At 47.0% G+C, this 71,570-nt stretch overlaps 1 protein-coding gene across 21 annotated transcripts; it reads right to left on the bottom strand.

The window, feature by feature from the left end:
• Positions 1–19,387: 19,387 nt before the first annotated feature.
• On the bottom strand, positions 19,388–70,418 carry CXXC5 (CXXC finger protein 5). Of its 21 annotated transcripts, none has more exons than XM_074291523.1 (5): positions 69,812–70,417; positions 48,644–48,773; positions 31,001–31,253; positions 22,626–23,607; positions 19,388–20,396 (listed from the first exon to the last, which is right to left on the bottom strand). In XM_074291523.1, the coding sequence occupies exons 4-5, from the start codon at positions 23,439–23,441 to the stop codon at positions 20,352–20,354; spliced, it is 861 nt and encodes a 286-aa protein (XP_074147624.1). In that variant the 5' UTR covers positions 23,442–23,607; positions 31,001–31,253; positions 48,644–48,773; positions 69,812–70,417; the 3' UTR covers positions 19,388–20,351. The 21 variants fall into 21 exon arrangements, with proteins under 21 accessions (XP_074147624.1, XP_074147623.1, XP_074147629.1 ...); XM_074291522.1 differs by lacking the exon at positions 48,644–48,773 and adding an exon at positions 36,457–36,611; XM_074291528.1 differs by lacking the exons at positions 48,644–48,773; positions 69,812–70,417 and adding exons at positions 36,457–36,611; positions 69,620–69,700.
• Between the last annotated feature and the right edge of the window lie 1,152 nt (positions 70,419–71,570).

Genomic DNA, 71,570 nt, shown 5'->3' with positions numbered 1-71,570 from the left:
GTCAGTGTCTACAAATCCAGTACCACTTAGCTGTCTAATAACTTAACTTTCACAAAGGGATTTTTTTTTAATTGAGGTGATGGCTCAATTTTCTTTCTTTTTTTAAATAGCTTTTTATTTACAAGATATATGAATGGGTAATTTCAGCATTGACAATTGCAAAACCTTTTGTTCCATTTTTTCCCCTCCTTCCTCTCACTCCTTCCCCCAGATGGCAGGTTGACCAATACATGTTAAATATGTTAAAGTATAAATTAAATACAATATATGGATACATGTCCAAACAGTTATTTTGCTGTACAAAAAGAATCAGACTTTTAAATAGTGTACAATTAGCCTGTGAAGGAAATAAAAAATGCAGGCAGACAAAATTAGGGGGGATTGGGAATTCTATGCAGTGGTTCATAGTCATCTCCCAGAATTCTTTTGCTAGGTGTAGCTGGTACAGTTCATTACTGCTCTATTGGAATTGATTTGGTTCATCTCATTGTTCAAGATGACCACGTCCATCAGAATTGATCATCATACAGAATTGTTGTTGAAGTATACAACAATCTCCTGGTTCTGCTTATTTCATTCAGCATCACTTCATGTAAGTCTCTCCAGGCCTTTCTGAAATCATCCTGCTGGTCATTTCTTACAGAACAGTAATATTCCATAATATTCATATACCACAATTTATTCAGCCATTCTCCAACTGATGGGCATGCACATAGTTTCCAGTTTCTGGCCACTACAAAGAGGGCTGCCACAAACATTCTTGCACATAAATTCCCTTCTTTAAGATCTCTTTGGGATATAAGCCCAGTAGTATCACTGCTGGATCAAAGTGTGTGCACAGTTTGAAAATTTTTTGAGCATAGTTCCAAATTGCTCTTCAGAATGGTTGGATCCTCTCACAGTTCCACCAATAATGCATCAGTGTCCCAGTTTTCCCACATCCCCTCCAACATTTCACATTACCTTTCCCTGTCATTCTAGCCAATCTGACAGGTGTGTAGTGGTATCTCAGAGTTGTTTTAATTTGCATTTCTCTGATTAATAATGACTTGGAGCATCTTTTCATATGGCTAGACATAGTTTCAATTTCTTCGTCTGAGAATTGTCTGTTCATATCCACAAAGAGATTTTAAAAATTGCTTTAAAACTATAACAAGAACAAATGTACAAACATTTAACCTCCAACACTTTGGGGCACATTCTTCCCTGTACTACTTCAGGATCTGGGAAGAGTAGTCTCACTCTTCATACAGGTTCATCATATTATTTAGTCCCATCAAATTCAAATCCAGATGTAGCATAACTGCCAGATGAATCCTCATGTCAGCTACCATTGAGCTGGGCCTAAATGTCACTCCCAAAGGTTACTCCTTACTCCTTGAGGCATTGCTCCTAGTTGACTATAAACACTAGTTGATTGGATACCAGGACACCTGGGTGTATATGTGTGTGTGTGTGTGTGTGTGTGTGTGTGTGTGTGTGTGTGTGTGTGTGTGTATGAGGGGTCACTTTTAAAATTCCAACTCTCCAATCCTTTCCCCTAAAAGAGAAAGGTACAAATGCAGGGGCAAGGGATCAAGAACCCTTTAATATCTAGTCTTCAAGCAGAGAAGGCCCAAGGCCTCACCCTTTATAACAGGTCTCTCACCAGAAGCCAAGAATTGAACCAAGAGAGTAGCAGAAAAGAGTGGCTAAGACTTAATAAGACCTTTTAAAGGTGCTCCAAGTCCTGGTTCCTCAACTATAGTCAATCAAAAAACTGCCATTCACCATGTTCTAGCAGACCAGAAGCAGTGACAAACTGTCTACCCATGTTCCAAGGTACTTCCTTTACATCATCAGGACTTTTCAGGAAGCAGAATCCTTAGTTACCCTTCCTCCCTCCCCATAGGTGCACAGATATCCTGTGTTTCCTTTTTCTATCCTACCCAGATACCCAGAACTTCATCCAACACTTAAAATAGCAGTGGTACTGTTAGACTAGGGCTTCAGCTTACTCCCAGGCTAGTCCCCTTTCCTGTAAATCTAGAACCCAGATGGGCACCAGTCACTCCAGAAGGCATTCATCTGAAGCTCCCAAAGGGCTGCATCATCATTCTAGTCTGTATGTGAGTTCTAGGCACTCACATCAGCCTAAGTTTTGACTGGGTATCTAGGATCCACAGGGACTTCCTAAAGCGAGGTTTCCATGGATAGATAGATATATACACACATATAATACATACATATATACACACACACACAGGTTATCCACCAGAGAGGATAAGTGATTCAGAGGTGTTTTTTCACATCTTTCTGAAGTCAAAAACTTCCCATCTCAAGCTAAGTAGTAAGAGGGCCAGCCTTGGGGTAGTGAAGAGGATTGACATAGATTGGGAGATCTACTGTGAGAATTTAATTGCTCTCTCTTATTTTCCCCTCTTCCTAGAGAAGGCAATGAAATCTATCTGACCAGGATGACCCAATGAACACAAGTCCAGATCCATGAGCCTATAAGAACCCCTTGTTCTACTTTTTCCCCACCTCAGAATTGAATTGGGCAGTCTTCTTTGAGCCTACCCTTTAACCTCATGTTCTATTACAAAAGTTACCTGGGTACCTTGAGCCCATCAGAGACCAAAGGAAATAGGGCAGTGTAGTGAAAAGAAAGCTTGACTGGGAATCAGAAAACATGGGTTTGAATGTTGCCACTTATTTACCTTCTTCAACTTGGGGCAAGTACTGTCTTTTCTTTGAACTTCAGTTTCTTCTTATGTAATACAGAGTTGCACTGCACTGTCTAAGGTACTTTTCCAGCTCTAAATTCTATGACCTAGAGTTTCCTGGGGCTTCTCCAGGACACAGGACCAAAGCTTGAGAAGATCACAAGTTTCCTTTCTTGGGCAGACACCCAACCCTCCTCCCTCATTCTCTCATGCTTCCCACCCCCACCTGCTGATTAGGGGCTACTCTGGTCAGCCTCACACCCCGTCTCACCATCTCATAACTTTTAATAAGAGTTTAATAGCACAAAGCAGCGGGCAACAGCTTCATTTTTAATTATCTAATTTACATTTAATTTTCCCCACCAACGTGGAGCATTTTATTAATGTTTTACCTAGTCAGGGCGTCTTTTTATGGGCTGTGAATACGTTAATAAAATGAATGGAAAATGACTCTACTTTTGTATTACCCATTGGGACTGTGTCTCCTATCCTGCGTGGAGCCTCGCCATCTTCCATTTGTTCCTCCCTCTTTTTTGAAACATATTTCAGAATCCCTTTTCTCAAGCCATTTCAGAATCCAACCCTAGTCCCACCTTCATACATCTCAGGCCAGACATGAAACCAAAGACTTTCAAAGCTAGAACATATCTTAGGAAGGTTTTTACCTAGCATTATAGGCAAATATCTCCAAATGGAGGCAGTTTATTAGACCAAGTGACTCAGGATAAATCTCTTAAGAAGGACAATGAGTGACACACTGGACTATTTGACCTATAGAAAGGATCTCAGAGAGCCACAAATGGCTGACCAGGTGGAACAAGTCAATGGCCCCATTGTTTGGACAAAGATGGAGTCAGCAAGCTAAAATACTTTGGTATTCAGTGGAGCTGAACTCTCAAGAAGGAGCACATGCAAATAGAATAAAATGTAGACATGGAAGGGTAGAAAGAATCCTTGGGTAGGCATCAGGAAAAGCAGCTTCTAGTTATGGTCCTGCCATTTGTTAACTATGTCAACAGGGTAAGTCACTTCTCTCTTCTGGGCTACAGTTTCCTCATTTTCGAGCATTGGGCTAGATGAACTTCAAGGTCACTTGCAGCTCTAAATTCTGTGATCCACAATTTCCTCACTTCTAGAACTGGGAGAATAATGCTTTTACATTGTGAGGCAAATACGCCTCACTGAACTGTTGTAAAGAAAAGAGGTTTTGTAAACTTAAGTACTATAGAAATTCAAGGCATTTTTTATCGTTATTATATGGCAACAGCCCTCGAATCCCCATACAGACACATGGACATATGCATACACATGCACGCCCCCAGTAGGGGGTTAGAGAGACCAGGTTGCCTCTCTTGGCCTTTCTCCAGTAGCTGGCTATCTCTGGGGGCTAGCATACCAGTCCTGGCTCCACCCTAGGCCAGCTGTCTTCGTGCAGCATCCTCAGATGCCAGGCATTGGCACTCAGTGGGTTAAGTGGTCTAATAGGCACAAAGTAGTTAGGTAGGGGGGTGGGGGCCCAGGAAGAGAAGCAAGGTTTGGAGGGGCACTGGAGCCTGCAGAGCTGTCCTGGGTATTTTTAGCTGCCCGAATGAGCTGAGCTCAGGGCTCCATGCAGCCACTTGGAAGAGGGGGGAGGAAAGGGGGACATGGTGCCAAGGGTGGTAGTAGGGAAGGGAGGGGGAGGGGAAGAAGTGATGCCCAGAAGACTGGATCTGGGAAGATTCTTCTGCTGGGCTCCCTTGAAATAATGTGCTTGGGGGTGGGGAGTGGGGGGATAGATCTTAGGCTCTCTCAAGTCCTGATTTAGTTCCCAAGGAAGGAGATGGGAAATAGAAAAGAGTTTCTGGGGGTAGTGACTGACTCTTTGGCTACCCCTTGGAATGGAATTCCATGAATGGAATTCATATTCTTAGAGAGAAAGACAGATATGGGGCTGTGAATATGGAGGGAAGAAAATAATTCCAAGATCATTGGTACCAGAATAAGGTCATGCCTTCCCCCCTTAAATTCCTTTGCCTCAGAATAATACCCAAGGCAGAGAGAAAGGAGGATAGAGAAGTGGTCAGCACCCTTGATGAAGCATAATTGAGGCTGATTTACCTGCTTCCTCCTGAATACCCTCCCACATGCCCAAATTCAGTCTGGGACTCTGGTTAGGGGATGTAGACTTCCTGATTCTCTATTTGTCCCCAAAATGTTGTTGACTCCCATTCTGAGGACTAGAGGGAATGTGGGGGGGGACAGTGAGAACAGGTGCTCTCCCCTTATTTCCTTTCTCCTTCTTCTCTTTCCTAATCAGGGCTCTAGGAGCTGGGCTTTCTCCATCACCAGGTCAGGGCTGGATAGTTCCCATGGCAACAGATGACAGCAACAAAGAGGCTGAAGGACCATAGGGTCAGGGGCGAGATTGAGGTGTGGGGGGGTAGTTGGAGCCAGGGAAAGAACTACGTGCCAGGTTGGTAGGGAAAGAGACTGACTCCAAGACAAGACAAATGTCAAGATGAGGTGATGAGGCTGGAAAGAGAGAGGATTAGAGGGCACTCCTACATACATGTAACCTTCCCCAATCACTTGGAGAGAAGGGAGTTAGTGATGCTAGGTTATGATTCATGGAGGAAGGGGTGACATCAAAGTAAAAGTCAAATAAATTCAGAGATCCCAGAGCTAGCCTTGACCTCCCTGAAACCTGCTAGCTTTCTGTCTTTTCAAGGAAAAGGAAAAACCTGAAACCTGGATTAGTAGCATGGGAGACTATCTATAATGTAGGAATCTATTGAGAGAGCTATAAGAAAGATTTTCCCTCACATTCCCTTTGCCCCAGAAATAGCCTTTCTCTTTTAGGAAGGGAGGCAAAGAGGAGTGGGAGTATAGTTCCTGGAGGGTTTGGGGGATTTATATGCAGATCTGTAACTCAACCTTTCTTTGCCCAATCCCACGTCTCTCTTCTCAGAGGCCAGGTCTGGGAGGTCAGCTAGTCATTGCAAAATCTAACTCCATCTCTTGAACTTCCCATAGACAAGACATCCTTTCTCTAAAAGCTGCCATAAGGGGTAGGAGGGCTTAGGGCAAGAGAAGCCATTGAAAATTCAGAATTATCCTTCCCATTGCAAGTCTCATTCCCTGAAGGGATTAAAGTAGGGACAGCACCGAACCCAGAGTGCAACACAAAAGAGATAAACCTTCACTGAAGAGGACCCAAGACAAGAACTCTGAACCTTAGAGCAAAGAGCCCAGCAGGGCTGAGTGCTATCCCTTCCCTTATGGCCCCATTTTCCTCAATCTTGGCTATGTCACGTCATCCTTCTCCCAGATCTTAGGCCAACAGACTATCTCTATCTGCTTCTCAAAGTGCTTGGTACTTAGTAGCTACTTAATAGATGCTTGTTGATTGCATTCCCTGATTCAGGGCCCTTCTAGAGGTAAACAAATCTGCCTCAAAATTGGGCTTCTCTACATAGGACAGCTATAAAGAACCCTGAAGCAGAAGCATACCAGTCATCTCCAGGGACAGAAATGTCAGCTTCTATTCAGTTGTCAAGTACTCCCCCCTAGCTAATTTTGCTTGTGATATATCCTGGGGTACTGTCTGTATTCTTCCCCCAGTGGATTGCTTCCATGTTGCCCAAAGCATCTCTCATCTTCCTTACCTTAGCTTTAATCCAGATGATCATAGAATCATAAAGTGTTAAAGATGGAATGACCTGGAAGGAAACTGGAAGGAATATTTCATCATATTCTCCCATTTTATAGATGAAGCAACGAAGACCCAGGAGAGGAAGTGACTTGTGTGCAGTCATATATGGTCGACTCCTATTTCCACCATATTACACTACTCTTCTATGGAATACACACACACACACACACACACAAGGCCTGATTGATGACCCTTTAGAGGAGTAGGCTCAAGGGAAAGAAGACCAGCCCAAAGTCAAAATTCCTTGGCTCTCAATTTATTCCAAGAAACCAGACTGGGAGCAAGGAGGGGATGGGAGGGGAAATTGGGACAGAAGCTCCTTTGGGAGCTTTTAGGGGACCCTGGATGGGAACAGCAGGTGACAGGGAGCTGAGAAAAGATCTCCCAAGTTGGGGATTAAGTTCTACAATACTTCCTAGTTCCTTGGGACTAAAGAAAAAGGAATTGTGATGCTCTGGGATTTAGTGGTGCTAGGAAAGAGAGAATGGGAAAATGAGAACCTTTCCTTGTGAACCTCCCACACCTCATTGGTCTGGGTGCCTATCCAGCCTTTCCTGGGGGCAAGGGGTGGGAGGTCCCTGGGGTTAAGCACTGTCCAAGGAGTTTTTGGCAAGCCTAAAAGAGGAGCGGTGAGGCAGGAGTAACAGGCCTGCAGTGATGAAGCTCTGGGACATGGGTGATTAATCTTTTGTGTTCTGTGCGTCAACCCCCCCAATGAGCTCTCTCCCAGGCTGGCCCCTCCAAAGTCAAGCCTAGCCCTAGGGGTTAATCTGTGTTCTGGTGGGACTCCACAGCAGCCACAGGCAGGCTAGAGATGTTAATTCCCAGAATATAGAAGGAGGAGGCACATTTTGGGGCTTCAGGAAAGCAGGAACAAGGGACCAGCCTGACACTGTCTTTGGGAGATGTTTTTCTTATTTATCAGGATGGACCACGGGTGAGGGGAAGGAAAGCATTGAGTCCCCAGATTTGAAGAATAAGGATTCTACATCTGACCCTAGCAAAAACACAATCATCCCTTCCTTAACCGGTTTCCCATCAGTGTCCTCTACCTTAAAGCACAGGGAAGATTCTTAAAGGACTGAAAAGGTGGGGGAGAGATCCATCCCTGCTCTTTCTGTGTGCTGAATGCTCAGAGCTCCTCTAAGCTGTTTCCCTATCTTTCCCTCTCTTCTTCCCCCCCACCTTTTTCTCCCTTCCTCTCTCCCTCCCTCCCAGCACAGGACCCTGAATGCAGTTTGCAGTTTTGACAGCAGATGTCTCTCCTATTATGATTTATCAAAATCCTTAAAGTAAATAATGAAAACATATTTACAGGAATGGACCCCAGAGGGAGGGAGTCCTTAGCATGGGGGTGGGGCTGGGGCAGCCCAATTGAAAAATACACATGCTCACTGAGAGAAAAAGTGTTGGGAGGGGGTTGGTAAAGGGTATCTGGGTTCTACCTTGTACCCCTGATTAGAAGTAGAATTTGAACGTGCCTCATGTTTTGAAGATGACAGGTCAGGCAAGCTCTGGTAGAGATGGGACTGAATGATGGGAGCCTCTTAGCTACTCTTTTAGCCTTGGAAGCCCCTCTATAACTCTCATCCATTGCAGATCACCCCATACCAGTGAAAATCCAGGCACCAGTGAAAATCTCATCCTAAAGGTAGGGGAGGTACCTTTGTGGATGGATGAGGCATCTGGACATTTCAGAGAAAGGGTGGGGTAGGAAGAGGGAGAGTGATGAGGGAAAGGCACTGTCATCTCTTCCTGAGGGCACTATTGGTTGAGGAGACAGAAGTGTACCTGGGGGCCCAAAGACCCTATGAGGACCTCACACCTCAGCTTGTTACCATGGCTTCCGAATGTTTCTGTCTCCCAGGGCCACCAACTCGGGAGCTAAATACAGACCTTATCAACAGGTCTCTTCTCTTTTTCTTTCTTTATCCTTCCTCTTCTCTCTCTCCCTCCCTCTCCCTCCTCTCTCTCCCTTTCCTTCCTCCTCCATAACTCTTCAACCACATCCTCCTTGTATATTTTCTATCCATCCACTCCTTCCAATAACTCCCCCACCCCAGACTGCAGCTGAATCTAAACCAACTGAACTAGCAGCTTGCAGGGAGATGGAGCTGAAGCCCCAGAGAAAAGATTTAAAGGGGGAAGGGTGCAGAGACAAGGGGACTTGGCATTTGCACTTGATTTAGTGCAGGTGAGAGGAGCTGAGGGGGGGGTGCAGCAAGGAGTGGAGGGGAGGTTGTCATCTAGCTCTCCAGAGGCTTAGGGAAGAAGGTTTTCTGAACTCAGGGTTTGTCTTTATTTTCTTTCCAGCTATGTTATCTCCAGGAACTAAAACTCCCCTTTTCTTTCCACCTCTGTGGTTGGTCCTGCCTCCTCCCTAAGCCTGATTTTAAGAGCAAGGAGACTCCTTATAGGTCATCTGCTCATTCCTCCCTGTCCCCATCCCTTTACCATTTTACAGTTAAAGAAACTAAGACCTACATGGAACTAATATTGGTTGACACCTGTGATTAGAAAACAAGAGTTTGTGTTCCAGTCTTGGACTCCATCAACCATGAAATCCCCTAATGATTTGGATTCCCAATAATGTGGTCTTCATTAATTCAATTTAACCAACATTTATTATATATAAGATAGTGTATTAGGTAATTTCAAACAAAGACAAAAATGAAACGGTCCTGTCTTCAAGGAGTTGACATTCTGACATATGTGTATTTGTGGGTGTGGGTGTAAGTTCAGAAATGAAATCAGACAGAATTATTGGGATGGAGATGTAAATATTTAAGTAAAATATGAGCTAGGGAATGATGGGGGAGAGGAAAGGAAGGAACCAATTCTGAAGGTTCAAGGGATATTTGGAAAGGAAGGAAACACTTTCATGGGGGAGAGGGGAAGGGCACAGAAGTACCTGGCTGCCCCTAATTGAGCTCGCCTAAAGGAAATAAAGCTTCTAAAAGACATAGTTGTTAAGGAGTGCAACCCAACCTTGGGATGCAGGAAAACTAGCACTAATATGTCTTAACTGGTTTACTGCTGCTAAGTGTCTAATCTCCTATAGTGGACTGGAGGTCCCTATACAGCAGGGATATGGCTACTACTCTGCCCCCTTATATAGAGCTTACTATTCCATAAAGACTTGATAGTCTGAATGAAAAGCATTTGAACTTAGGACACTTCTATTTCCCTAGTGCCTTCCTCCCAGGGGAAAGAACAGAGACACTGTCCCTCCTGGTTTCTAATCATCTTGATGTTTGTGGATTGCAGACTTTTGCTAATATGAAAAGAATTGAGTATCAAGGCAGAAATTGTCGGGGGGGGGGGGGGGGGGGGAAGAGAGAATTGGTGAGGCCCTTCTTTTCCTCCCTTTTCTCACCAAAACAGGTTTCACACCTGGAAGAGGATTCAGCCTGAAGTAATAACATTAAGGTAGGGGGAAGGGGGAGTTGCGGGGGCACACACATTTATGCCAGCTGGGATTTCTCTCAGCAGCTGCAGCCCAGCTGCTCGATGAGGTGGAGCCCCCAAAGTTTCTGGTCCCTCCAGGAGTATCCAGTCCCCAGTCCCCCCTCTTTCCTCTGGCCTCCCAGGCATCTCTGCGCTGCCCCCATGACCCCCAGCCAGCTTCACGCCTGGCTGCCTGGAATCTGTAGCCGCCCTTGTTTTCCGGCCCAGGAAGGGGATTTAATGCTGGTGAGAGATGGCAGGTTGACAGGCAGAGAGATTAAAGCCCGAGGCTTTGGCCGAGAAACAGAGTTGGCCTCCACAGACCCCCTGCCCCTTAGCACTGGAGGGCTTACCGTCCCCCCCCCCACACACACACACACACCAACCCCTTCCTTCCCTCCAGGTCCTCATGGTCCAAACTATTCTCCCTTTCCAGGGAGGTGAGATCTTGTCTGGAAACAGCTAAACTTAAACACCCTCTCTACACATATGTAAACAAATACACCCCCCACCCAACCACTCTTGCCTTGCCTGCGTGTGTGACCTTAGACAAGTCGAATTGCTGCCACTCTTCTCATCCTGGATCCCTTCTCCTCCTGAGTTTAGCAAGCAAAGCAATGCACATTCATTCTTGGAGTCAAGGGAGGTACAAGAGGTCTGTTTCATTAACATTTCATTAGTACTTTTTAAAAGAGGTTTGCCCCCTCTGCTTAGCCCCAAAGCCTCTGGGAGGGGTAAGTTGGGAAGCTGGGGCAGCTGTGTGGGAGGGGAGAGAAGAGAGAGTTGGGGTACAGAGGGCTGGAGATGTTTAGTATTTGACCTCCATTCATCCATCTCTTCCAGCAGCTGGGAGGGGAGATTGCCGAGGAGGCAAGCTGGCGTCGCAATCAGGCGAAAATCTCTGCAAACCCATCTTCAGCTCTAGCCAGCCCTCCCTCCCACGCCCCCCACAAAGCAATCAGGAGCTCTGGTCTGCTCTCCCAGTAACACAGCTTCCCTTTTCCCTTCTCTTCATCCTGGAATTGGGTTAGGTTGAGGAGCTAGGGGTTATGGAATGAGGGAAATAGGGAAAAACAAAGCAAATAACAACTCATTAGCTTTGACCTTCCAGTTCCATCTCCTCCCCCCTCCCCACCCCCTCCCGCCAACTCTACCACCTAGTCATTTCTCTGGCTGTGAGGTGACCTCAATATGCAGGTGTCTCTAAGGCTTTGAACTGAGCTATAGTAGGGAAAGAGAAAGTAAACACCTCCTCTCCAGGTGCCCAGTCTACTCACTGCCCCCACGCCAGGACCAAAGCATTCTAAAGTTTAACCCCACCCCCTCAACCAAGGGGTTGTTGGAGCCAGCTCAAACTAGCCCCATTGTTAAATTTTCACAAATGCTGTGAGCATTTGCACCTCAGAAATCTGGGAATCTACAAATCAGGGCTTGATTTATTGTTTTGTTGATTGTCTAGACTTAAGAAAGGGATGGCGAAGGTGGTAATGCTGATTAAACTTAAACGGTCTGTCCTAAGGATTTCTTCTCTCCCTAGCCTCCACCCCCCAGAGAGCTGGTTGTTAAATATTTACCAGGATATTCCTGCAACATTCCCCATAGACCCCCAGTGGGGAATGTTGCTACAAACAATTCTTTTAAAAACAACCCCTTTGCTCAAGGTCACCCAGTAGAAGGGCATTAGTGCTTAAGGACTGAGTGACTCCAGTCCTTTACTTCCCTTGAAGAACTAGGTGGAATAGGATTTTAAGCTAAATGAGCTCTTATATTTTTGTCCTGAACTGTTTGGGTAGTCTAGTGAAGTCTATGGATGCCTTTCTCAGAATACTGTTTTTAAATCATAAAATATGTACTACAAAGGATTATAAAGGAAAACAATTATATTGAGATGTCAAAATATTTTTGAAACACAAATTTTCCAGAACAGATAGGTGATATAGTAGGTAGATTACCAGCCCTGTATTCAAGGGGACCTAAGTTCAAATCCAGTCTCAGACATTTGATAGAAATCTGATTGCCCAACTCCCAAAAAACAAACTTTTCTTGTATTTCCTCATTTTATTGGAGAGAAAAACAAGGCTAGATAGGGTGATTTTCCAGTAACAAAGTGGTAGCTTCTGAGTTTTGAACTCTGGTCCTATGATTTAAAGCCCAAGAGAAATGTTACTTCCCCTTGGATACCCAGATATCCTAAACCAATGAACTCTTCCCAACTGCAGTTTACCTTTCTGAGGATAAATAAAAATTGTCAACTCTATCCTGTTGGGGGAGGGACGTTCCCAATATCTTCTTTTTTGGGCAAGGCCTTCAACTGGTCCAAGTCATATCTTCACTTGTAAAATAGGAATAATACCTGTCTTGCCTACCTGATAGGGCTATTGGATTATACAGCAGCACTCTGGGAGGTATAAATCATTATATATATTCAATTTTTCATTATTTTCACTGCGCTCAAATTCTTAGTAACAAGAAGTAGTTTTCCCATTGATCCAGCAGCATCCTCTCCAACTCCAAAGACAGAAAGAAACCTCAATGACCCAGGAAAGATATTTCCTCTCTGAGATATGAAACAGAATCACTGTCTTGTCTTACAGGTTGGATAATGGTGCACCACCTGGATATCAGGCATTTTGGGAAATGTCCCAAGTCCTGCTCGAGAGTCCTAGCCCTATAATGAGGTTTCCCTGGGGACAGCCTCAGTGCTAGAGGGGCCCATGATTACTTAGTGTAACTCCATGGGCAGTGTTGCATTTCTTTCTAGAATATGTGAAGATGCACCCACTTTTTGTGTCTGTTTACATGGAAGAACAGGCAGGCTGGATAGAGAGGGTTGAGAGCACTCCAAGGTAACATTTGAGTCATATATTCTAAATTCTCAGCTCCTGGATATGTAGACTTAAAATGCCCCAGGCAGGGAGATAATGTTGAGGATCTCCCCTTATTTTCCTAAAATACAGGTCTAACCACAGTCAATCCCTGTGTCTAGAAACGTCTATTACTCCCTTTTGCTCCAGAATAAACAGATTCCTCTGGCATTAGAAGCTCTTCACAAATCTCTTTCCAGACTAATTAATTACACATTCTTGCATTTATACTTCCTATATTCTAGCTATTCTGGTCTACTTGGTGTTCTCATATACATTTAATCTCTAGCTTCCATGCTTCACAGAATGACTGCCTAAACACATTTCTCACCTTCTTGGAACCCTTAGCTCTGTTCCAAGGTGTAATGCAAAGATCCTTCCTGATTTTCCCAGTAGTTAGTAACCTTCCCCATTATTAATTGGTATTTTTTGCATTTATATTTATATAAATGTATATTTGTATTTACTTGTGTATCCATATATTTTTCTCCCAGTAGAATTTAAGCTACTTAGGGGCAGGGATTATTTCATTTTTGGTTTTGGAACCTCACTGCCTAAGATATAAGTGCTTCTTAAATCCTTGTTGAATTGGGGCAAGGAAGGACCCTGGCATCCTTCAGCTAAGGATGCCCTAAGACTGAGTTGTTATTTCAACTATCTGACGTTTTTCCTACAGCCCTTTTCCCCTGCTGCTATGACACTCAATCAACTGTCTCTTAGCACCTATGTGAAAGTCTATTCCCATAGTTTACTTTGACCTAGGACCTCTGAATCAAGGGATTCTAAGCATGATGTCTCACAAAACCCTAGGAGGCAATAGTTTAATGAACCAAGATTTGGATTTTGGGTCAGAATTCAATTTTAAAATCCCAACTCTGCCACTTCCTGTGAGACTCTCAGGAATCTACTTCCTCTCTCTCAAATGCAAAATTATAAGATTGGACTCCATGATTTCAGAGGTGTTCACTTGGGACCAAGTGAAGTCAATGGAGGTGAGGAGAGTTAGCTAGATTAGGAACACAATACCATCCTCCTCCTCTCTCCCATGCCTCTAGGTCCCTGTTCAAGTGAATTTAGGATAGGATAAAGGATGCTGGTAGATTAATAGATGGAGGGTCCAGCCTTTGTAAAAACAGAGACATTAGAATCAGGCTAGTTATCCTTGGGAACTTTGCCTTATAACTAGGACAGCCTAACGGGAAGGCTATTCCTGACTACCCTGGTTGAGAATGGTCCTTAGGGAGTCATTGGTTCAGGCCATCCATCCTCCTCTGCTCAGATTATCCCCAACCAAGCCTCAGAGGACCTAGAGCTGCTTGGTTTGTGGTCTCTTTGATCAGAGATCAGGGAGGAGATATCAGGGACCAACGTCCTTGAACACTAACTCAATGGGGCTCTTGCTCACAAGCTAGTCTAAGATTTAGGAAGAAAGTTGAAGGTAGGTGTGTGTATATAGGGTAAGATTAGAAGAATGAGAGATGAGGGGTCAGCAGCAGACATACTATCTCAGACTGAGACAGGCTCATACAGTGTCTCTCACATTCACAGTCTCTCACACACAACTCACGCTGCTCCTCCTTTCTTGAGTAGCTCTTTCTCACAATCTTTGCAAAGGGGTACTTTGGCAGAGAACAGGGTTTCCCTGGAAAACCAGGAAGGTAAAAGACAACCAGATGAAGTTCCAGAAAAGCGGGCTGAGGACAGAACTCTTGTGTTTCCCACTAGACTGTGCACTGCTAGAGGGCAAGGCTTGGATTCTGGGATTCTACCAAGGGGCCATGGAGGAACAAATAGGTTTTCAAAGGAAGAGAGTCCTGGGGAACAAGTCAAAGAGGATCATAATCAGGGGTAGCTAAAATGGAAAGAGCAATAGGACCCCAGCAGAATTTCCCCATCCCATCCCTGGCTTTTGCTTTTTCTTTTTTAACAAAAGCTTTTAATAGGAAAGAGACAATAGGACATGAGAGGGCAGGAATGAAGGGGAGCATTAGCTTGGAGTGAGGTTCAGAATCTTGGGGGAAAATCCATAATCCAAAGGGAAATGTCTACTTTCCCCACTTCCTCTGAAAAGGACTATAGGTCCCCCTGGGCAGAGAAGCCTAGTGTGGTCACAGAGAAGCAGAGAAAGGATTTAAAAGGTGAAGAGTAGGGAGGGAGTTCATGGAGAGTAGAGACACATGTAAGGAAGGGGAAAGGTGTTCCATCTCTGGCAGGTGAGTCAGAGAAAGAAGGTGATTGGGTGGAACAGGAGAGGGAAGAGCATTAGTCTGGTTGTGAGATGAGGATGGGTAGGTCAGATGTGAGAGGCTGCAGGATGTGGAAAAGGTGAGATGGAGATGTTCAGAGCTAGCCAAGGAGGCCAGCGATGGGAACTGGGATCCAGAATGACTAAGTCAGAAGCATAAAAGAGAAGACAACTTCTCTGAAGTGAATGAAAGATTCATAATCTTGCTACCTTGGAATCATCCCTGAGTCATGGAGAGCTGGAGACCTACTTGAATTAGAAGAGGAAGAGAATGTCCTTTGCTCTAACCCCCTGTCATGCAGGGCCAGTCATCCTAGACCTAAGAATGGCCCAACCCTTTTAGTCAACGATTCCAGAAATGGACCAAGAACCACTCAGTCCCTGCCTTTTATTCCCCAACTCATTTTGAACAGTCTATCTCCTGGAAAAGTATTCCCAGGTCCTCTCAGGGCAAGGCTGAAGATCTTTTAGTGGCTAGGTTGCTCCCCTCTGTGTCCCCCACCCCAACCAGGCTTTCATGGGATTTGGAGTCAGATTCCATGTTCTGAGGACATGCTCTTCACACAAATAAGCAGTGTGTGGAAAGGATTAGGAGACCCGAATTCTAATCTGTTCAGCCACCAACACATTGTGTAATATCAAGAAAGTCACTTTCCCTCTCTCAACTCGGGTTCCTCTCTGTAAAATGAAGGGCATTTTGTCTCCACGTCTTCGAAGGTCCCTTCTAGTTCTAATATTCTATATAGTTCCAGTCTCTAAGCCTTTAGATCTGGCAGGGTGCAGGGGGCAGAGCTGGTCTGTAAGCCGCAGAGCCGGTCTGTAAGCCACAGGCGCCTTCTTCTTCCAGCGATGAAAGGAGGAGGGAGGTTCGGGAACATTTCCCCCACAGCCTCCTCCTCCCCCTTCCCCTACCTCCCTCTCCTCTTCGTTCTGTTCCACCTGGGGAACATGCCAGGCCGAGTTGCAGATGCAGAGCCTGCGGGGGCTATTTAAATGGCAGTGGGGGATGTGGGCAAGCGGGCAGCTGACCCATCCCCCTTTCCTCCCTCCCCAGGGCGGGAGTGACTGGCCTGGCCAGCAAGGGGCGGAGAGGAGTCTGCAGCTGTTCCTACCACCTGTGCCTGTCACGTTCCCGCCAGCCCTGTCCTCCCCCCACCTCCCTCCAGGCTCTCCCACCCCCAGTGGCTGGAGGAGGTGAGAGAAGCAGACAGGAATGGGGGGTGGGGGGCCCAGGAGTCCTGGCTCCAGCCCGAAAGGCCAAGCTGGGAACCAGGCGGATTACCATGCTAATGAGTGCAGGGGATAGATGGATGAGTCACCGGACGCCGACTGGGCAACTCCCCTCCCTCTTCACCACCACCCCCCCAAGCCCTGGCACTAGAGGCCCCAATCAAACACCTGTACGGGCGCCAGCGAGGGGCCTGCACTGTGCCATCTGTGGACTGTGCCCCATGCCAGCTGCCTGGTGTGTGTGTGGGGAATGGAGGTGGGGGATCAAGTCCATCCAAGGGGTGAATGGACAGTGGCCTGGTCATCTCATTCCTAAGATTCAGAAAGAAACATTAACCTTCCCTTTAGGTCCCTTCCACCACCATCCCAAACCCAGAACTCAGTCATTTTCCACATAAAGGACAAATCCCTTAGTAAGGGCTCTGAGACTCCACACCCCAGCTTTGTCCTGAGATTCCCCCAACAAGCAAACCAGTTTTCTCCCAGACACCCTTGTCCCTTGAGCAAGGTCCACTGCCCAACTTAAATTCTTCTGACTCAACTCAAAAGGCTTCCAACCTTTTCCAGCTGTCCTTCAATCCCTCCCCTTAATCCCCTCCCCCCAGCCCATTACCTGGGCTGCATGTTAGCTAGCACCTAAGGGAAAGAGGCCAGTCTATGGACATACTCCAGTCCAACACAAGGGCAGGGTGGGAAGGACTGTACGGTGCACACCCCCTCCCTTCAGAATGGACAGGCACAGGGTTGGGGGCAGGAAGCCTATGCCTGTGTCTCTCATTTCTGGGTCTTTGCACTGCTGTGGGGGGCAGACTGAGAGAAGCCCGCCCACTGGCTCCAGCCCTTACCCTGACTGGACAACCCCACCCCCAGCTCCTCAGAGAAGCCAACCGCCTGGAGAGATCACAAACAGCCACATGAAAGGGAATTTTTCTGGGGTAGAGATGGAGTTGAAAGCTGCCTCCCTTGCCTGTATGCCCCCCTCCCCCAAAGGCCCTCCGGCTCCTCTCTGGCCTGGGGAAAAGGGAAGGGGGGTGTTGGGAACTCAATCCAGACCCACTCCCACATACACACACACACACTTGCAGCCACATACCCATGTCTTCCCGTGTGAATGTGTATTCACACGCATCTAGGGAAGAGCTTACCCACTCCCTTCTAACCTGAAGGTACCTCCTCTTACTTCTCTATTACATAAAGAAGTGACCAAAGCAGAAGCCTAAATTCTCCCAATGGCCCAACTGTCACCAACTCCCAGGAGAGAACTTGAGGTCACCCTGTTCATCTCCCCTCCCAACTTCCATAAAGGACTTATGTCCTCTCAGTAAACCTGAGTCATTAATTTCCATTCCAACCATCTGTCACCATCACCAAATTCTTCCTTACATCTAACCTCAATTCCTCACACTGCAACTCCACCCTCAAAAAGCATTCAAGGCCCCAGAAGAGCAGCTAGTATCTAGCTCAGGACAAGAATTTCCCTACCAGACTCCTCCCCTCCCTCTAACATACATATACATCCTCGTTTATTATCGTAATAATAATAGGTAGTACTTACACAGGCCCTTAAGATTTGAAAAGCACTCTACATAAACTCTCATTTCATCCTAGAATGTTAAGAGCTGGAAGGGACAAGTTAAAGAGCTGGGGAAAGGGCTGTGGGTCATCTCATCTTATAGAAGAGGAAACCCCCAAGGAGGCGCTTGGACTTCAAGCCATCCAAATAAAGGCAGAAAGCCCAGAAAAAACCCAGGTCCCTCATAATCAGAGAATATTAGAGATATAAAGGACCCCTGAGATCTCTAGTCCAATCCCCTAATTTTACATATAAAGTAACAGATCCAGGCATGAAATCTGTTATAGCGACTTGTCCAAGGTCATACGGCCAAATAGAAGATGTGGTGTAGACCTAAAGCTGGATCTTTTAACTCCAACTTCTTCTGATACCCAGTAACCCATGTCTATCCTAAGCTATCCTGTGATCCAAACTCACCTCTCTAGAATTTCATCCTCTGCATCGTTCATGCAGCCTAAGCTTGAAGAACTCCCCCCAGGACCATGAAGCATCTTCATTGGACACAGCTTAACTGGCCAAGCAATGATTCCTGAAAGAAAAACCCTGTCCCTCAAAGCCCAAAATAGAGGGGAGAACTAGGACAAATGTTAGGTTTCCTGGGACCCTGAGCTGCCCAGATGTATTTACTTCCCTAGCTAGAGCCTAGAGTTGTATGATAGGTTAAATCCTTTTGGAAAGTGTTCTCCACCTGGTATGGAATGATTTGGGGAGCCAAATCATGTGTAAGGGGAAGAGGAAAAGCTAATAGTTCCTTATTAGAAAAGATATGGGACAGCTAGTAGACATAGCACTGGCCCTGGAGTGAGTAAATTGAAATCTGACTTCAGACTCTGACCCTGGTCAAGTCAGTTAATCCCAATTGCTTCACACACATTCCCCCCAAAAGGTGGTGGGGAAAATGTGGGGGTATGGAGAAAAGGGTCGTTAGACATAAGGAAATAGATCCCAAGTCAGAAAAGCAGGATTAAAAATGTTAAAAGTCTAGTGTACCAGCAACAGTGTGCTATATGTTTAGGAATAGTGAGAAAATAAACGTGTGGGGCAGATTAGGAATGCACTATTATGTCCCCCATTCCTTTGACTCCCCACCATGGGACCATGAGACTGCTTTGAATAACACAAAACAGGGTGAAGGTCAGAAACAAAAAAGGCCCAAATCCCCAGCTGGGATAAACCCATGATTACTGTCAGCTTTGGGCCAGCATGGGGTCTGTAGCACATCCTTCCCACCCACCCTACCCACCATCAGAAGACTCACAGATCCATCCAGCTGTGGGTTATCTGAGGTCCAGGGACTTGGGGGAATGGGGGGAAGATCATGGGAAGATGAGGATGGAAAGGACTGGTGCCTTCTCCCCCCACTGGATGATAAGACCATTTCAAACAAATTGTGTTTCCTCTGTCTTCTTGTAGATACCTCCTGTTCTTCTCAAAGAACAGTTTTCTGTCTCCTGGGTCGTGTGCTGAGGATGGAGTGCCTCAACTCCTTGTTGGATCCATATTTCCAGCCCCCCCCCCCGGGAGGAGGGAGGGTGACAACATATCCACTTGGGGGTAGTAGGAAGGGAAGAAGGAAAATAGGATCATACCCAAGCCTTCCCACAAAACTGAAGATCAAGAACCAAGATGTGAATTGAGACACAAAACATGCATTCATTTTATTCACAAAACAGCCTGGTTCGCTAAAACAATACAAACAGCATGTCCATCAGCAGTAAGAGACCAGGGCTTGGGGATGGTGATATTGGGGGGGAGATCCTCAGCCCCAGGGTACCCCCATTGCCCTGGGGATAGTTCTGTCTTTAACCTCAGCAAGATTATAAAAATGATTTTTTTCTAAGTAAAACAGGGATTAGGGGCACCTCTGTATGTTGGAGCCCTGGATCCATATAAATTATATAACAGAACTTTTTAATGTCATCATTGTCACCATGTTTAATTTTCTTTTGAAGGACCACTGGGGTAAGACATGGTCTGCTTAGGGAGCGCCCACCTCTGACGCTTTGCTTCTGGCTGGTTAAGTTGCAGTTGTGGATGATTCCAGGGTGGGGGCTCTATATCGCTATAAACATATTCTCATTATAAACATGAAGTGGCGTACTCTAGGAAAACTATGCACTATTTTATGATGGGAAAGAATCAAACAAAGTTTAAATGAGGTGGAGTTAAACAACTGTGCTAAATTACAGTAGTGCTTATTAGTAACTAGATTTCAAAAGGTTACTGAAAATTTACATTCTCTACACAGAAACTGCATCTTCCACACAAACAACAGAAACATCAACACACGAAGGAAACTGATTGTCCATTCTCTGCTATTAAGTCTCCATACTTTACAGATTCATTTTTCTTTTTTTTCTTCTTCTGCAAAGCAGTTAAATGTTTTTGTTTTTTGATTTTTTTTTATACTAGAACGTGGAGATGTTAAAACAACAACAAAAAATATATATATAAAAACAGGAATGAAATCTGCGAGAGAATATTTTTGGTTCTAAAAGACATAGGTGCATCCATTCGTCTTCGCCCGAATCCCCTACTTGAGACAACACAAGCAAGGACATTGCACGAGATGGCAGCTCCGGGGCTCCACTCGTCACTGAAACCATCGGAAGGCGGCTCCCGTTGGAAGCATCACCTTCTGGAGAGAAAGGAAGAAAAGGAAGGATGGGGTGGGGACAGGAGAGACAAACAAGTGGAGTTAAGTCACAGACTGGGGGTTGTTGTCCTCCCAAAAGCCCTTACTTCTCCCCTATCCTAGACTTCAGCACATCCCTTCAATGTTGCTCTCTGAGTTGCCACCACCACCCCAAACGTGTATTGCCTCTTTTACTGAAGTATCCTAGAGAACAAAAGAAACCCTTTGGACTTCTCTGGGAACTAAGCTTTGGAAAAGGATCTCTTCTCCAAGCCACCAAATGTAACTACGTGAGGGCAGTTATTACTTAGGAAGCTATATTAGAGGGACCCTTCCAGAATCAATGGCCATTCCTTTCCCCAACCAGTCCTATCCCCAGAAGCTCGGGGAGGCCAGGTTTGTCTCTTCTTGGTATGATGAAAATTTTGGTTTTGCCTTGCTTGTTATCCCCAGTGCCTCCCACAACACCTGGCATGTAGGAAGGGCTTTAAAATGCTTGCTGACTGTTGTTTCATTTGGAAATAACTCAGCATTTTACTACAGGAAGGAAGACTTCCCCCTCTAAAACGTGTGTCCTATCCCCCCCCCCCCACTCTCTTTGGACTGGGAATTTTGCTCCTTTGAGGGAAGGGAACAGACTTCTCTCCTGTTGGAATCCGACTCTCAGTCCTCAGCCATTCCAACCACACTAAGGGAAGTGAAGGCTGAGTCTGAGCCTGTCCCCCCTCCCCCGCATGAATTAGCCCTCCCGTCTGTCAGAAGCAGGCCCCCAGAATTCTCTAACTCTAGACTAGAGCAGTGAGGTTGTTAAGCTGGATCCACATGAGGAGAGGGCAGAAAGCTGTTCTCACTTTCCAGACCCTTTCATGCCTACATATCAATACCCTGTACCCCCAGTCCCAGAAACCATAGGAAAAAAGGCAGCTCAGTGAGTCAGGAGTCCGAGTCAGATCTGTCCTGGGGACAAGGGGGTGGGGACTAATCTTGTGGGAACCCTGTTCTCCTAATCCCCAAGGACTGTTGGGTGGCCCAACTGAAGCTGACATATCTCAGTCCTTTTGCCCCCCTCATCCAAGCCTCACTCTACATCGTTACCCAAGCCTTTTTTTCTCAGCGACTGCCAAGGCCATTGAGAAGGGCATGAATGGGACTTGACACTGAGGGTCTTCAAACTGAAGACTCAGGGTGAGGTTCATGGATGAAAAGCAAACGGAATCTCTGTGTAACTTTGTGCCTACGCTTTTATATCTGTGTATTTTGTATACTTTTTCCTTTTGAGTCAATGTGTCTATGTGCTTGGCTACATGTGTACAGATTTTATAAATGTATATGTATCCATTTATTGTATTTATCTGTTTATTCAGTCTGTGTTTGTGTAACAAACAGCTAATTCTCTGGGTGAGGATGAGAGGGAGGGAAATGGGAGGTGGGGGAAAGGGCTAAAGGGGGAGGCCAGGCCTTTGGTGCCAGGGACACAATCATTGTTTTCCAACCATTCCTACAATTTGCAATCAAATCAAGTTGGGGTGGGGGTGGGGGGGCGGAGGGAGGGATGGGCCAGTCTGAAAAGATGCTTTTGTGCTAGGGACATACCACACTAGTGGGCCAGCAACAAGGCTCTCCCTCCGGAGGGGAGCAGCGCAGGGGAAGGGGTGGGGGAGAGGGGGGGTATTATGTATGACCCCTGAAATTTGGGCCTAGATGGTGTCCCCTCTCTGGGATGACGTGGCTCCCAGACAACCCTACTATGAAACAAAGTTATTGGAGTGCAGCATACCCCACTTGGAGAACCCCCCCATCTTGTCTCCCCAGGAGTAAAGGAAAGCTAAGTACCCAGCAGGCTGCCTGGTTTCGATAGTGTACTCCACACTCAGCCTATCACCACTCCAATGGGCTTGGCTGGCCATTCTAAAAGCTGGAGGGCCTCAGCAACCAAGGAAATGACCCCGGAAGCAGGTCCTTGGTTAACGCACAGCTGACCAGAGCCAGGGTGGGGGACAGGGGAGGTGTATGTGTGTAAGATCTCATGATCTATGGGGGCTGCGAAGGGGAGGCTCAGATGGTAGAAGCACAATGGATGGCCAGAGCAGAAGGCCAGAATCTAAGCAGGCCTTGGCACTTGGACTTGTGTGGAGGGATTGGGGGAGGGAAGGATGTCAGGGAACAGAGACCAAGGAGACTTGGGGAGAGAGCTTGGGAAGCTACAGCAGGGACCCTCCTCTAACAGGTTACCTCCAGAGCAGCAGAAGGCTTCTTTTTGAGCTCCTCACATTTTCTGAATTTGCAAATCTGGTGGCCAGTTTTTCGGTTCCGACAACTGCTACACTGCTCGCAGTTTATCCGCCGTCGGCAGGGCGGGCACATGCCGCAACGTTTCCGTTTCTTCTTGCCGGAGCTGATGGCGGAAGCCAGCTCACTCTGCATAGGATACTCTGCTAGGCCCGCCATGTGCAAGGCGCTCTCAGCCAGAAACACGCCTGCGGGCGTCATGATAAAGAGGCCCGGATTGATGGGGAAGGCGCCTAGGTAAGGGAAGTCGGAAGGACCATTCAGGGCCTCGGTGCCCGACACAGCCTCCATGTCTGGGAGCCCAGCCCCGGCCTCGCTCATCAGGGGAAGGTGTTCCTGAACCACCCGTTTCAGCATCTCTGTGGACTGAGCAAACTGTTGCAGCGTCAGCTGTCCTTCGGCGGAGAGCTCCGCGGCCCGCTCCGCCTTGCTCAGCAGACTGGCCACAGCACCGCTTTTGTGCTTTGAGGTAGAGTTGGTTTTGTCCATGGGCGGGTCATGCCCATTGGCCAGCCCAGAGGCCGCGGCGGCCTTGTCCACCAGCTCGCTCACCGAGCTGCCGCCGCTGAAGGAGGAATAGTGGGACAGAGGCCGGGACTTGCGGAGACTCTTGTTGAGGGGCTCACTGATGATACCGCTCTTGTTCCGCCGCTCTGGGTTGGCAGGGGGAAGGGCCTCGTCTGAACTGCATTTCTCTACCGCACCTGACTTACTACTGCCGCCGCTATCGGGCTGTGGGCTGCCAACGAGACTAGACATGGTTGGGGCCAGGGCCGGGATGGCAACTGGGCCCCGTCAGGGGAGCTTCCCAAGCGACCCCGAGCCCAGCGACGGGCTCCTGCCCCTGATGGCCAGGGACGACGCCGACACTGAGGGAATTCGGAGATGGCCTCAAGGCAGATGCATGGTCTGGAAGCCTGCTACTCTGCAAGGACAAGAGAGAGCACGGTTAGCACACAGCCACCCTGAAGTTCTAACAACTTCCCCCCGACCCCGAGAGAGTTACTGTGTCAAGGAAAGGCCGCTGGTCTGGGGGCAAATATCAGCTCTGATTCGTAACAGCTGGGTGATCCTGGGCAAATCTAGGAACCTCTCTGGGGAGGTTTCCTCAGCTGTAAAGTGAGGGGTTGGACTTGACAGTTTCAAGGTCTCTGACAACTCTCAATCTATGATCCAATGGCTATGTGACCTCGGCAAGCTATCTCTTGGTGCTCCTTCAGAGCCTTTGCCTATAAATGGGAGGATTAGATCTCTAGTTTCTATGACTCTAAAAGGTTTTGTGGAGGGCGTTCCCTTTTTTTAGGGGGAAGGGATAATTGATCGTACAACACCTTATGCATGATAATCAGCAGGAAAAATCTACACACGTGTGTATAAACATTGGGGGAGGGGGTTCAGCACTTCATCCTCTCTGAGATCAGGCAAGGGAACAAAGGGTGACCATGGTATTGACAGAGGTCCCTCACCTAGGCAGCAGGTACAAGTACAGGGTTTTCTTCAGGGCCAACTTCATTTCCTACTATCTAATCCCCAACCAGGCCCCAGGATGATAAAGCAAACACCTCCGGCACCCCATCCCTGTACTTTGCTTTTAAACTACTTGGAAAGTTTCTCAAACTTTTTTTCTTTTGTTTAGGCTGAAGAATCAAAGTTCATATTATCAAGGTCTCTTTGAAACAAGAAACAGCCCTATATTTTCCTCTTCCTAACCATGTGACCTAGAAGTCATCTCCCCATCTTTGGGCTGCTTCTTTACCCATCAAATTAAAAAGAATTCGATGAGATGGTCTTTGAGGCCCCTCCAAGTGCTACCATTTTCTAAGGCAATATGTCCAGTTAATGACTTGTTTCCAAGTTTCCTGATTCAAATCCTCCTCCCACTGGGGTCTTGGGGAAGCCCATACTGAATCAGGCCCTGGGGAGATTGGGAAGGTCCATGGAGAGGCAGGCCGCATTTATCATGTCCTGATCCATCCGAGAACATGTCAAAGAACAAAGGTCACAAAGTCTCACAGATCCAGGGCTACAAGCACTCCCATAAACCTCGAAATCAACCCTTTCGTTTTACAGACGAGGAAACTAAGTTCCAGAGACCAACTCAGGCTCACAAGTACTAGGGAAGATTTTCTTTACATTTCCCCTGATGTTGGCTGGGGAAAAGTCTTATTCCCATGTTAGCCAGTCTTCCGCCTTATAAAGGAATCTGTCTCAAGTATCTTGTGACCACCACTACATCTGGGAGCATGAGGGGGTGGCTTTCATTTAGGGTAAAGCCAAGAACAAGGTCCCTGGGGCCCCAAGGGCTCTAGGGATCCATGAACATGCCTTGATAGTCTGTCGGAGGATTTCTGGCATCTGTTGTGACTACGGCTCTTCTCCGTTTGGGGTGAGGGGCAGTCCGTGGTTCCCCACCCATGTGGGGGCTCCAGGAGGGAGGGTCAGAGCCAGAGGGCCTGGGCAGGGTGGAACAGTGCCGCCCACTGAGCGGGTTGTTTGTTCATTGGGAGAGACTCACATCTGGCTGGAGCTCCACCCTCCACCATCCCCCCCCAGCCGGGCACACACTGACTCTTTGTCCTGTTCGCCAGGCGGCCAGGCCCTGAAGCCCTTTGCCGCCTCCTCCCTAGTCTTCCCACACCACCATCACAACTCCCCCCTCCAAATCCAATGAGTGGCTCTTGCATTAGAGAGGTCTGGGGGTGGGGATAAGTTGAGAACAGGGGATAATATTGGGAGCCCTGGTTCATGAAGGGACACCAGAGGCGCAAGTATGGGGAGCGATGGCAGCAGGATACAGCTTTCTCTCCCCCAAAGTGCTCAGACACTCCCCCACTCCACCCCAAGGACACAGACAAGGGTGGGTGTCTGCTGACAAGACACACTGCCAATTCTACATTATCTGCAGAGATGGGAGGGGTGCTGGCCAGGCCAGGGCAAAGATAATCTGAAACCTATGTCTCATAGGCTGGGGAACATTAAAATTTGCCCTATGGATAGATTTTCCCAACTCAGGTTAACACAACATAGTCCCTGAGCAAAAAGGAAATGGTGGAATCTCAACCCGTGACAATAGTTCCTGAGAACCCTTAGATCTCTGCAGACCCTACTCTAGGGCCCTCAGGCAGCTTTAGGGTTGCCAATCCTCTCAGCAAGTACTGCTACAAGAAAAGAAAGAAATGCTACAAGGAAAGGATACAGGTCCTGTGGTGTGTTCTAGAGGCCCATCCTGTTCAGCCCCAGGACCTATGGATGGGGGCAGAAGGTGCTAAATATTTCAAAATGTCCCCAGATCTAAATCTGGTATGGGTGGGGGGAGGGGGTAGAGAAATGCTGGATTTGATGTCAGAGGATTTGGATTCAAATTTGAAATTTTGTCATCTTTGTGACCAAGGACAAATTATTTCACCTCTTTAATGTCAATTTCCTTATTTGTAAAATGAGAAGGTTGGGTTAAATGGATTAGTTGAATTAGATCTTCTAAGGGCTCCTCCAACTCCAAATCTATGATTCCATGATACCAAACACAGCCGAATTATCAACCCTTCCTCTCTGTATCTGAGTGGGGGCTACATGCCCTGGAGAGCACGGACATGAATACCACATGATGATGAATGAGAATGGATGGGAAATGGGAACGACATCACAGCGGACCAAGACAAGGGGGAAATCTCCAGATATCTTTTTTCAGAGAATCCCTTTGAACCAAATTAGAAGCCCTCACCCTTCCACTCAAGGCCTAGAATGCTATCCCCACCTTCAGCTAGAAATAACAAAGACAGCTCTGGGCTAGGGGACCTGGGCTTCCAATAGGAAGATGAAATATGTGAAGTAGAGAAATTTCTGAAAATACTCAGGTCCACTCTTTCCCCAGGTAAAAAGTTAACTGTTAAAAGAGTAGGCTGGGGTCAAAAGTCATTAGTTCTAAGGCTTTGCCCCTTCCAGAATCTCCTCATATTCCCTAAGCCTTTTAGCTTGGCTTCACTCCCAGAGCTACACTTTGGTCTCCATTGGGTTGGGATGGAGAGAAGCTCAATGCAATAGGAGAGATAGTTCTTAATCCCCAAAACAGAGAGAAGCTGGAGGAATACAGTGACTTTCCCAACAACAATGACCTCTTGGAATCATCTTGTCCAACTCTCTCCATCTTACTGTCCCCTACCCCACTCTCCCTAAGAGGAATCTATCTTTATAATGTTCTTGAATCTTTGAAACCCATAATCTTTGCTTGCGTCTATCCTAAATTCACCCCCAACCCCCAACAATATCATAGAAATAAAGGGATTTAGCTAGGAACCAAAAGGAAGTCCTGTGAAAGATTTGTCCTATAAATAGAGATAAAGGGATAGGACAATTTTTGGTCATGTCTAGAGAAAGCCCCACTGCCCTCTCTACTTGTACCCATTGGAGACAAGGACACAACCACAGGCCCCAGGAGGACTCTTAGTTAGGGCAGCCAGATTCCACAGCCTCCAAAAGCTCTAAGCTGGGGAGAGAAGTTGCCAACATCCCAGGGGAACGTAACCCCTCTCTTCAACCTCAAAAACCAATGAGGATTTTAATCTCAACATGAAATAAGAAGTGTAATAGATAGGAGAATCTTGAAACCCATGTTCTAGTTCTGGCTATATGATCTTGATCAAATTATATCCCCTCTCTGGTCCTCAGTTTCCTTTCTAGTAAGAGAGCTTAAGGCTTCTTCCAGTTTTAAAAATCTTGATTCCCCTCCTCCCCAAATCACCAATCGTCCCCAAGAAGCCAGAGAAAGAGGTAGAAGGGGTCTATCTATCCCAGGAAGAAGCAATGGAGCTGGTGCTTTCTGCCAGTCCTGGTTAGTGACAGAAATCAATAGCTGAATTACTGGGGAACTCAGCTCCCTCCTTCTTTCTCCTCAGGGTGTAGACTCTTCCAGAGTAGGTCAAATAGAAGTCAGCTTCTTCTTACACCACCATTCTCTTTTCCACCATACTCCCAAGGGCTATACACAAGAAAAAGAGGCAGAGTGGGACGCTAAGACTCCCCAACCCTTCTCCAGTTTCACTTTCATTGGGTTTGCATCCATTAGTTTGTATCTCCCTCGGATTCTCCATCTAGGTCTCTCTTAGTAGCTATGTCTCTGTTTGCCTGAGACTCTCCTCTAAACTTTGCTCCGCCTCTGGCAAAGAAAACTGAAATTCTGAGAGGCAAACGTCAGAATCTTTCCCAGGGCCTACTTGTATAGCTACCCATCCTGATCTAGGCAGCAGGGTCCTCCCCTAACACATCCAGACTAGCCCAGGGAGAGACCCAGCTCAGGAGATACAAGTTGTCCAAAAAAAAAAAAAAAAGGTATTCTGGGACAAAGCCCTATTAGTCTGGGAAACTGGGGCTGAAGAAACTCCATTCTACTGCCCAGACAGAAGGCAAGAGTCCTACTTTCAAATAATAGATTATAACAAAAATGGATTCTTCTCAAAATGTCCTAAAGGAAATGTGGGTAGAGAGAAATACAAGGACAACCCTAAGACAGAATCCTAAACTGTCAAAGCTGGAAGAAACTGGAGAGAGCATCCCTCTCATTTTACAGTTGGGAAAATGGAGCCTCAGAGAGAGGAATTACTTGTCCTATGTCACTCTGCTAGTAGTAATTGGCAGCAGGCAAACCATAAACCCTTTCAAATTTGCTTCAATGAACCAAGAAGTCTTTATCTTGGAAGGAGGGAAAGAAGGAAAGAAGGACAGGGAAAGAGAGGGATGGCATGAAGGGAAGAAAGGCAGGGAAGAAGGAATAAAGGAAATGGAGGGAGGGAGGAAAGAAAGGAAGATAAAGAGGAAGAAAAGGAGGAAGTGCCTACTATGTAATAGGCACTTTATAATAAGTGCTTTACAAATTTATTTGATCCTTTTAACAGCTCTCTTATGCTCCCCATTTTACAGTTGAGAAAAAAAGGCAGAGATTAAATAACTAAGTGTCCGACGCTGGATTTGAACTTTAGATCTTCCTGACTCCAAGCCCAGTCCTTTCAGCACTAGGTCACTTCGAAGTAAGTGTGTGTGTGTGTGTGTGTGTGTGTGTGTGTGTAAAGAAGGAAAGAAAGAATTTATCTCTGTATGAAAGCTTTCTATTCCCTTCCCCCCACCCACCTCCAGCATGCTTCTCGCCTCAGCACCCTCCTCCCCTGTCCCCCACTGGCACATCCTATCAGCCCAACCCTGCCTTTCTCCCTCAGGCTGTTCAGAGGGTCCTTAGAAGAACTCCTGCTATCCGGAGATAGGGGAATCTGGCAGGCACAGTCACCAATCACTCCAGGCTCTGCCCCCAACCTGTGGCCTGCCCCCAAAGCTTCCTGTGGCTCAGCCTCTTTGACTCTTTCCCTTGAGGCCTGCCTGCTTCTGGAAAGACCTTCAGTTCCCTCCCTCCCTCCAGACTGTCCTCCCACCCAACTCTGGTCATGCTTCATCTGTTTTAACTTAGCCTGAGATGGGGGCAGGGGTGGGAATCTCAAGGTTGATGAATCCTCAGACCCTTCCAGTCTCCTGGAGCAGAGCTAGGAGGGAAGGGCCACCCTGACAACTGAGAGTTAGCTGAGGTCAGTAAGACTAATGTCCTGTTCTCTAGTCTGAGAAGACCTCAATCTCCTTGAGAAGTAGTTTCTAAGACAACCACCTCAGACACTTAGAAGAGAAAGGGCAGAAGACTCAAAAGTGAGCTTCAGAAAAAGGATTTTTCCCAAGCCCCTCCAATGTGCTCTATGCCTCTGACAGTCATGCCAGTCATGGTTTCACTCACTGGTGGTCCCAGAGATCTGCTCATGCATCAGAGGGAAATATCCACGGCAGAACTCTAAGGAGGTCTCTCAGACTCACTCCTAGCTTCCAAAGCCCATGAGCCCTCATCCACCATTCATTTAGTAGATTGGTCAAAGTCAGCACAAGCCAGATTGCTCCTCAGTGTCCAACACCCTTCTGCACTACAAAGGCCCACACTGGTCATGAAAGTCTTTGAGGAGAGGTTGAGGCAGCATGTGCTACCAAAAGGAGTTACAGCCTGGGGAGGTTGGGGAGGGTGGGAATGGTGAGGGAAAGGAAGGCAGGCAAGCTTTGGCCCTGGGCAAGGAATCCAAAATGCTGCTGCTGGAAGGGAGAGAGAGCATCCATCATCATCCCTGCCAGGAATACATCCAGCCCCCAAAAAGAAATACTGCCGACTAAAGAGAGAACAACAAAGGGCTTCGTTTCATCAGCAATGCGGAGCCAGCGGCGCCCGGCCGGCCAGCCCATCGGTCATCTCACAAAGGTCTTGATTGTCTGAGTGTATGTGTACGTTTGGGGGGGGGTAGTGCGGGTGGAACACTGCACTGGGGGGTAGACAGAGTCACCAAGAGACTGAGACACAGAGACAGAGGGACAGAAAAACAAAGAGACTGAGACAGAAATGAGGATAGACAGAGACACAGAGAATAGACAGACATGCGGGGATAGACAGTCACAGAGAGATACAGAAAATAGACAGAGACATGGAGACAGACAGACACAGAAAATAGACAAGAGACATAGGGATAGACAGACACGGAAAACAGAGCACAGACACACAAGGGGTTAGACAGTGACATAGAGGACAGAGGCATGGGAATAGAGATACAGAAAGAAACTGAAACAAAAACAGGGATAAAGAGACTCAGAGAGATAGATAGGAGGACAGAGACATAGAGACATAAAGACAGATAAGGAGACACAGAGAGAGATACAAAATGACACAGAGACAGAAGAATGGATAGAAAGACAGGTACAGAAACAGAAAGAGACAGCTCAGGACAGACATAAGCAACTAGAGGCCAAAGAAAAACAGTAAGAGATGCTGTAGAGAATGACAGATATATATATATATATGGAAACCAAGAAATGTGTTAAAAGAACATTCCAATGCAACCAGCCCAAGACCCTCCCAGTCATTAGCCTTTCCCCCAGAGGCTCTTTTCTCAGAAGGGTTTTTTATTAGAGCACCTAGACTCCCTACAGCTTACAATAAAGGGCTAGGTCCTCCCAAAGCTGAAATACCCCGTACACACACACACACACACACACACACACACACACACTTCTTCTATGCTGTGCCCAAGCCAAAGGTTTTTCCTGAACCATGGATACTCTGGGAACAGATGATTCAATCTGAAGACCCAGAAAAAGAATGGCCTTTCAACCCTGTTTTGAAAATGATTCCCTCTTCCCTACTGCAGAAGGCCAACCCACCATTTTCCTCCCTTTCTTTTAGGGTCCTAGTCCTCAAATATGTCTCTCAATCACACTTTAGGCACAATGCTGTTCAGAAGCTGTGCAGTCACCTTTGATCCTTTCTGTCTTCCTTGATCTTTGCCCTTCCTCCTCTGGACTTCAGTGCCAGAAGATACCCACCTCCCTCCACGAAGCTCTTCACACCAGTTGCAGAGGCTCCCAACTAGAAGAAGATCAGTCAGAGTAGATGGGGAAAGGGAGTGGGGATGGGGTGTCAGTCCTGGACCATCCAGGGGAGTTCCTGGTGTCAGGGCCTGGCAGTGGGATGGGTCTCCTCCTGCAAGTTGAGTCTCATTGGTGGAACTGCAGAAAAAGGGTGAACATCAGACTTAGAAGGATTACTTCCTGAACACCCTCTCTTCCCCATCCCTAACTCTATAGAATCTAATCCTTAAAGGCTCATTTCTAGGAGGGATATTTTAGTACCCTTTCCCCCAGTCATTTACCCCAAATAAAACCATAGCAGCAAGTCCCATCTGCAATCCTAGCATCATATGAAATCCCCTAATTATATAGATAAAGCAATAGAGGCCCAAAGAACTTAAGTTTTACAACTTGTCTAAAATCACAATAGTAAGGCTAGAATTCAAATTCAGGTTCCTCCATTCTAAATCTGGTAATTTTTTTCACTATATTAAGCTTCCTCTGCTCTTCTACTCAATAAACTCCCTTCCCAGGATCAATTCATAAGGTAGGACCCCCTAGGGAAACCCCCCAAACCCATTAGAGTCCTATATTTAGTTCTAAAACCAAACCCAGAGACAAGGGAAATGAGATTAGGTTACAGGATGGGGGAGGTCTGGATGTCATTCTAGCTCTGCCTGACACATTCTGAGGCTTTGTCTGCTACATCATGGCCTTTCTCAAGGTCTTGGATTTTCTATCTGGGAAATGGGGACATTCATCCCTGACTTCCCAATAAACAGATCTAAATGGGCTCCGCAGGACGGCACAGAATGGAGAAGTGACTTCCAGTGCTCCCTTCTTCCCTTCTAAATGCTCTCTGTTGGCGATAACTAACCTTCTGTGTGAGTCACCTCCAAAAAAAGAAAGGTTAGACCCTTAAAAGAATCCCTGGAGGTTCCTCCAAGCCCCCAAAGGGATCTGGGATTGGGAATTTACCTTGGCAGTCAACTCCCAATGTTCCAGGGAGGGCAGTGGACAGGGCTCCTACCCAAGGATTCTGTTCTACAGGGCTTTGGGGAGCAGAGGAAGGGGACAACATCGGCCCTGTGTGAATAGAGCGCTGTCCTGGTGTTTGGAACGCTACGCCAATGACGTCATAATGGTAGTGCTGATGTCATGGGTAAAGTGGTTGGGAATGCCTCCTCTAGACTTTTTTTTCTCTCATTCTTCATCTCTATTCCTAGCATAGACAACTCTTTTACTCCATCCTACACCACAATCTGACTGATCCTCTTAATGTACAGCTCTAACTACGTAATGTCCCCAAGATGATCCCCAGTCACCAGTCTCTACCAAATCAAGAACAAAACCTAAGCTGACACTCAAATGTCCTGTATAATATGGTCCCCACTTACCTTCCTTGCTTGGTGTCTCAGCACTTTCATCCTAAAACCAGCTTTGTTCAAACTAAATTAGTCCATGCCTCCAGTCTACTAAACATGCCCCCCAACTCCCTCTGTATTTGCTCATATTACTTCTCCCACTCTGAGATATCCCCTACCAACCCTCTTTACTCCCTTCCCCCTGTCCAAAATCTTTAGGGCTAAGGTCAAGTTTCATCCTTTCTCAATTTCCTTAGTTTGTAGTCCTACTAAATTAATAGTCCCCACAAAGAAATAGGAACACACATACGGAACTGGACATATCAGAGCAAACTGGACAGAGGAATAGTCAGGGATGGTAGCCTCATGTAGCACTAGTTGGAAGGAATGGGCTGATTAACAAGGTATATGTTTCATCCCTCACTGATACCTGATTCTATTCTGAAAACTTCCCATGGAAGAAAGCCACAAAGACAGAGACACATGGAAATGCATAGGTTTGGCAGTTGGCAAATCTATCATGAAGTAGAGAAATGGTCTCATTTACCTCAAGGTCATATTTAAAACCCAAGGACTCTATGACCAACATCTCTCCCAAAACCCCTCTTCTAGAACTACAGCAATCATGTCTACATATAAGGCTTTAATTTCATTGATAACTTGGTCAAAATGAATGACCAGTTAATAGCCAAGACCACTAGAATAAAGCCGTCCCTTTGTCCCCCAAAGGCATGCAAGGCCAACTTTGAGAGTTGAACAACAGGGCTGAAGTGGGGGTGGGGCACTTTAGAAATAGTCCCTATATCTCCCCCAGGACCTTTAGAACCCTTCTGAAGAGAGGAATGGTATCCAATATTCAGCACTTGGGTCTTTTCAGAACATACATGCACATACACATACACACACACTTTCACTGGGTCTTCACAAAGTCCCCACTGTAAGATGTAAAACTAAAATCATTTCCTCCATTTTATAAAGGAAAAAAATGAATTCCACAGAAATGGCTGAAGGCCACACATCAAGTCAGTTGGGTACAGCCAAGAGCAGAACCCATACTATCTCATTACCAATCTCTTACACTGCCAACACTATCCAGCTGTCTTCAAAATTTTTACCTAGAACCCATGGATACAGGTTCTCTATTAGGATCCAGAGTCACTGTTGAAAGAAAAAGAGCTAGCATTTATATAGCTGTTTAAGGTTTTCAAAGTAGTTAATCCACATTCATTTATTTGATCCTCACAACAACCTTGTGTGGAACATGTTATTGGGATCCCCATTTTATAGATAAGGAAATTGAAGCAAACAGATTAAGTGACTTCCTCAGGGTTCCACATCTGTTTCTAAGATGTGTAAGGATTCAAACACACATTTTCTTTCTTTTTTGGAGGCAATTGGAGTTAAGTGACTTACCCAGAGTCACAAAACTAGGAAATGTTAAGTGTCTAAGGCCAGATTTTAATACAAATTCTCTTGATTCCAGGGCTGGTGATTTGTCCATTGTGCCAACAAACTGCCCCTCAAACGCAGATTTTCTTGACTCCATGTCTAGCCTTCTACCCACAATGCCATGATGGGAGCTCAGGTTAGGGGATAAAGAAGTGGTTCTTCTCCAGGATCTTTGATGTCCTAATGATCAGTATCCCTTCTACTAAGGGATAGGTGACTGTCTGATCATCTGATCCTAATAGCCTCAAGTTCCTTAAATAGCAGGGTATTATAGGCCAGCGGGGATTGTACCGAAGGAAAAAAAGCATCCCTCTACTCTTGAGTATTAAAAAACATAAGGTTTTGCAAAGATGAATGTTGAAAACTATCTTTGCAAGTATTTTGAAAATAAAAAGCTATTATTAATGGGGAGAGGAAAGAGTGCTGACTATGGAGCTGGAAGACCTGAATTCAAATCATACCTCTGATAGGATCTGGGTGATCTTGGATATGTCCCTTAACCAACATGGGCCCTGATTTCCTTATCTGAAAATGATGAAATCAAACACCTCTGAAGTCTCCTCCAACTCTAGAACACTGATTCTATGAGCTCATAGCAAGTCGGAGCTGAAAGAAACCTTTGAAAACATCAAATCCAACCCCTACATTTTACATAAAAGACCTAAGGGTAATAGAAGAAAATGACTTGCCCAACTCATACTATCAACAGCAGAGTCAGACTGAACACCCATATCTAGCCTCTCCTTGGTCTTTCCTCCAGAGAGTGGGGGGAAGGAGGTGCATGAGTAGCTGGGATTGCAGCTCTGGGAGGAGGAAGAGGAGGAGGTGGTGGCTGGATGTCTCTGCAGGAAGTCAAACAGCAGGGAAACACCACTTGTTCTCCTCCCCAGCATCCCACAGGCTACCCCAGCAGGCTCCACACAAGCTCTCATTGTACAAGAACTGCATTGCTTTGCCACAGCCCTGGGTTTTGGGTTTTGAGTTTCCTGGGGGGGTGAGGAATGGGAAGAATCAGTCTTAGCCACCACACAAGGCCTCCAGCTGCTCCTGCCCCTTTCTTGTCCAGCAACCACCCCCGTCCCCCTTATCAGAGTATGCTGGGTCACAGGGTGAAAGGGATGAGAATCCCATTCCAACCTAGGAGTTTCCTCAGTCATTATTGGAAGAGGCTCCCAGAGCAAGAGGGGGGAGGTGGGGAGGAAGGGCAAGAAATAAAAAGGCAGGGACCTTGGCCTAGGAAGTTTCAACTAGTCTGGCTGCATAGAAAAGAGAAAGGCTGATGGAGATGGGGAGAAGCAGCTTTAGGAAGCCGTTCCAAGTAATTCCAGCAAGGCTGACTGATACAGGTTATCAGTTTCCTCTGGATTTATTGCCAGGTTTCTGGACCCAAACACTAGTTGAGTGAACACAGGTGGGAAGAAAGAGACAGAGAGACAAAGAGAGAGATGAGTACCCCTCCATGTTGGCCATTGGTACCAGCTCCCTTCCAGAATTTAACATATGGGACTTTAGAAATAGGAAAGAGGAGGGGGTAGATTTTTGGCTGTGAATCCCTAAGGCAGGCTGCAGCCAGAGGGTACAGGAAAGGGAATTGGGGAAAAGTTGCTGTGAGACTCAGATTTCCCTATCAGTAGCAGAGCACACGGCTGGCCTGGAAAAAATCCTCTGGAAATTTTTGCTCAGAAACACAAGGGGCTCATACAGGGCGCGCGTGCACGCACACACACACACACACACACACACACACCCATGATGCTGGCGGGAGAGCTGGATGTACCCTGCCCGGAGGCCTGACAGGGCAGCCACGCTCTATCGGGTCAATAATCCACAAACTAAGAGGGATTTATTGTACATGGCAGGGCCTAACAGCGCCAAAAACCCACAGCACTGGTGTGTGTGTGTTTTTAAGTAGAAAAGTATCCATTTGTATCTGTGTCTTTGGGTATGAAGATTTGTGGTTCCTTGCCATGCTACTGTGAGAGTGACACAAAGAGAAGTTTATGATAGATAGATAACTAGTCTTTCCAAGATACAAGTGAAATTTTGCAAATGTGAAATGCTTCGATTGGAAGTAGGGGAAAGAGGAAAATAGGGAAGGAGAAGGTAAGTAAGGACTGAAATCTGGGGAGGCTCTGTCTTGCAGGAACCAGGCTGTGTCTCCCAGACATGAAGTAGGTTGGCAAGAATTCACCTGATGGGGAAATGAGGGCACAAGAATGGGGAAGCTGGGGTTTTGGATGTCCATCCCTGTGCCTATTTCCCCATTCAGTCAAGGGTTTCTTAACTTTACTTAAATGAGGTTATACCTGTGAAGAAGAGGGGCCAAGTAGAGTAAGCTGTGATTTATTTCTAGGACAGAAGGGTCACCTGAGCTAGCTATGACCATCTCTCCTCTGGCATGATTTTCCCCCTCCTACAAAATGAGACCAAAAGTCTTGGCCGCTGAAAGGCAAGACTGCACACAAACCCTGATAGCCAGGTGGTCTCTTGGCCACCTGCTCCCACCCCCTACTTGGCAGTGATGGGGAATGGGGCCATAGTCTACCTACCTAGGAAGACAACACACTCCCCCTTGGCCAGTAGATGTATTCCTCGCCCACCACCTACAACGGCCAATGACGATAATTGTCTGTGGCCTTAACAGCTCTCCCTGGCAGGTTTAGTCCACTGCCACATCTGCGGGCTGGGGCCTCTGCGGCTGGAGCTGGAGAAATAACGAGAAAACAAAAGCCCCCAGACTGCAGGCCTAGTGGAAGGAGGGAGGGAGGGAGGTGTCGCTCTGGCCTCGGGAGCACAAAAATAATGAGCCAAGAGGGGCCGCGAGGCCAGCTTGCCCGCCCAGCGCAGGGAGGCTCGAGTCGAGAGCCGGTTCTTTCCGGCCTTCGCTATCTGACCTTGACAGATGCCACGGCGCTGATGCCCTGGAGAGAAGCCGGAGAAAACTGCTGCCCTCTTTCCTTTCCTACCCTCCCACCAGCCCAAAGCAAGACTACTGAACAACTCAGGACTGGCAGCCTAGGAATCACCCCATATTTTCCTGCTTGCTCTCTTTCCCAGCCAAAGCCTAACCTGGCCACTGAGTCAAAGACAGGGCCATAAATGAGAGGTGGCCTAGAGGGGAGGGAGGGGGGAGAGAGGAAGACACACACACACACACACACACACACACACACACACACACACAGAGAGAGACAGAGACAGAGACAGAGACAGAGACAGAGACAGAGAGAGAGACAGAGAGAGAGAGAGAGAGACAGAGACAGAGACAGAGAGAGAGAGAGAGAGAGAGAGAGAGACAGAGACAGAGAGACAGAGACAGAGACAGAGACAGAGAGAGAGAGACAGAGAGAGAGAGAGAGAGAGAGAGAGAGACAGAGAGACAGAGAGAGAGAGACAGAGAGAGAGAAGAGGATCAGAGAAAAGAGTTCATAGTGCTTCTCAAGGTTTCTCCAACCAAGAAATACTTCCTTTAGCCTAGACATTTCACCCAGACAGAGGATTCTACCTCATCTGCCCTTGGCCCAGTGACTCACAGCTGAAGAAAAGAGGTCAGCTTCCATAAGTAAAAAGGCTGAGGTCAACTCATCATTTCCCCTGTCCTCCACAACAATTCATTGGGAAGCCCTGTGTGTGTGTGTGTGTGTGTGTGTGAGAGAGAGAGAGAGAGAGAGAGAGAGAGAGAGAGAGAGAGAGAGAGAGAGAGACAGAGACAGAGACAGAGACAGAGACAGAGACAGAGAGACAGATAGATAGATAAAAACATAGAGACAAAGAGAAACACACATAGGGAGAAAGAATAAGCATTTAGTATGATGGGCCTCTGTTTTCCCCCATTAAATGAGTGGTTGGAATAGACTATTTTTGAGGTTCTTTCCGGCACTAACATGCTATGTTTCTGTGAGATGTTTTTGATCTGAAAGATTGTCTAGATGACTTGTTTGGAGTTCATGTGAATGCAGCTGTATGTGACTGCTGGTGGATCACATCTTCCGCGTGTGTGATTATTTGTGTAAGCCTAGATACCTGTATATTTGTATGTACTGTTAAGGTCCATGTGCCTGAGTATGTGACTATGGACAAGTATAGTGTAATGAAGACTGAGCATAAACACCTGTGCTTGTGTGCACATGTAACTGTGAGTAGCAGTCCATGTGTGATCCACTATGTGGATGTGAAAGATCACACAAAAGCTAAGGAAACTAGATCTTGCTCTAGTCTGGGAGAACTCTAGCCCCTAAAATGAACTGGGAACAGATGGAAAGATGGACAGCCTCTGCATTTGGCCAGGCCCGCAGCCCCGCAGTCGGGCAAGAGCAGCTGAATCTTCCACCCCACCGAGATGGGAGGGAGGCTGTGAGTGCTGCAGCTGGCACAATGAGAATGAGAATCAGCTCTGCCAGTCGGTGCCAGTGACAGGGCGGCAGAGGGCAGTGGATGAAGCATTGGGAATGCCCCCCTCAATGTCCATCCCCCCCAAGCCCTGCCAGGTCTACATGCACAATTCCTCCATACCCTGTCTCCTCCAGCATCTCTTTTTCTTCACCTAACTCCACCCTTCTTATCCTATACTATTTATCTACCATCAAGGAATATCCTGGTCAGGTTGAAAACCTCTGAACCAGAAAGTGGAGAAGAAGAGAAGTCTATTTCTAATATCATATATCTGGAGGGGGGAGGGAGAAATCAGGGCTGGGGGAGGGATGGGAGACTAGAGAAGGAACTAGAATGGGTAAGGAGACGGTGCTAGGCTGGAGGTGCCCAGAGGACGATCAGTGATTCAGCACAATGACTACATAATTAAAAAATCATTAGAGGAAGAGAAGAGTGTGAGCTCACAGGAAGAGGCGGGAGGGGATACCACATCAGAACCTCTCCCTCCCCCCCCAAAAGAAAAATCCCACCTGCTAATATAAGTATGGAAAAAACCAAGCTTAGAACATTTCATTTGTGAAAACAAGAATAACATCCCCAGATTTCAGCTTTTGCAAAGATCAAATTGACCAAAATCAGGGCAGTTTAGGGCCATCTGATTATTAGGGGATAGAGTCCCTTTAGGGACTCTACCTCTACCCTGGCCTGCTCCAGGATCTCAAGCCCCATTGCTGTGGCTAAAGGAAACAGAAGGCATTTATAACTCAATTTTCTCTCTACCGACCCCTAAGGTGCTAGTCTGCTCTTTCCTTCTCCAGAAATCTTTCCCCTATAATCAACAAATTCATACCAACCCCCCACAATGGTTTGAAGATGACTTCACCTCTCTTTATGAAATCACTCTGACCCTTTCCTCTCTCCAGTGCTCCATCGTGTTCTCATCTGTAGTCAGTCACTCCCCTGCCTGGCACTGTTTCCAAAACACACAACATAGGAGCACCCAGCCCAAATCACTACTGGGCTCCAAGGGCACACCCAAAGGTTGTGCCCTCTGATAGCACGGCTTAGGTTACTGGGAAGAATGGCATGGGGTGGAAGACCCTATCCTCAGTCTCTAAAATCCTCAGCAATGGAACGGTCTTCTTGGATCTGTAACTCCCCCGCGGCCCCCAGATTAATCCAGTCCCAGCTGGAAAGGGCTCCCCGCCCCCAGAAATGCAACCAGCTCTGGGGCACAGCAAGGCTGCTGCTCTCTCCCAGAATGGTGTCCGGGAACAGCATGCCAACACTTCAGGCCTGGAGGAAAAAGCAGTGCAGGCAGAAGGGGGTGGGGTGGGGGATGTTGGGGTAGGGAGTAGAGCCTAATTAGCCAGCTTGGGATTTCATCGGGACTTGGGAGCCTGCGCCTCAAGCTCTTACAGAAACAACCAGGGGAACAGCCTCTCACAAATGTCCACAGCAGGGCCTGGGGTTTCTGGGGTCGGTGGGGGGAAGGGGGAAAAGCTGCAAACACAGGATCTGCTAAGGGATGTGAGAGCACACTGGAAATAGAGAAAGAGAAAACATGATGGGGAGGAAGAGCCCTAAACATCTCGTCTCTATGGCCATTTCCCGAGGCCAGCGGAAATTCTCTACCAGAACACTGGCTCCTTTAATTCCTATGGTGCCACTAGGCACCTCAATTAGCTGTGTTCAAAGTTTGTTCCTAATTGGCTTCATTTTCCCTCATAAATGATTCATGGCCCCCAAGGTCCGAAAGATGGGGACAGAAGGGAATTTGGAAGGAGCTTTGCCCCACTGCCTTCCACTCCTCGCTATACCCAAGGCATTCACAGGTTGAGCTAAGAGGGGAGGAGGTCCTAGCACAGAGACCATGACCCAAAGTTGTTTGTGGTTAGCAGTTAATGTGGTTAGCCAATGCATTTGAGGTAAAGGGGTGAAAATCTGGGGAAGGCTAGTTTGGGAAGGGGAGGTTGGTAATAGGGAGGGAGAGAGAAGACAGATAATAACAATAAAGATAAGTTTGAAGGGGTGTAAAGATGGGACACCCAAAAAACTTCATTCTTACATAAGAAGACACTCTTTTCCCTTGGTACCAAGGCATTCCTAATACCACACTCCTAGACCACTGTGAAAACAAAGATTAAGTTCTCTCACTCCTAAAAAACAAGGTAATTTGGATATACATTGAGAGGTGTGCGCCCCCAAATTTCAGCTCCCATCTAAGAAGAATGAGTGGGATCCTCATTCAAGGAACCGGAATTGCCATCAAGACAAGGCTTTTGAGCCTTCCCTTCACTGGCTGCAATCTCTTTATCAGTAAAATTGGCCTAGTCTACATAATACTGAAGATCTCTTTCAATTCTAATATGCAGCAAGAACTCAGGGTTGAAAGGGAACTTTAAAAAGTCACCTATTTTCTTTTTCATGTGAGATTGGCTTTCTGGAATTTGGAAAGGATATAGGAGGAAGGTTAGGTGATGTAAAGACAATAAATAAAAATAAAATGATTTTAAAAATTCAAAATTGAGTAATTTATAATTGTATTTTCATAGAATATATTTACCTTATTAATAGATCATTTAAATTATTATATTATTATTATTATTAGCAGGACTACAAAAGTGTGAGAGAGCCATAGGGGTGGGGTTACCCTATCTGCAGGAATGGTGAGATAAGTTCTTCCAGAGTCTGAAAAAAGCATGAAGCTAATCCTGCTCTGAAGCCATCTTTCGAACTCACCATATCAGATTTTCTGTGAGAAATAGCAGGACAATGACAAATACACCAAAGTAAAAGAAAATAACTTTGAAAAATGTCAAACCTCTGACCAATGTAGTGATGGTCCTCTTAACTTCCCAGAGAACTTACTATATAATTCCATTCTCTTAGCAGAGAGGTAGTAGACATTAAGTATGGAATGAGGTACAGGCTGTCAGGCATGGCCAATGGGCTGGCTTGTTTTGTCTTCTTTGTTAAAAGGAAGGGTCCTATCAGAGGTTATCATTGTGGTTTTGTAGAACTGAATTATGTTATTAAGAAATTATTTAATGATTGTACTTGCATAATGTATATCAGACTGCTTGTTGTCTTGGGGAAGGGAGAGGTAAAGGTGGGAGGGAGAAAAAAACTTGGAATTCAAAAGCTTACAAAAATGAATGTTGAAAACTATCTTTACATGTAATTTTTCCAATTAACAACAACACTAAAAAAAGAATAAATTGTTGATTTTTTAAAAAATGGTTGAATAGGGGGCAACTAGGTGATACGGTGAATAGAGCACCAGCCCTGAAGTCAGGAGGACCTGAGTTTAAATCTTGTTTCAGATACTGAACACTTCTTAGTTGTGTAACCCTGGATAAGTCACTTAACCTCAAATGCCTCAGGGCAAAAAAAAAAAGTTGAATAAAGGTATAGATGATACCTTTTTATATTCTTCAATCAACAGACTAATAGACCAAAGTAGTAATAGACCATTGTGCTCCATCTCTCCATCTTCCCTTCCATCCTTGAAGTTCTTTCACTCTTGTACACCTCTGGTCAGAGGTGGGTTTTTCAGGCTCAATCAAAATCCAGGCTTTATTCCATGAGACTATATTTATTTCCCTAAGAGCAGGCCAGTCACAAACTACTTCCTTCTCAGCTCAACCCAATTCTTCACTACTAGCAGCAACCCCCCTTTTATGATCTGGGGACCCCCACCTTCTCATGCCCTAACATCATGCTGCACCCACCCTCTACATAACTTCCTTTCTCACCTCTATGTTTCCCCCTCCTACCAGAGAGCCAAAAATGAGCCTGGCTTCTGATGACCACATCTCTCTCTCCCCAACACACAGTCATTCTACCAACCAAATCTGGAGAGGAACCATCCCTTTTTAAAATGGCTTTCACTTCTCTTTTCCTTCCCACCCTTCTGGAACGGGATGGCTTCTAAGGTCTTTTCTAGCTTTAGCATACTCCGATTTCTCCTTTTCTGCTCTTCCCCCTCTTCTGGCCTCCTTGGCAGATGAAATGAAACATCAGGTGCCCAGGGTCCCAAAGAAGAGCTGGCCCCAAGCGCTGGCAGGCAAAGGCTATTTTGGTTTGAGGGGTGGGGGGAAAGGAACTTGGGTTAGGTTTCCTTAGGGAGGGGTGCCAGAGAGGCAGAGCATTCTAAAGTGACCCTGGAAGAGAGAAGATGCAAGGGTATCTGCTGCTGAAATTTAACTATCAGTCAAGGGAGAAAGGAAGGATGGCCGGGACAACAGAATTTTCCAGAAGGTTAAGAGGGAGGGAATCATTCTAGATGAAGTCCTAACTGTGGATGCTACAGAAGAGAACATGATGGTTAAGAGATCTAAATTTCAGTCCCCACTTACTGATGGTGTGATCTTCGCTAATTCCCTTCCTGACAATGAGTCTCCATTTCAGCTATATAATGGGGGGGGAGGGGAAATCCTTGTTTTGTCAACTCCCCATAGGTTTGCTATAATGGAAGGGGGATCTGAGGATCTGATTTCTCTAAGATCCACAACTGACAAATGGGGAAACTGAGGCTCAGAGAGACGGGAGATAATATACCTAAGATTAGAGTGGTCACACAAGCCCCTCAGAAAGTAGGATATAATGTTCAAGAAGTTATTACCTAATCAAAATCCAGATCTAGGAAGATCCAAGATCCCAGGGGGAATGAAAAAACATGAGCATCCCTATGCCCTGAGAGCTCAGATAATTGCCTTCATCACCAATTAGCTGAATGACCTTGGAAAAGCTGCTTCACCTCTCAAGAAACTGGCCTCAAAGAATACCACCACCTCACACTTGGAGAGAATTCTCTATTTTCCAAAAGGTTTAATATCCATTACCTCATCTGTCCAAAGCCAAATCTTCATGTTCCTGCCCTACCAAACCAAGTCCTTCTCCTAACCTCCTCATTTCTGCTGATGGGCCCAACATCTGTGTCATCATTCAGGCTCAAGGTTTTACAACTCCTCCCCCCTCACATCCAGTCATGTGCTGAATCTCTGGAATACAATCTCAACTTTTTTAGTTCAGCCTTTTCCTTTTCTATTTCCATGATCACATCTTTAGGTTTGTTTGGATTTTTTTCCCCTATCTCTCAAATCTCCTCACAGGCTAAAAGATTAAATCTGACTGTGTCATTCCTCAGCTTAAAAATCTTCCATGGCTCCCAACAGCTACTTCTTATTCTGATATGGTTACCTCCATGCTCTTCCCCAACCCACATTTCTCAAACCTTATCTCTTGTTAGTTCCCTTTGCAAACACCATTGCAGCCAAATTAGACAACCTGATGATGCTCTCTGAACAGATCTCTTGATTTTTTTCCCCTTTATATCTTTAGTCATATTCTCTCAAGCACTTGCTACAGTCTTCTTAAATTATAGTCATTTGTGTGTAGACTGTAAATATAAGTACCTTGAAGATGTCTGATCACTGTATGTATGGCACATAGTCCAAAGGCTCAACAAGGCCTGATTGAACCTTTCTCCTTTCTTCGAAGATGTATAGAAAACTGACTACATTTTAAGACTCAGTTGGTTAGTTTTGCTGAACTCATTGCTGTTGTTTTCACTTTGTAAAGGATGGCTTGCCGAAGACAAGAGAATGGAGTGGTATAATCGAAAACAAAAGTAATATAAAAACAAAAGACACCAATGAAAATTTTAAAAGAAAAAATATTGGCTGAATCAATCATTACAACAACCCTGTAAGGTAGAAGCTTAAAGATGAAACCTTATCTGCATGTAACAGATGGGGGGAAATGAGACATGTTATTGCCTTGGGATTCAAAGAAAGGCAATGGCTGAATTTGAACACAGGTTTCCTGAATCCCAGGTCAGTGTGTTTTTAATTATGTTCTCAAGAACAGTGCATTGATATAAAAGCATTCTGAAGAGTTAAAGAAGCAAAGGGATTATTCCACTTCCATAAACACTTCTGTCCCTCCAGGACATACAATAACAACTGTGGCTCCCATTTCCATCTCATGGACAAGAAGGCGGCTAGATGCTACTCCCTAAAGTCACTTAAAAACTAGAAAGGGAGTAGTAATTCCCTGGGAAGCATATCCACATCACTATGTCATGGAAAGAGTACCAGATTGAATGTGTCCTTGAATAAGACATTTTAGCTTATAACTGTTTCCTTAAGTTCAAAATGGTGGGAACGATATTTATTTATAGATAATATCTGTAATAATATTTATAATTATATATTATAGAAATAAGTATAATTATAAACATAATACTATTTAACTATCTTTACACACAGAGTTATTTTTGTAAACCTTAAAATATACAAATAGGAGCTACAATTTTCTAAGATACAGGGAGAACTCCCGATCTGGGGGAGCAGGGGGCAGGCTTATACACTACTGGCCCCTTGTTGATGAACAACTGTGATACAAGCCCCCAAAACATTTCTGCAGTGGCCATGTCTAATTGGCACTAAACACTATGCTATGTGACACCTTCTGTGAACATGAATTAAATTGTAACTACTTTGTATTCCTTATGTGTTCATGTTTTCTTTTGATAGAATGTAAGTTTCTTAAGAACAGTAACTGTTTCCTTTTCATGTATGTATTCTCAGCACTTAGCATATAATGGCTATCTAATAAAAGTTTTAGTGAATATACAGGATAATTAGGATTCCAATCAATATTTGGGAATGAAGATCAAGGGGGCCAAGTGGACCTCTGACCCTGGTTCTTTTCTGGATATATCAGGACAACCCAGCATCCCCAGGAACAGGAGGGACTCACAAAGTTCAGACTAGGACTAGACTTGTCCTCTTAAGGGACACCTCGCTTGTCAAGCACCTAAGTGGATCTGAGGAAGATCAGGGAAGCAGCTCTTAGCACTCACTGCCCAAGTTTTTTCCACTCAGAGCAGTACCCACGCATCCTTGACTCCCTCAGTGTTGAAGCCTCTTATATCAAACTCCAAAAAATGTTTGGGCAATGACTACAGTGGGGAATTGATTTCTTCCTGAAGAGAGTTCTGGGTCAGTGGTAGGGAGAAAGTATGAGAATTACAAGAAAGCAGAACTTGGCATCCAAACACTTGGGTCTGACACCTGAGTCTGCCACAGAGGTAGTAGTCTCTATGACCTTGACTACTTAATTGACCCCTATCTATGGGTCTGGATTTCTTTGAAAAATGAAAAGGTTGGCCTCTACAACCCCTAAGATACCTCCCAACTCTACCATTCTAATTAATAGCCTAGGATTTATCAGTGGATCATTGAGATATAGAAAGGGGTATCATCCCAAGGATATGCCTTGCTCTGCTGGTGACTCTGGCTAATATAATGATAATAATATCATCTAACATTTATATAACGCACTTAAGGTTTGCAAAGCACTTTACAAATCTCTCTTTATCCTGGGAGGTAGGTGCTATTATTATCTCAATTTTACAGATGAGGAAAAAGAGGCAGGCTGTGTTAACTTGCCCAGGTTTACCTCGATAATAAGTGTCAGGTTAGTTCTGAATTCAGGTCTTCCTAGTTCTAAGTCTAGTACTCTATGCACTGTGCCATCCCAGCTACCTTACTCATATTCCATCCTTTACTCAAAGGAATGAGTTCTTTCAGCTGGATACCTTTACTTCTCAAATCTGGGGTATAGGAACTGAGGAACCAGTTAAAAGAGGTTGTACATTTGGAAGGGTTGTTGAAAAGGGGTATGACTGAACTGACCATAGGGAGGAGAAATGGCTTAAGAGCAGAAACAGAACTGGGAAAGCCTGAGGTAGGAGCTAAAGGAGTAACTTAGAGTATAGCTCCAAACCCTGTGGGAACCACCTTTTAACCACCACTATCTCTCCCTTCAGGGAATTACTCATTTCAGTATGCTTCTTTGTCCACAGTACATCCAAATTGAACCTATAAGCCACCAGATCCAGCTTCAAATTCCCTCTCAAGAACTTACTGCTGGGGTGAATCCAGATAGTGGGGTTTGCATCATGAGGCCAGCAGCCATATTCACTCTGTTGCCCCTGACAACCAAATCAGCTTGCCTCCCTGCCTCAGGTTCTCAGTGTGAACCTCATCCCCAGGATTCTGGGAAGGTAGGAAAAGATTTCAGGGAAAGCAGAGAAGAAAAACTACCCAGACACTGTGTCTTTAAGTGTGGGGAAGGGGAAGTATGGCTGAAGGAGAACACTAGTTTTAGTAAGGGGTGACAAGGGAAAAGCAAAAGATCAAGGCCAACTCTAAAAGTGGTCCCAGTAATCATTGTAGGGGAAGGTCAGGAATTGAGGTTGAGTGTAAGCTAGATTTGAATTCTGGTCTTCCTGACCCCAGAGTCAGTGTTCTATCTACTTTACTACCCAGCTCCCCTCCCCCCAGTAATTAAAAAAAAAAAATCAGAATTTGCAAGTCATTTAACCCCAATTGCCTAAACAAAAAAGTTATTATATAAAAAACTAGAACTTGGAAGAAACCTTGAAGATCATCTAGTTTGACAGATGAGGAAACTGAGGTTCAGAAAAAGGAAGTAATTTTTTCCAGATACAAAGTCTGTATCTGGTGAGACTTAAACCTAGGTCCAGCGCAGTTATTATCACCACACATCACCTACTCTTCCATACATATACTCTGGCCTAGATCCAAAAACATATGAATGATCTAAGGAGGTTGAGGGAGAGAGGGAAAGCAGGAACATGGAAACCTCAGGTCTAGTTTGTTGTAGGAGTGGACAAGAGATATTTGCTATAGGCAAATTAACTTCAACAACGTCAGTAGGACAGGCTAAGCATGGTGGGTCAAGCAGCACCTAAAGTCTTCAGTTAATTAACTTTTCTAAATTAATTCCCAGAGCAAAACTCCATAATTCTATCTATATCATGAGGTGGTGATGGGCAGAGAATAGGACCAGGACTGACACAATCATCTTCCCACCCCTTAATTAGGGGGCTGGACTGAGGACTTTGGTTTCTTCCCAAACAGGGCTGGCTGGCTTCCCTAGAAAGGGGTGGAGTAGAAGAGGGAGAGGGATAGGCAACTAGGTGAAGAAAGGAAAAATTTAAATCCCTGAACACATTTTTGAAGGCTCAGTGAAAAAAAAAGAGGTGATTGTGAGAAAAGGCCAGCAAGCAGTTTAAACCCCCTTCCCTCCTGCCCCCTCAAACCCATCAGCAGGGTCACCTCAGCTTGGCGAGGCGGTACACTGTTTACTCGGCCGCCATGGCGTTCTAATTTCCCAAAGGGGCCGAGATTAATTAGCTAGCACACAGGCATGGAGAGAGAGGGAAAGGGAAAGAGAGGAGCCCACCACTTCCCTAACAGTCAGATAGCCTTAGATGGAATGATTCTGAAGGTCAGAGACCAGGAGAGCAGAAACAGGAATCTATAAAAACAACTTGTACCTGAATAATCCCAGGGAGCCAGCAAGCAACACAAAAAAGAGCATGGGGCTGCCCAGAGGAAGGGATTCTGTCCTTGTACAGAAGCAGATAAAACTTATGAGAGCTTTAGAAATCTACATAAATGCCAGCTGCTGTGGTTATTATAACTATTAAGCATTTAAAAGGCGGTAGTGACAATAACTCTACCCATGGATATACTGATTTTATAAATTTCAGAGAATCTTTAAATCTATGAATTGGATGTCTTTAAGGAACCATGTAGTCCTGACCAAGAATCTTCCAAACTATCTCACTGACCAGTGGCAAAAGGGAAACAGCATTTATTAAGCACTTAACATATGTTAAGTTCTTTACAATGTTATCTCATTTTATCTTCACACTAGTTCTAGAAGAGAGGTACATAATCTTTCATTTTACAATTGAAGAAACTGAGGCAGAAAGCAGCTAAGTGATCTGACTCAGCATCACACAGCTACTAAGTATCTAAGGGAAGATTTGAGATTCAGGTCTTCCTGATTCCAGACCCAACTCTCCCTAGCCCCTTAAAGCTTAAAGAACTTTAGTAAGGGAAAATCCACTGTCTCCAAAGGTAGCCCATTTATTTAAACTTTTGTGTGTTTACTCCTTTTATTAGGAAACTTTTACTTACATCAAACCTAAAACCATCTTAACTCTGAAATTCCTGCCCATTATTTTAAGTTCTACCTTTGAGGACCTGGTAAAAGGTGTGACATATGCTATCCAGGGGACAGCTCGGATGACTTGACTTCATCTTGGGGAGCCGAGTGATGGAACATTTACCCAGAGTCACACTGACCCAGGATGGAATATAAATAGAACAAGGCAACCAGGAAAAGCACTGAGGGCACCCTCACTAAAGACAAGCTCTTTAAGCATCTCCCTACTTCCTCAGACTAGTAGAAATCTGGGGAAAAGGATAAAGGACTGCAACAACAATTTAGAAGGTATCTTATTAGATAATGTTCTACCTTCTGGAAAAAATTCTAGCCCAAATATATGGGCCTCCCATCTCTACAACTCGGGTCTGTCCTTTTCCTGGAGGAAGGACACATGTGGATGAAGAGACCCAGGTCCAGGTAGAAGCCAGAAGCACTGAGACTAGGGAAGAAAAAAAGGAAAAGAGGCATCTTGGTAAAGTTTAAATTAGTCTCTCATGCCAATCCTCACACTCAGTTTTGAAAATGAGTCCTGAAAGGTATCTGCTATCTTCCATTCTCTCCCCCTTTCTCTTCTCTTTCCCTTCCTCTCTTCTTTCTGTCTTTCTCACTCCTCTCCCCCTCTCTTCCTTATCTTTCCCTTGCTTCTCTTCTCTCTTCTTCCCTCACTCCTTTTTCTCTCCTTCCCTTTCTTTTCTTCTCTTATCTTCTCTCTCCCCACTCCTACAGTACAGCAGGCCCTCACATTCCCTGACTCCTCACACATTCCCATCATCTCCCCTCCCTCCTACTATCCCTCATTCCCCAGTCTGATGGCCATCTATCATGAACACATGCATTCCCAGTCTGGCCCCTGGAGCCGAGGATGATCACACCATTGAGTTACATACTAACTCTCCCTCCCAGCTCCAAATTTCTCCCAGGTCTTAGAAAGGAGGAACTCTGGGGCACTGGTGCCAGTCAGTTCTGTCTATCTGTGTGACAGTCCCTTCCTCCCCCACTCCAAGACCAATCACCAATCTAGCACTTCTCCCCAGTTCTTCAGGCCTCCCACCATTAGATAATCAGCCCCTTTTGGAAAAAGTCCTTTGTTCCCCAAAGCCCCAGGGAGTTCATATACAAGACGACTAATGCTGCACGTAGGCAGGGCAACAAATAAGCGACTCTGGGGTTGGGTTTCAGGCACAGATAGATCTGCTCCTTGGCAAAGAGGGGGCCTGGAACGGGGGAAAGGCCAAAGTGACGCTTCTACTCACATGTAGGGACAGAGTAATTGCCTCCAAGTCTATGCCCCCACCATCTGCTGCAGGCCATCTGGGCCCCAGAGGTCTTAGGAATAGCTCCAATGGCCAAGAACCCCCACTCCACCTCAACCTCTTAAGTCAGAAGTTGATAGAACAGAAAGGCTGCTTTCAAACCATAGTCCATAATCCAGGCTATCAGCCTGGGGCACTGGTCTCTCAACCTTCCTGTCAGGAAGGAGTCAGTTCATTTCTTTGTCTCAACTGCCCCATCATTAAAATTTCAAAACCTTCCTCCTCAGGGTGTAAAGAGAACAAATTCAATTCAATAACCATTAAAAGTCTATATAGCCTGGATTAGTGAAGTGGTAGGTACAGAAAGAGAGAGAGAGTGAGAAAGAGAAAGGGAAGGAGGGAAGGAGGGAGAGAAGGAAATAGCCTTTGTCCTCAAGGAACTTACATTCTGCTGAGAGGGAAAACAAAAATAAAAATGGCTTTAAGTGAGAAAATACAAAGTAACAAAGGAGGGGAAGAAGTAGGGAGAAGAGAGAAGGTGCCACGAGGAAGTAATAAGACAGAACTAAGACAAGCCTGTTTGTAAAAATGGTGTGGCCTAACGAAGCTGGGTCTGGATAGAACTAAATAGATTCCAAAATGGTGAGGACAGGCATTCCAGGCATAAAGCACAGCCTGTATAAATGTATGGGGGTAGAAGTAACTAGATGATGTAGAGGAAGTCAGGAGGATGTGAGTTCAAGTCCAACCTCAGAAACTTAATACTTACTAGTCAAACAGACAAAAGTATGGAGGTGGAATAAAAGCAGCTATAGATTTGAAAGAGCTTTAAAATTCATAAAGAGGACTCTGGACAAGTCATTTAATGTTTAAGTGCCCCAGGCAACTCTTTAAGACTACAGATGGCAGAACAAGTATGGTAGAAGATGTGGACTCAATGGGAAACTCCTTGTGCCAGTCAAAAGTCTAATTAAAAAAAAAAAACAGTATAAATAACTGATATATGAGATGGCAAATTCCCACAGGGTAAAGATGAGCTTATCACCTATAATATCCAGCACTAAGCTATGCATAGTAATTTTCAATATTTCTAAGATGAATGAATCATTTACATACAGACACTGTTCAATCAATAATAAAGCTGTTACCTGTGAGCTTCCATCCAGAATTCCCATCGCTGCAAGAGCTGAGGTATATAGAAAAGATTAGGAGAACCAAATGCAGTCCTTGTCATGACTAACCTTTAGCTAGGCTCTGAAGATGAAGATGCTTCTAAATATCAGCTACATCCCAGAACAAACCCTAAAATCCTAAAGCAGGAGGTAGTCAGATGTTGACAAGAACTCTATCACTGATTCCCACCACTCAGTGGGTTTCAAGGTGAATTGGATCAACACAAAGAATATCTTTGAGATGGAGGCAGACATACTATATACACATGGTGACACTTTCTGTCTTCTTTCATAACTACTGCCTGTCCTGGGATCCTTCCACACTTATTTCCTAGGCATGCCCTGTTTCCTTGATTCTACTTGTGATCACAGACCTTCCCAGCCCAACTCTTTCTGCATTTCTAATACTTCCAAGTAGAAGGAAGAGGTTCAATCCATACTCTCCCCACCACTCCACCTGGCTGAGTTTCCTTTCTCCCTTAAGCAAAGGATTTTGTAGTCCTAATCTCCCTCAGGTACCAGGTGCCAAATTCTTCCTTAGCTCTTTTGTTTATGTGTCTTGGTCTGCTGCACCAAAGAAGAACTGGATACCTCAAGAGGAAACAGGTTCCCTGACCACTAGAAGTCTGTGATCACTGGTGTTTCAAGTGAGAGCTGAATGGCATGTGGTGGAAGATATTCTACCTTACTCCTCAAGATGGACTAAATGACATGCTAGGATTCTGGGGCACTAAGAATGACCAGGATTGACTCTAACCCTTCCAGGTCAGATTTCCCTTTACCACATTTCTTCATCTCTACTTCTTATCCTAGAGAAATCTTTTCGGTTTTTGCTTTTATATATCATCAGTATAGTACTATACATAGCACCTTGTACATGGTAGGCATTTAATAAATTTTAATTCTAATAGTTTTCATTGATAGAGGTGTCCCCATGACACATAGGTACATACTACATATCACACATCAGTACCCACAGGTTTATGAATAATTGCATTGGAAGGTCCAGGATTTTTCTAAGGACTGATATTACCAGTTATTTGCCCACCTAGACCACAGCTTTCATAACATTCCATGATAGGTAAACAGTAAAGATCCTCTCCTCATTAGCCTCCCATAAAGAGGATGTGACATTAAACCAGAGGAAAGCTCACTGGGGCAAGGTATAGTGTCTTTTAACAGCAACAAACCTTCACCTAACCTCCAGGGGGTCACACACAGACCTAAGGAATGGTTTTCAGCCTATGCAATTTCCTAAGCTTCTTTACCTTGGTCTGTCGCAAAGGATGTTTTCCTAGGATTCCTGCCCTCCTAGCCTAACGTCCTTCATTGGTTTCCCTTCCCTGTGTTCTCCAGATCCACCCCCAAAAGCTCCAGTCTTTTCTCCCTTCCCAACACCATTTTTCCCCATTCCCAGTTCTCCTACTCATTCCTGAAGATTTTCCTCAGTCTCTCTCATTGTACAACAAGCGCTTGCTCAGCTGGAAAAGCCACAAAACCATTTGGCCTACTTAAGTCTCTGGCTGCAGCTCCAGGTCAAAGGGTGCCAGGGTATCAGAACACAGGGGAGGCAGAGGTCTCAGGAACCACAGGGTAAGAAGATAATGACCCAGGGACTGAGCATAGGCCCAAATGCCCCATATAAGTATTTTAAGAAATCACTGCATTACCTCTCATCATTATATAAACAAGCCCTAAGACAGAACCAAGACTACAAACCATACTTCCCAGCTCCTGGTCTAGGATTCTTTCCGATGTTGACACCTGAGAATAAATATGGTCATTGGAAAACAATGTGGAACACCCTATTAAAGTCTCTTTCTCCCATACACATATACACACACATATATGTGTATATATGTATAGATATGTGCATATTAAAGGCTTTTTATTGATGCTTTGTTTTTTATATCAGTTAAACAAAGCAAATAACATATCTTCTATGTCTGGAAATGCATGCCTTATTCTACTCCTACAGACCATAACTTCCCTGACAAGGCATAGGAGGCATACCTTTACCATCAGTCCTCAGAATCAAAAGTAATCACTTTATTGATCAGAGTTCTTCAGAGATTTTTCCTTTAGATTATTATGCTCAATGTATAAATTATATTGCTGGTTCTGCTTACTTCACTCTGAATCAGTTCATGTAAGAGTGCCCAAGTTTTTCTGAATTTCTTGGATTACATTAATATATTGTTCATTCATACTGCCACAATTTGTTTAGCCATGTTCCAGTTTATGGATACTGATTTTCCTTCCAGTTCCTTCCTACTATAAAAAGCGCTGCTAAAAATTTTTGTATATGTGGGATTTTTTCCCTCTGCCTTTGACCTCCTTAGGATATACAGGCAGCCAGTGGTGATATTATTGGGTCAAAAGATATGTGTAGTTGGGTGATTTTTCTAGGCTGTTCCAATACCTTGAAATTTTACAGATGAGAAAGAAAATTGCAGCCCAGAAGTGACGGCTCAAGGATTCAGAAGGACAAATTTAGTGCTCTTTCTACTGGGCTGAATTCCCTTCACCATCATCATTTTCCACTTTACCTTCTCAAAGTTGCTATGTCAAGCAAGAAAGGAGCTCAGGTTCTTACCCACTATTCCCACATCCCCTCAGGTCTCATAGTTCCTGCTTCATCTTCCCAGTGGAATTCTCAAAACCCCCATCCTACCCAAATTCTCTCTCCCTCTCTTCTTTTCTCCCTCTTTCTCATCTTCCCTGATTGAGAATCTCCTTAGTCCCCCAATCTATCTGCTTCTTCTATGGCCCCCAAGATTTATAATTAAACTATCGACCAGGACACATCTAGGCTGATTAGGAAATGCGTCAGTCTGGTTCCCACATTAGACTGTATGCTTCTGGAGGCAGGAAACATTGTATACTCCATACCTAGTGGTCTTCCTGCTCCTCTAGGGAACCACAACTCATCAAGCATTCTTTTATCAGCTGCCTGTAGGATGAATGATTGGTGAGTAGTGAAGTTAAAAACCTTGTCTAGGGGGTTGTCCAGCGTCATCTACACCAGGAGATGGGGGAACAGTCAGGGGCTCCATGTTCCCATGGCAATGATGACTCTCAGTCCTAGCACCTTCACTCCCCCACAACCGTCACATATCCAGGAGACCCTCTAACCATTTTCTATAGACAAACTGGCTTGCAGAGAGGCAGGTCAGATGAAAGCCCCAAAGCTAAGACACCCTGTTTCTGAGCCAAGTCATGTGCCTTTACTGTGCCAGTTTGCTGGAGGGGCAATGGAGAGAAAAAAAAGAAAGCCTTCCTCCCCTCCCACCCTCCCCAGCTGAAGGAGTCAGTGAGAACCCAGAAATGTGAAAGCAGGAAGGGCTGCAAGCCAGGACTCCTAGGGCCCTATCCAATAGCAGGGCAGTGGCCTGGGAACCAGCCCAGCAGGCTTTTGAGTAGAGGGGGGTCTCAGTCACTCCACCCATATCTCATATGGCTCCTAGAGCTCAGGAACTAGGGACTTTGGGGGGGTAGGGAATAGAGTGGGTCTGTTGTTCTCCCCCCTCCAAAAAAAGCACATCCCCAGTCTGCTGCCTGCTGGGGGAGGGGGAAGGGAGGCGGGAGCCTCAGAGGAGAGCAGCCACTGTCCACACAAAGCCTGGCTGCTGGGGAAATCGATTTTCCGCTTCTCTTTCTTGATTCTTTCCTCTTCTCCACTCCCTCCCTTCCCAGCCAGCAGCTTGTCTCTCCCACTCTGTACCACCCCTCCAAGACCTGTCAACTGCTAGCAAGGGGCTGGATTTTCTCATTTTAATCTCCAAGGTGCATCAGCATGAAAACTTTGCTGTTTTGTCTTAATCTTTACCTGAGGTCATATGGTTTATACTTTCCCTAATCCTCCTATGCTCCTGCCTCCTTCACAGTGGTGGAAACTTCACCCATGGGGGGGGAGGAAGGGGGGGGGAGGAGAACTCTCTGGTCAGGCTAGGAATTTCAGGCCGTATTTATTAAGGCTTACCCAGTTCTACAGACTTCACCCTAGCTACTGACTGCCTCCATAAAAACCGAGGCATCTCAACACCCAGGAACTTTGGGGGTATTTTAAATAACCTGCCAGGACTGGGGTGTGCATGCGTGTCTGTCTATGTGTGTGGAGAAGAAAAAGAGAGTGTGTGTGGGGAGAGAGAGAGAGAGAGAGAGAGTGTGTGTGTGTGTGTGTGTGTGTGTGTGTGTGTGTGTGCGCGTGTGTCCCCTGCTCAGCCGGAGGCGCTGACTGTGTGGGGCTGATGGGAGAGCCTGTGACTCACGTCTCCCCAAGCTAATCCTGCTGCTTCTCTTCGGCTTGGCGGCGTCCAATACTTTTTTTTTTTTTTTTTTTTTTTTTTTTAAACCAGAGACAGGGGAGGTGGAGGAGGACTGCTCGGCAGAGAGGGAGGCCAAATTGATAAATAATCTTTGCCTTCAGAGGCCTCAAGAAGGCCAGCACTATGGCTGGCATCTCCCTCCTGCCCCCCAAATACACACACACACACACACACACACACACACACACCCTCCCTCCTTACTACTAGGTCTAGGCTTCTCCACATCTCAGCTCCCTCCTGTGGGCCAGGCCCACTGCTGTCACTCTGGTTCCTATTTCATGGAAACTCGAGACAGGAAAAGCCTATCGGGTCATCTCGTCCATCCCCTGGCAGAGCTCTTCCCCTCCCTGATGAGCAAACAGCAAAGGGAGGAGAGGGAGGAGAAAGAGGGGAGAAAATATTTCTGTATAGATCAAATAGAAGGGGGAGTGAGAAAGGGGTAAGATGAAGTTGTGGGAGGGCCAGGGACTGGCAGCTGCTCCAGAGCCTCCTAGATTCTGAGCTGTCCACTAAATATAGCCTTGCCACCCCTAAACATGCCCCAAGCTGACTGTTTCCCTAAATCAGTCTTTGCCCACCAGAGATAAGGCCTTCCGCCTCCTCCATCCACTTCAATGTGTGGCCTCTTCCACAAACCTGGGAGCACCAATTCTCCTTCAGTAGCTCACAAGGAAACCTCACCAGGAAGCGAGGGTCAATCTTCTTGGAAAGAATATCCAAGGACACCAATTGACAATGAGGCTCAATTCAGAGTCTCCCCTTCCCTAGCCAAAGGTAGCAAGCAAAGCCTGGTCACCTATATCTTCTGAGCATTCCACAGGCCTCCCTTCCAAAAAGGTTCCCATACAAGATTGGATAGTCAAGTTCCTGCCCCTGACAACACATCCTTCCTCATATCAGGTCCTTCACAAGCCCCCAGACCTTGGAAGAAGTGGATAACACAGGGAGTGGCTCTGGAAGATTATAGGACCCCTGCCACCCCAATCCCTAATTTTAGCACCTGAAAAGCTTTCCCTGGGGAGGCCTGAGGCCATCTGGCACCAGCCCCTGGTCCCTAGAGCCAGACTCTGCCCTGACAAACCAGAAGCTCAGAGCCCTGATCTAATAGTCCTAGATAAAGCACCCCTGCTTTCAACCCCCATCCAATTTTGCTAACAATAAATAAAGCCACTGGAGACCCTCAGCTACTCAGCCCCTGAACTCTTCCTCCCCCTGTTCCCAAACCGGTACCCCCACCCACAGGCAAAGACTGAAATGGGAGGCTAACCTTCTCAAGAAGGTCCCAAAGGGCTTGGGGGAAGATGAGAGGAGGGGAAAGGGGGCAGTTTTCTCTTTGCTAAAACCTCTAAGGCCCTGCAGGGAGGTGGGTGGACAGTCAGTCCCCTCCCTGCCCGGCTGATCTCTAGCCCAACACGAACTGAATTCCCCACATGCCTGTCTGTCTTTGACAGCTAGCTCAAATACTTGGCTGCTCTCACACCCGCTGTTCCTGAGCTCTGCTCTCCACCCGCTGCCACCATTGCCTTTCTCCCTCCTCTTGCTCCCTCCCTCACTTTCCCTAGAGGTCTCAGTAGATGCCCTGGGGTGGAGCAGGGAGGGAAAGGGGAATGGAGAGGGGAATGGAGAGGGGTCATCAGCTCAGTCTCCCTCAGAAGCTTAGGCCTAGGACAAGATTTCCATGCTGTTCAGGGCTAAGTAAGCCACATGGTTATTGTAACCCCCACATCCCTAAGGGCCCCCGCAATGCCCAGCCATGGAGACAAACCCAGCTAGATCCAGGAATCTTCCACTGCCCCTCAGTCCTAACTCCTGGACACTGACTTTTAGTGGGTGAATGTGTGGGTGGAGGAGATAGCTGTAGCACTTGTCTCAACCCCCACAGTCGCCCCACCACCTGTGAGCCAGCCCCTTGAATTCAGCTCCCTTCAGATACCAAGCACACCCCATCCCTTACACATATCCCAGGAAGCCAAACCCAGAAACAGCTGGAACAACCACAAATGGCTCTCCCTAGAAACATCCCAGGGAAAGAGTCAGAGGCATTTCCCCCCACCCAAATTATGTACGTAGCCCTTCTTTCTCCAGTCTCCTCCACCTCTCAAAACTGATTAAGTAGTAATCCACCATCCCCACAGCCCACAACTCCAGGGCTGAGAGCACTCCAGTATGAGGGAGGCCTCTTTGAAAATGAGGACTCCCCAGAGGTTCCCCTCTGCCGTCCCAGGATGGCATCAGCACTAGGTTATACTCAAGCTGGCTACCTCCTATCTCCATCCTTCAGCAGCTCAGGATTTTAGGGATGACTGAAAGGAAGTAAGTTCTCATCCTCCTCCCCCCAAGCTAACCTAGGGCAGAACTGGGGTTTATGGGAAGGAAGGAGGGAGTTCTGGAGGTCTTTCCTTTACTTTCCTCCCTAGCTCTGGACAGGACAGCTTCCCTTGGGAAAGTAGAGACCTACAGATGTCAGAGAGGAAACACTTCCTGATACCCAGCTGGGATTTTCCGATGCTCTCATCCAATGGGGCCCGCCCCCAACCACCACGCACAGTCTCATAAAGAACCACCCAAATAGTCCTCTGTCTACCCACAATTCCACTGCCATTCCCTGGACTATAGAGCCCTCCCTTCCCTTTCTCTCAACTAAGTCTCTGCAGGTCACGAAAACCAGACTGAACTTCCAGTGCAACAGGAAGGATTCAAATCAGACACTAGGAAAGACTTCCCCAACATGCTGAGCCACACAGAGTTTGCTCCTCTAGGGAGCCTGAAGCGGAGGCTGAGTGGCCACCTGGGTCGGTTTAGGAGGCGGCACTTGTTGGAGGCAAGCAAAAGGAGAGAGGCTAACCCTTGGAGGTCTTTGCAACCATCTGCCTCAGCTTTACCCAGCCTGCAATGGCTCCCCAAATTCCCACAGGGAGGAAGAGAATCGGATTCCCAGCTTAGCATTCGGACTGGCCAGCAGGGGGGCGGGAGCAGTAGGTCTCATCTCCCCATTGCACAGATGGGGGATGCTGAGGCCCCCGCGGGGAGGGAGGGGGAGTCGTCGGCAGGGAGTGAGTCACAAGGGGAGCTGGGAAGCGGTCCCGGCTTGCCCTGCTGTTGCTGGAAGCAGCAACCCATGTTTCTTCCTCATGATGGTTACTTTGGGAGCGTAGGCGGGCACTGAGGGGCAGCAGGCATGGCAGGCCTTCGCTCAGCCCCTCCCAGCCACCAGATCCTGCTCACCCCACTGCCAGATTGGGGGATGAAAGGGGGCAATTGTGGTGAACACACTGGTGGTTTCTCTTTCCATCCTTTCTCCTTTCCACTTGTATTCAAAAGAAAGCCTCTATCAGAACTCCAAGTCAACCCATCCCTCACGTTTCCCTTCCTACCCCAAGTCATTAGAGAAGAGCAGGGCCCCATGTCTGGTTCTAACTGCTAAATCTACGTGAGTGACTCTAGAAAATCCGCTTTTTCCCCTCTAAGACTCAGTTTGCTAAATAATCTCTAAGATTCCTTCTAGCTTTAATATTCCTGGAGCTCTTAACACTTGGATAGATCATCCTGAGGGGAGGTGCCACCAGAATGCTTTTCCTAGCTTAGCTAAAAGCTTTGGAGCCCTCTCCACTAGATGATTCACCCATCATTAGCCCAATTAACCAATTTCCTATATACAGCTATGGGGAGGCAAGGCAAGTAAAGTGGGGCTCTTCTCCCCTTAAGTCTGGTTAGCCCAGAGCTGAACCCTGTCCCCTCCCATCCCATGTACGTAAGTATCCTATATACTATGTAGGGTACCAGCCCTAAAAAATTAAGTTTTCCCCAGACCCACACAATACACATATACAATCAGAGAGGAGTGGAAGCTGGACAAGTTCAGGCCTCAGTGTCTAACTACTGGAAAACACAGGAGGTTAAACAGAAGAGGAGTAAGGAAGAAGCTGGGAGAGGTCCCAGCTCTTGTCCCAGTGACTGTCCCCCAACATATCCAGTCTTCTCCCTCCCAGAATTCAAAAAAGGCAAGGATAGGGAGGGACAGAAAGAGTGAGGCAGAAACAGCCCACCCCCCTCCACAGATCCAGAGCTGTCTTCCTCTGCTTGCCAACACAGGATCCCAAAGTGCTTTACCATTCCAGGGCCACCAGACTATTCCCAACACCTGTGGTTCATTAGAGGGAAAAGAGGGAAAATGCCCAGGGCCCTCCCACACACAGGCATACATATACACTGGGGTTCCCATCCCCTTGGGCTGGAAGCCATCTCCATGCCCCTCCTCCCACCAGCTTCTCATATGCCAAGCCAAGCTTTTCAGGAGTCCCTCCTCATCACCCACTTCTTCCTCTAAGCCTTCTACAATGAATTCCCAACAATCCCTGTCCCAGATCAACCATTTGGTCACGTTCTGGGTAAAGAAGGGGAGGATAAGAAAATAATGAGGGCTCCTAGTCCCCCTTACTTCTCCCCCCAGTTTGAAGACTAAAAAGAAAATAGGAAAGCCAGAAAAAAGAAAGCAGCTCCCCCAGATTTCTCCTCAGACTCTGCCTCTGCTTGTACTTTTACAGCTTATGGGGTAATTTCACACCCATGATCTCATCTGAGGCTCACTAGAGGGCAGGGAATTGTCAAACCCATTTTACAGATGAGAAAACTGACACGCAAGGAACGTGCTCTGGGATTTTCCCATCATATTTTCTTCCAAGTCTTTCTCTGATCTCTATCTGTCCTTGAAAAATCCAACTCTGTTCTTTTCACCAGCTCCTGCTACCCCCTCAAAAGCAAAGCAAAGTCTCCTTTTTTTTTTTAAACTGCTCACTCTGTTCCTCTCTTCCCAAGGAATCCTAACAAGGATCATCATCAAGCCTCAAAGGTTCCACCTCTCTATAACTAAAGCTGTGTAGGAGACATAAACTTATATATATAAAAACCAACTTCTTCATATCAATTGTGACATATGTATTATTATCCCCATTTTACAGTCCCAGAAACTAAACTTTTAGTGCATACTGACACAGATACATGTGAATAAATGCTATGCATGCTACCATTCTCCCCACCTGCCCCATCTCCATTGGCCTAAATCCTAGATATCTGTCAAGTCTCAGCTCAAATGTCACTTGTGTGAAGCTAGATGTGATTCTTCCTCCTCTAGGGCTCTTCCTCCCTCCATCACTATGTCCCTCTCTAGGGCACTTATCACACACTGCCTTGTTTTGTGGCTATTTGGGTCTATTCTTTATTCCTGTTACTAGTTGGGTCTTATTCATCTCCCTCCCCTGTCATCATTTCCCCCCATCCTACCCCGTTACAGAGCCTAGCATGAGGCTTTTTATGTAGTTGGTGCTCGATGTAATATGCTGACAAATGAGTAACTATATGTATTTCAACATATATGCATATCTATGTGTATGCTTGTATACACACATACACATTCTATGCTAGTGTGTATTAAAAAAACAAAAACAAAAACAAAACAAAACAAAAAAAACCCTTGCGTCCAAGAATTTTCTCATTTACCACAGGACCTGGGTTCAAATTCTCCCACCGCTATTTAATGATTTGTGTAACCTTGGGCAAGAACTTAACTGTTCTGGGGTCTTAACTATAAGAAGACTGGACTAGATGACCCCTAAGGTTCCCTTATTTCTAAATCCATGACTCTAATAATGGCCTCTGACTTTACACTGGGCTGCAGGCCCAGACAAGAATCAGAGAAGTATGACTGGCTAGCCCCTCAACTCCACAGGGCCCTGGGGATCCAATAGAACCTTCAAGTTCTTTCCCTAACTCTTAACTAGCAGGGCTTGTCGTGTCCTGTCCTGAGTCAGCCTCCCTCCAATCCAAGGCACCTAAGGAGCAATTTCAGAAACCCAGAAAGAACTGCTCCCTCCCTTCAAGGCAGTCCAGAGCAGGGCTCCTTAAGGGCAGAGGGGAAGGAGGCAGAAATCTGGGGGAAAGGACACCTGGAAAAAGAATGGGGGCTAAGTGATCCCAATGGAACTGGTTCTTCTAAGCCAGGGAGGAAGGGGCTATGGAAAGCCCTAAGCCTCAAAAGTCTCTGGTCCCAAGAAGACCCCAAATCCCATCAATGACTCCCAAAGAAGTGGCTGACAGCAGGAGGAGTGAGAATTTGTGTTTTTCATGTATGCAAATACATCAGCCTGCAAAACATGTGTTTGCATGTGTGAATGTTCACATGTGACTATGTCCAGGGTACCAGAATTGCTGGGGCCCCATGGGAGAAGGGGGGGTTGGGCAGGGCAGAGAAAGGCAGTTCTAAAATACTTTGCATAGTTCTGGTCACCAGATTTCAAGCCTAGGGCAGAGCCCTGGGAAGGGGCAGAGGCAGGGGGCTGGGAGATGTTGAGCTCTGGATCCCTCCCCTAATAAGGGAACTAGGGAAAACTGGGAAACCAACTAGCCCCCATCTGCCCAAACGAAGCCAGGTGGCTAACAGTTCCCAGAAGTAAAGCTCCTTGGGGTAGGAGACCAAGGGAGGGATGGGAAGGCTTCCCAGTGACCGACAACCCCCCCCTCCTGTACACACCCACCCAACATATGCGTGTTCACATCCACACAAGTCTTTCAAGAAAGCTGCCCAAAGGAGGGGAAAGGGGCAGGACAGTGGTTCCTGAGGCCACCCACTAGGGGAGAAGTGTCCTGAAGTGGCCCCCAGCTCAGTCCACCAGTTGTCCCACCAACTTCAACCCCCACCCCCTAAACACATGCATGCATACACATACAGGAAACAAGGCCCACCCACAGCCTCATGCCTCAGAATCTAAATGTGCTGATATAATTCTGGGACTATGATTCCCTCTCCTATTGGAAGGCCGGATTCCAGACTCCATGAGGTAGAGGCTATTTCCTGCCTAGGAGAAAGGTACTGGTTAGACTGGGGGGCTTGTGGATGGGGCCACTGGGCCCAGCTTTCTTGACAGGTCCCCAGAAAGACTGGTACAGGAGACAGAGCTGGAATATCTCCTATTGACTAAGGTCCTCTTACTGGCCTGAACTCCCTTCCTTTCCCCTCCCCTCCTTTTGGGTTGCTGGGCAGGCCTGGCCCTGCCTAGCTCAAGGCCAGTGCTGGTGAAGGAGGGGGGATAAATATAGAGCCATCAGCCATCCGGGTAAATTCCTGTGAGGGCTGGAGCCAAGCAGGAGTACCCAGCGCTTTCAGATCTAGGGCTCTCAGAGTCTCAGTGGCCAGGGCCACCACTGCCCTCTTCCCAAACAAACAGAAAAATAAATAAAAACCAGCTCTCTCATGGACAGCACAGCTGAGGGGGTAGAGGGGAAGGAGACAGGAAGAGGTGGACTCTGGGGAGGAGAAGCAGCTTGGACCAGTTGCTGAGGTTTCTGTTCCGGCAGGGGAAGGAGATGGCAACAAAAGAGGGGGGGAGAGAGAAAGGGCAGAGACAAAGCCAAAGGGGAAGACAGATACAGGGCAATCACAGAATGATAGACAAAGAAAGAGTACAAGGCCAGAGAGACACAACCCAGGAAGCCCAAGGGTCTCTTGGAAGAAGCTCCCCCCCTTTGCCCTCTCATTCTGCTCAGACCTCTCCCCAACTGCATTGTCTGGGGAAGTTGGGTATATATCCTGTCTGCCTGGAAGAGCCAGCATGGCTCCTAGGGTTAACAGGAGGTGGTCTCAAGGTGTAAGGGATGCTAAGACTGCCAAGGAAAGGGAGGAACTAAGACCCAGCCATCCATGGTAGGGAGGCAGCTGCAATGCAGGGGGAAAGAAGAGGGAGTGGGTCAGAAGGAAATTACCCCATAGAGGTAAGGCAGGGTCTTCTGGGCAAAAGCCTAAGCCCCCAGTCCTTCTTGAAAAAATTGGTTTGACTAAGTTGGATTTTGGCCACTTGCTCAATTAAAAGTCTCATAAACTGAATGAAAGCAGGAGACTTAGGCATGTAGTAGGGAGGATGAGGGTTTGTCTGTCCTTAAACCTGGGCCTAATTATTCTGTCTCCAAGTCTACCCCCAAGTTCATAGCACAACAGAGACCAAAGGAGTAGAAGAGGAAGGGAGGAACTGGTAGCCAGAGGGTTTCTCCGAAAGGCTGAGAGTTGTGGGCATGCTCTCTGGCTTTAATATTATTTCTCTTTTCCTTCTTGCTGCAAAGGACAGGGACGAGGTGGTTACAGGGGTTGGTGGGGGGGGGGGAGCTCTGGGGGATTAGTAATGGGATGGAGAGACCTTTACAGCTCCGTGAGCTGATCTGTAGGCAGCCCTGCATTTTCAAGCTGTCTCCAAAGCTGCCAGCAAACCTCAGGGAGGCCAGGCCGCCTGTCAGCCCAGCCACCGAGGAGCCTCCTGGGGAGGAGGAGGTGACCTCCAGCCCTTGCCTCCCCAAATCTCCTTACAGACTCCTTGTCTGTCTCAGGGAATGGATTGAGGCAGCTGACCTCTCCTGGCTCAGTCTGGAGCCTGGGGAGGAGGGGAAGATACTCCAAGGAATTGAGCTGGAGAAGAACTGAGCTTTTCGATTTTCACATGGCACATTACCCCCATTATTACCACCTTCTACAAACACTTACAGAGAAGCTTCTTTGAGTGCAACCTGTGATGCTCCCTACCCTCCACGAGTTTACAATCTAGTGGAAGAAACAGTACTTAGCCAGGAAGTGTTAATATTAGTATGGGATCTATCTCAAGGCTATAGATTAGGCTAAAGGTCTAATAGGCAGTGCAGACAGTGAGGGAGAACAAGAGTTCAGGAGTGAGCATGAGACACCAGTAAGTACTCCAGATCACATCCACAGAGATCTAACCAACCCAGGCTGTGAGTAGAAAAGATTGATCTTCAATCAAAAGTTTCCTATTCCAAACCTCCAGATTCCCATTTCCAAGATGGAGAGACAGGAATGGTGAGGCAGCATGGTAAATACATATTCAAAAATCACAGTTTAAAACTATAATTATGTGAAAAATGGTAACTGGCTTCATTCCATGAAAATATGTAGAAATAGCAATAATTCAAATAATGCGACCATTTCAGGGCATTCATCTTTCCCACAAATCAGGCTCCAGTTATAATAAAAAAGATCACTGGACTTAGTCGTGGGGTGCCTTGAGTTGGAATAGCCACTCTTGACACTAGCTGCATGACATAAGGGATGCCATTTCAACTGTTTGGCTCTCAATGTCTTCATCTATAAAAGGAGAGCATCCCAAGTTTGTTGAGGGAAAAAACTTAATTATTATCATTGCTAATGGGCCAGGAATCAGCCATAATGACTTCCCTAGCCAGGTATATCTCTTCCTTGTTACCCAGTAACCTAAGTCTGAGCAAACTGGAACCAGGGTCTAAAGGGTTAATCCTCCCCAGAGATCTCTAAGCACTAGCACAATCAGTCCGACTGGGGAGGGCTTTGATTCCAGAATGGAGGCCAGCATGGGAGGCAGGAAATGAAGAAGAATTTGAGATCTAATTGAGCTGGCTGGGGGATTAAGCAACAGAATGCAATTATAGGCACTGGAGTTGAGCCAGAGGGGCAGGGTTAACACCCTGAGTACACCACAGGCAGGAGCCACCAGGTGACCAGGGCAATGGGGGGCACTGATCAATGACTTCCACTCCAAAAAATAAGCTGGAGCCAAAGGGAGCTCAAGGAGGGGGATTCCTAGCCCTAGGCTGTCTTTGCAGAACCCAAAGAGGTATTTATTGAGAAATTCCTGGTCCCCACTTTAGTAAAGGGAAATTATGGGCAGCCAATATCCCAGACCCAGACACAGCCACCCACACCCCTGGGAAATCACACAAAGACAGGAAAGGTCCTCATAGGGTAAGGGCAGGAACATCTTTACAAATTTAACACTATGCCCATCTTATACATATGCACACATGAGTAAATCACAGGTATACCCACTAGTTGGCAGGTGCATCCATAGGTGCACATTGCATATCTGTGATGTTCAAACAGACATTCTTCCCAACCTGCAGACACACACAATCATGGCCTTATGCTATTGCATGGCTTCTTGGGGGTGGGGGTAGGGAGAGAACCCAAACCTATGACCTTAAAATCCTTTTATTCCTGTAATCACAGGCTGCCAAGTCAGTAGATAAGTACTGTCAACCCACAGCCCCAGTCTGGCTTCCAAAATTCTGGGTGCAGGAAAAGGTGTCAGCAACAGAGGACCAACCCCATGAAGAGGAAGTTGGAGAGGAATAGTTAGCAAGGGAAGGGAACAAACAAGGACTATGAGTGCCTGGGAAGGCAGAAGTCTAAGGCTGAGGAGCCTGAGCCAGGATTTCAGAGAAGGCTGGGGAGGAATGGGGGTTCCCTTATGTAGAGACACAGGAATTCCCAAAAACTTACAAGTGTACAAAGACCAGACAGAGAGTCTGTACGGATACACTTACACTTACGAATTAGCACAGACCTTACCTTGAATACATCTTTTCGAGTAAATGGAAAGGCACTTATTAGAGGTTTATTATGTGCAAAGCACATTAAAAAAGATATATATCTAGAGACATACAAACACACTAGGTTCAGATCTCTTATACTGCCCTCCTAACACACACATCTCACACTCACACCCTTCATCACAGCCACCTCTGTCAGCTGACAGTGGATCTGAGTTTAGACAGGTGAAGATACCGAGGGAAAGGGAGTCCTGATTTTTCTCCAGGGAATCAGGCTAGGAGTCTTTCCCAGTTATATATTAAGGTGGGGTTGGGTAGACCTGGGGTTTTTTTGGGGGGAGGGCACTAAAAAAAAGAGAAAGCAGGGGGAAAAAAACTTGAGCGGGATATTCTTGCTGAGCAACAGAGCGTGAGTAACTGGCGGAGGCTTTTCGTGGTCTGGTGAGTCTAAGCTATGAGCTGAGTTTAACTATTAATACACTTAATCAAGGATGTCCCAGTGCGCCCTCCATACTCCCCACCCCTCCCATACTCTGAGTAAGGGGGGGGGGGGGAGGAGGGGAGGTGTATGGAGAATTCTCCATACACTGATAGGATGTATAAATGTGGAGGGAAACATCTGAAATGGAAAAACCTCATGTTCTGCCCCCAACCTCCAGGAAATTAGGGTATGTCTATAAATATAGAGACCTATGTGTGGGGAGGATCTCACTGCCCAAACAGTTTCTTAGGGGCAATTCAAGCAACACTCCCCAAACACAATAACCTTTCCTGAGAAGCAGTATCTCAATCACCTTATTCATCTCCAAACTGGGAAAGCCTACCCCTTCTAAAAAAGGGACACCCTTCGGACAAAACTTCAAGTGCCCAAGAGTCTAATCCCAATCCGTCACCAGTTTTTCCATCTGTCAAATGGGTAGAAAGAGTCTTATCATTCAAAATGTGAGGACTCAAGGGAAAAAGGGGAGGGGGATATGAGACGGAGAGATGGACTTCCGGCTCCCTTTCACCCACTGGAGCAGGACATTCCTGGCTTCACATGATAAAGACCTGCAGCCCATAAATCAACAAGCTTTGTCCACGGACTGTGAGGACCTCAACCCAATCACCTGCTGGGCTAAGGAAAAACAACATCCCTAAATAAATAAATAAATGGGGTGCTGTGGTTAAATCTCTCCAGCACCAAAGGGAGGGGCATAAAGTGCTGGGGGGAGAGGGAATAATACTTTTGGGCCTCAATCAACCAATCTCCCCTCTGCACAGGTGGAGGGCATCCAGCCTTTTCAAGGTCTAGGGAGATTTCTAGAGCACCCTCCAAACCACCTAAGGGGCGGGGGAGTAGAGAACCAGAATAAATTTCAGCTCCTAAAAAAGGAAACCTTCACTCCATCAGTATTAACTTTATTCTTCACACCCCTTCAAGCCCCCAATTCTCCTCCATGGTAAATCCATGAAGCAGAGAATCTGTTACATCAATATTGCTCTCCCCCCCCCCCAAAAAAAAAAAAGCAGTCAGCAGACAGACCCAGTTCAATTCCTTTGCTTTCTTTCCACAATTCCTACAGAACTCAAGCTCTCCATTCCCACAACAGAAGTTTAGGGTCCGGATCCCTCTCCCAGACTCTGGCCAAGTTTCGGGTACTGCTCCCCGTTCCCCCACCCCCGGAGTCATACCCAATAACCGGGGAGGACATCTACATAACCCGTCTTCCAGGAATGTCACCTCCACCAGGCTCGTCGATAGGGGAAAAAAGACTGGAGGCCACGTCCCCCCCCCCCCGCCCCGCCCCCTCCTCCCAGCCTGTCCGCTCCAGTGCCCGGCTTGGCAGCTGTGCGAAAATGCTTCAGTGTTCAAATGGCCCTCCCCAACAAGCCGGCACCCGAGCGACTCCAGCGTGGCGCTCCCACATCCCCCGCCAGGCGGCCTCAGCGGAAAAGTTGAAAGAGATTCGGTGTTTTGTAGGCAAACCCCAGCGGGAGTTGGGGGAAAGAGGGGAGGGGACCCCAGGAGGTCCACCCCCATTCCCAGGCACACTTCCTGGACAAAGTTAGTGGGGGTGGGGGAGGTCTGTAGGAGCCTGAAGCAGGAGACCTTTCTCCCCATTTCAGAGTAACCTCGGCAGTCAAAGGGCAGGAAGACAGAGGTCAAACCCTGGGTTCCCCCAGACGACAGCCCCCTAGTTCTAACAAGCACCCTTACACTTGGCTCTAAGACCCCTCGCGGCTCCGCAGGTGCCTGAGGCTCAGCCCAAAGGCTACTCAAGATCCAGGGACAAAAGAGGGTGGGGTTATAACTGGACTTTCAACCCAGCTGGCCCAAAGTCTCACTCTCCCTGGGGCCTAGGTCATTAATTTTTACTCGGGTTGCAAGTCACCAAAAGCACCACCCCCACTCTTCGACACCCCCCCCATAGCAAGTTTCTCATATCCCCCCACCTTGAGTTCTTTTACATTCTGGGAAATGAAAATCGAAAACATTTTCTATTTTTCTATGGAAACCTCAATGGTTCTGACCAGCTCTCAGGGTTTCCCCCCTTTCCACAGCTTCCTAATTACCCCTAAAAAGAGCAGAGTTTGCCATAGTTCAACAAAGCTGAGTCCATGATCGGCAGTGTTCCCTGCCACCCTCTTCAACAGAAAAGCAGAGTGTGTGTGTGTGTGTGTGTGTGTGTGTGTGTGTGTGTGTGTGTGTGTTTTGGGGGTACTACTTTCCCAGAAAAAAAAAAAAAAGAATTTAATTCCTCCTGGGATAGGTTAATTTTACATAGACAATCCCAGTTCGAAGGGGTTAAAGTGAGAGAGGCCTCCAGATGTCTTAGAGAGAAGGGGGAGTGAGAAAAAGCAAAGGGGAACACAGTAGGAGCTTAATAAATGCTTGTTGACTTGACTCTCTTGGAAGTCTAACGAACCAGATAGCTACCAGGAAGGTGGGGAAGGCGGCTGACAGCACTCCTCCGCTGCCCCTTCACAAGTGAAAGACCTACGCGGCCGAGGGGATTCTCATCACCCTTCCTTCTTCCTCCCGCCGGGCGCGTCTTCTTCCTCATCCCTTCTACCCACCTTCTACGTCTCTGCTAGTCTCAGCACAGCAGAGCACGGTACGGCACGGCCCGGCACGCCGCACAGCCCACGCTGGTCGCTAGAGACAGCCCTTTACACAGGAGAATCCCAAATACTGGGATAAGCGAAGGGAGGGAAGAAGAGGCGGGGGAAGGAGGGGGTGGAGAGGAGGACAAGCGGGGAAGGAGAGGCAGAAACGGGCAAATAGTTTAAAGGGGGGAAATGCCAAACTTGATCAGCCTGCCCAGCACCCGTGTCCCGGTGGGGGCGACGACGCGGAATGAATAGATCTAAAAGTATTCCGATCCTCGCAGGACCCGATTCCAGCCAAACGCCGCCCCCCCACATACACACTCCGGAGGTTGGGGGGGTAGGGCGGGAAGAGGAGCAGCCACGCGTGGCCAAGGGCGCCGGGCTCTGAGTTAGCACCCACACACACACCCCAACCTGAGCCAAGAGTGCTGGGGGGAGGGGAGCGAAGAGGAAGGGGAAAACTAGGAAACGTGAAAGGCCAAGCCTTCTTCATCCCTATGGTCACAGAGGCCCCAACCCTCCCTCCGCGCAGGGCATGGCACAGGGCACCGGCACTGGCGCCAGCCCCGGGAGGAGAGAAAGGTCAGCAGCGAACACCAGGCTTTAGAAGGAGCACAGACTCCTTCTTCTCAAGACTCAGGGAAGCCGACCTGCCCGAGGTCAGGGACACCCACAGGCTGAGGACCCCTGTGTCTCCCGGGAAACACCGCCTCCCCCCACCCCGCCCCCCACCAGGGGAACCCCTTTCCCAACTCCTCCGAGCGCAAGGCTGACCCCAACTGGAGAGGGGGGCAAAACCATACCCAGCCCCCACCCCAGTTCCGCGCCGCAGAGTGGTCACGCCCCCCACCACCCCGACCCTAAAACCCCGCTTTTTGTCTGGACTCAATGATCTGCGACGAGCAGGCAGCAGCCCGGCATCGCAGCGCAGTACTAGTCGCGAGGTGGTTTCGGAAGCGGGGGACTTGGGCCCAGACCTCTCCCGCCCCACCACGACCTCCTGCGTCCAAGCTCCCCACACCCCGAGAGGGAGCGGCCCCCAGCTCCCAACCACCGACCCCCGCCCGCGGCTCTCCGCACCTGAACTTCGGGGAAGCGAGAGCCTGCAAACTTTCCGCCGACTTCCACCCAACTCCGGCCCCCCCTACCCCAGTCCACTTAGCCTGCCCCAGGGGAGACGAGGAGGGCAGGGGGAGCCCAACCCCCGGAGGGAGGGAAGGCTGAAGGGGCGGGGAGGCGGGGGGGGGGGGAGGACAACAACCCGACACCTACCCGAGCTCTCCGGAGCCGCCGCTGCCGCCGCCAACCGCGAGAAGGGGGGGAGGAGGTGGAGGGAGAGGAGGGCGAGAAGGTGGGGGGCGATGGGAAAACAGGGGGAGCTGTAGCCGATCAGCCGCCGCCGCTCCGGGCAGCAGGAACAGACAGCAGCAACAGCAGCAGCAGCCACCTCCTCCGTGCGCACTGTCGCCGCCCGGCTTAGCCAGGGAATCCAGAGCGGCCACAAGAAAGGCGGGAAAAAAAGCACCTGCCCCCCTGCCCGCTTCCTCTCGGCTTTCCTCTCCAAAAATTAAAAACAACAACCTAAAAAAACCAACTAATACTCAAAAATTGCGAAAGGAGAGGATGGGTGCGCGCGGCGCCCGTCTCCGGGTGGGAGCTTAAGAAGCAGGGCGCATGGCCCGGAGGGGGCGATGCAGACTATGTGCTGGTCCCGGGGCTCCGCCGGGGCGCTCGAGGATGCAGTGGGGCTCGGCTGCCCCAGCTCCCTCCCAGTGCCGCTGCTGCTGCCGCCGCCGCCGCCGCCTCCGCCTCTACATCCCAGCTCAGCCGCCGCCGCGCGCTAGCTAGCTAGCTCGCCCGGGCTGGAGCTCCGAGCACTGAACGCTGCCCGGGGGCTGCAGGCAAAACCCGGACCGACTCTTCCCACTCCCTTCCTCCCCCTCCTCCCTTCCCTTCCCCTCCCCTTCCCTCCCCTCCCCTCCAACACTCTGGCCACTTGGACGCCGGGCCCCGTCGCCGCCTCCGCCACTGCCGCCGCGCTGCTGCTGTAACCGCGGCAGCAATTTTCTCTCTCTCTCTCTCTCTCTCTCTCTCTCTCTCTCTCTCTCTCTCTCTCTCTCTCTCTCTCTCTCTCTCTCTCTCTCTCTCTCTCTCTCTCTCTCTCTTTCTCCCTCCCTCTCCTTTCTCTCTTCTCTGTCTCTCTCCCTCTCCTTTCTCTTTCTGTCTGTCTCTTTCCTCTCTCTCTCTCTCTCTCTCTCTCTCTCTCTCTCTCTCTCTCTCTCTCTCTCTCTCTCTCTCTCTCCTCTCTCTCTCTCTCATCTCTCTCTCTCCCTCCCTCTCCCTTCTCTCTCTCTCTCTTCTCTGTCTCTCTCCCTCTCCTTTCTCTTTCTGTCTGTCTCTTTCCTCTCTCTTTCCGCCTCTCTCCTTTCTCTGTCTCTCTTTTCTCTCTGTCTGTCTCTCCTCTCTGTCTCTCTCCTCTTTGTCTCTTTCCTCTCTCTTTCTGTCTCTCCCTTTTCTCTCCTCTCTGTCTCTCTGTCTCTGTTTCTGTCTCTCCCTCTTTCTCCCTCTCTCCTCTCGGTCTGGATTCTCGCTTGCGTTTCTCACGAGTTTAGCTAACGCTTCTACAACTTTTGAGAAATATATATATATATATATATATATATATATATATATATATATATATATATATATATATATATACCATATATACATATGCACACACATATAATACTGCTTTCTTCTTTTATTGGAGAAGAATAGGGGAGGGGAGAGCAGATTGGCTCGAGGCTTGAAGAAATCGGTGCGATTCGTAGAGATTTCCCTCCTAACCCCCAATGTACCCTAATGCAGAAGGAATGGCAAGTTTGCGGTAAGACTCTGGCTGAGTCTTTACACTTATAGAAAAGAATAAAGTCTTTTAAGATAACTCTAAGAAATAAGACTTTGCTGAACATAAAAGTGTATCACAATATAAGCAGTTATAATATCTGTGTGGTCTTTGCAAATCCTAGAGTCTTCAAAACTAAAACTA

This window comes from Sminthopsis crassicaudata, chromosome 2 (genome assembly GCF_048593235.1).
Source record: "Sminthopsis crassicaudata isolate SCR6 chromosome 2, ASM4859323v1, whole genome shotgun sequence".
Lineage (NCBI taxonomy): Eukaryota > Metazoa > Chordata > Mammalia > Dasyuromorphia > Dasyuridae > Sminthopsis > Sminthopsis crassicaudata.
Note: the sequence above shows the minus strand (reverse complement) of the source record. Positions and strands in the feature narration are given on the sequence as shown.

Coding starts and splice junctions, on each gene's coding strand:
- CXXC5 (XM_074291523.1), bottom strand. CDS start 23,441: ATGTCTAGTCTCGTTGGCAGCCCACAGCCCGATAGCGGCGGCAGTAGT. Junction 20,397..22,625: donor AGCCTTCTGCTGCTCTGGAG/GTAACCTGTTAG, acceptor CTTTCTCTCCAG/AAGGTGATGCTTCCAACGGG.